The following is a 72,089-nucleotide window of genomic DNA, read 5'->3' as shown; positions in this document are numbered from 1 at the left end:
TCCTGGACCGGGGAGCGGCGCGGGCTTGGAGGGCCGAAGGGCCTGTTCCTGTGCTGTATTGTTCTTTGTTCTTTGTTCTTTGTTCTAAGCTCAATGGCTTGTGTGGCAACGTACTGTGTGTGCATTGATTTCTGGATATTCTTTGAATGATTGCAGTGAGCAAATTCTCAAACTGAAAGCTTTTCTGTACAGCAAGAAAAAAAACCCCAAACTGACAGACTGCTAAAAATATTCTTTACAGGTTCCTTTGCAGCGGAATTCGTGATATGAGATATATTGTTTATCACTTGCGTTAATATGTGCGATTTTATACATTTAGATAAGAACTCTATAAACTGATCTCTTTTCAAATGTGATCTGTGGTAAACATACCTTAACTGATCAGCTACCTTTGTAACCTGCAGCTAGCAAATCTTACTAATTAATCACCACAGGTTGCAATGCAATTCTTTTCCATAATTAAGTGTTACTTGCTTCCCCATGAAAGGTGAAACATCAGAAATAAAGTACAAAGCCGGACCAATTTTTAAAAAACGGTTTGAGTTATGTTTTACAATTTTTCTATCCATAATATTACGTATTTCCCCTTGTAATATTGAGTTTTGATAAATCCAATCAGTAGCATGAATGAAGCACCACTCTTCTATATAAGATTATAGAATCATAGAATCCCTACAGTGCAGAAGGAGGCCAATTGGCCCATTGAGCCTACACCGACCACAATCCCATCCTATCCCTGTAACCCCACATATTTACCCTGCTAGACCCCCTGACATTCAGGGGCAACTTAGCATGGCCAATCAACCTAACCTGCACATCTTTGGAGTGTGGGAGGAAACCGGAGCACCAGGAGGAACCCTACGCAGACACAGGGAGAATGTGCAGACTCTACACAGACAGTGACCCAAGGCCAGAATTGAACCCGGGTCCCTGGTGCTGTGAGGCAGCAGTGCTAACCACTGTGCCACCATGCTGCCCAATGTTAGTATAGCATAATGTCTGAAATCAGGCCGTTCAAAAATTGGAGTTGTCTGCAAACCGGATTTTGTTTAATGCAGCATGCATCAATTTTAATTGAAAGAGACAACTTGGCTAGACACTGCATTGACTGGGTGTGGAGCCTAACTAGTTATCAGCTTTTCTACTTCACGCATCAATCTAGCCCTGTGGTCTGAGAGTGACCCTTGACCCTATCCAACCTGGCTAGACCCAAACTACCTATGGTTTGAACCATTTGACCCAAAATCTAGCAAGATCCGAATTCCAGCAGCCTCAGTCCTGATGTTGCTGGTTTTGAGATTTTGTATCTGTTTATGAGTAAAGTTTATTTATTTAAAGTTTATTTATTTATTAGTGTCACAAGTGGGCTTACATTAACACTGCAATGAAGTTACTGTGAAAATCCCCTAGTCGCCACACTCCAGCGCCTGTTCGGGTACACTGAGGGAGAATTTAGCATGGCCAATGCACCCTAACCAGTACCACTTTCGGACTATGGGGGGAAACCAGAGCATCCGGGGAAAACTCACACAGACACATGAAGAATGTGCAAACTCCGCATAAAAACCAGATCGAAAAATGTTCACTGAAAGAGGTACTAGAAATAGTTATCTAACTGCTGCTAATTATCATCTGATGTTGAGCAGTGATGAGCTTTTGACAGGTATTATTCGGCAAAGTTGTACCAACTCAAATGCTATTTGTCTTTTTATTGTATACACATCTTGAAAATAAGATACTATCCATATGATGCAGGACACTATTTTAAATTATATCAGCTTACTTAAAAAATTACAGAACACAGAACAGTACAGCACAGAACAGGCCCTTCGGCCCACGATGTTGTGCCGAGCTTTATCTGAAACCAAGATCAAGCTATCCCACTCCCTATCATCCTGGTGTGCTCCATGTGCCTATCCAATAACCGCTTAAATGTTTCTAAAGTGTCTGACTCCACTATCACTGCAGGCAGTCCATTCCACACCCCAACCACTCTCTGCGTAAAGAACCTACCTCTGATATCCGTCCTGTATCTCCCACCACGAACCCTATAGTTATGCCCCCTTGTAATAGCTCCATCCACCCGAGGAAATAGTCTTTGAACGTTCACTCTATCTATCCCCTTCATCATTTTATACACCTCTATTAAGTCTCCCCTCAGCCTCCTCCGCTCCAGAGAGAACAGCCCTAGCTCCCTCAACCTTTCCTCATATGACCTACCCTCCAAACCAGGCAGCATCCTGGTAAATCTCCTCTGCACTCTTTCCAGCGCTTCCACATCCTTCTTATAGTGAGGTGACCAGAACTGCACACAATATTCCAAATGTGGTCTCACCAAGGTCCTGTACAGTTGCAGCATAACCCCACGGCTCTTAAACTCCAACCCCCTGTTAATAAAAGCTAACACACTATAGGCCTTCTTCACAGCTCTATCCACTTGACTGGCAACCTTTAGAGATCTGTGGATATGGACCCCAAGATCTCTCTGTTCCTCCACAGTCTTCAGAACCCTACCTTTGACCCTGTAATCCACATTTAAATTTGTCATACCAAAATGAATCACCTCACATTTATCAGGGTTAAACTCCATTTGCCATTTTTCAGCCCAGCTTTGCATCCTATCTATGTCTGTTTGCAGCCTACAACAGCCCTCCACCTCATCCACTACTCCACCAATCTTGGTGTCATCAGCAAATTTACTGATCCACCCTTCAGCCCCCTCCTCTAAGTCATTAATAAAAATCACAAAGAGCAGAGGACCAAGCACTGATCCCTGCGGCACACCGCTAGCAACCTGCCTCCAATCCGAAAATTTTCCATCGACCACCACCCTCTGTCTTCGGTCAGACAGCCAGTTACCTATCCAATCGGCCAACTTTCCCTCTATCCCACACCTCCTCACTTTCATCATAAGCCGACCATGGGGGACCTTATCAAACGCCTTACTAAAATCCATGTATATGACATCAACTGCCCTACATTATAAAATGCAATTTATATCAAATTATATCATTTCTAGAATGTACTGGGAATATTTCTAATATTTGTAAATGATATTTGAATTAATAATTGACCACAGGAAATAATTTACACTCAAATCTTGAGAACTATTCCATAATTTACATTTGAATGTAATTGTACTTAAGAGGATTTTCCCAATTGAATTGCTATAATTTTTACTGTTATCTAACATATGATATGAACAAAGTAAATGATAATATTAATCAAGATAGGAATTAAATCCTGTTTGTGGTGTTAATTGTAACTCATTTGGATAAATTCTCTATTCTGGACATTACCCAGGCTTGGGCTTATAAGTGGCAAATATCATCCATGCCACACAAGTGCCAGACAATGACCTTCTCCATAAAGAGTGAATCCAATGAAAATCTCATCTAACCATTATCCTTTGACATTCAATGGCATTACCATTGCTGAGTCCCCCGTTATCAAAATCCTAGGAGTTACCATTGACCAGAAACAGAACTAGATTTGCCCTAAAAGTACTGTGGCTACAAGAGCAGGTCAGAAGTTAGGAATCCTGTGGAGGATAGTTCAGCTCCAATAACACTGAAGAAGCTTGAACACATCCAGGACAAAGCGGCCCACTTATTTGGTACCCCTTCCACAAACATTCACTCCCTCTGCCACCAATACTCAGTAGCAGCAGTGTGCATCATCTACAAGTTGCACTGCAGCAACTCACCAAGGCTCCTTGGGCAGCAACTTCCAAACCCACGACCACTACCATCTGGAAGGACAAAGACAGCTGGTACCTGGAACACCACCACCTTGAAGATCCCCTCCAAGCCATTCATCATCCTGACTTGGAAATATATTGCCATTCCTTTACTGCGGCTGAGTCAAAATCCTGAACTCGCTCCCTAACAGCACTGTGGGTGTACCTACACCACATGGACTACAGCGTTTTAAGCAGGCGGCTCACCACCACCTTCTCAAGGGGAATTAGGGATGGGCACTAAATGCCAGCCTAGCCAGTGACGCCAATATCCCATAAATAAATAAAAAGAAGATGCAAAAGTCTTGCACTTTTGGATGTGCTAATCACTGCCTAAGACTTAAAACTGACGTCTCATATGTCCATTCCAATTTCAAATTATTTAAATGGACATTGGAGATCCCTGGCAAATTTTAAGAAGGTAAACATGATCTCTTAATGCTTTAACCAACATTGTTTCTTCCACCACAACAACCAGATTCATATTCTTACTGCTTGAAGTTACCACAGGCAAAATCTCTAACAACACATCAAAGTAAATATTTGTATGTGAAGCGAATATTTGCTGCATAGATACCAGCTTTATATTTTCCTCTTTTTCTTATCTACCTATGAAATCCTCTTCATATTTCTCTCTGGACTATAAGACCAAATATTCCTTCATGATTTACCCTCTTTAGACTTGGGAAGATGAATATTATTATTCTTGACCTTCTCCAATGTAAGTCTGTTCCCTTTAAAGCTGACTGTTCACAAGTGTTTCCTGTTCTCCCCATATGATTTGTGTTTGTTCATTTTTGTGTTGTTAACAATTGTAATTTACTGTTAATTACACTGTTCTGGCTGTATTTTCATTGCCTCTTCGCATTGTTCAGCATTCAAAACGGCCACTTTTGATGGGCAGAATCTCACCAAAGTTTTTCCAAATGCCAGCCTCAGACTGGAAATGGTACGGAGCTCTCCAGCTGCACAGACCAGTCTCCACTCCAGATCTTGAGTCTCTCTGACTAAAGAAAATAAGTGGGCCAAGTTTACACCCCCTCTCCTGTGGGGCACAGCCTGATGGAGCCAGCAACAGGCTCCACAGAGATCAGGGTACCATCTTTAAAAGGACGCCCCAATCAGAACTAAAAATAAGCTTCCCCCTCCCCCTCCACCCCCCCCCCCCAACCCCCATCATAGAGGCATTGGGTACTCTGCCCACCTTCCCCCAATACCCCCAATCCTGGACAATCATCAGGTGATCAGGTGCTCCCCCCACACCACCACAAAGGTATTGCCTGCATTCCCCCACCCAGTGCCTGCACTTCCCTGGTCCTCCCACCCACCACACATAAATGGAACGCCCCCCCCCCCCACCCCCCCCCCCCCCCCCCAACCCTCCCATGGGGCTCCCACGAGGCAAGCCCCTGGCTCTGCTGGCTCTGTCAGGTTGGCACTTCCAAGTTGGCACTACCTGGTTGAAATTTGATTATAATTGGATAGAAGAAGATTTAATCTCCTGTAATTAATTCACAATATTTCTATTGCAGTAAGAGTACAGTAATTCAGGATTCCTGTGTGCTGTCCACAATTAGTTTGGAGCAAGCTCAGAGAAAAGTTAGCTAATTGCCAAAGATAAACAGATGGAATGTTGCAGCGCATTGCAACACTTCACCTTCTGATACACTCAAACACTCAAATGGCATTTTATATCAAGTTTTAAAGTTTAAAGTTTTTAAATTTGAAGTTTTTTAAAGTTTAAAGTTTAATTATTAGTGTCACAAGTAGGCTTACATTAACACTGCAATGAAGTTACAGTGAAAATCCCCTAGTCGCCACACTCTGGCACCTGTTCAGGTACACTGAGGGAGAATTTAGCATGGCCAATGCTCCTAACCAGCATGTCTCTCTGCAATAGACACAAAACCTCCCCAGCCAAGAAACCCCGGGAAACAACCCTCCAACACACACATCACTTGAACATCCATCCCAGCCCCGAGAAACACGCAAACCCCCAACCGAGCAGCCCCCTCCTCCTAACACACACTACCTCAACAACCACCTCCCCTCAACTACCTAAAATATGACAGAAGCCGTCCATCCCTGTTTTCCTTTGTTCTTTCTCCCCCTTCCCTCACCTTCTCCTCCTCTTCTGCCACAGGGGGTACCCCCCATTCACCACCCCACACAAGAAAAAACTAACACAAATTATAATATATAATTTTTAAGAAGAAAATGGCCCAGAAGGCAAGAAGGTTCCAAGCCACAAGATAAGGGCAAGGCATCACAGGGAGCCACAAGGGTTGGACGTGAGCCGAAAGAAAAGTGACAGAGCACAATGAAAAGGGGACATGTCCTCTCTCTGTCCAACCCCAAAAATCTCTCTATATATATAGAGAGAGAGAAAGAGAGAGAGCTAGTGGCGTCATATTTCCAGTACACTAACAACTGTGGTACCGACGACCATGATTTGATCTTTCGTACTTTGCGGTCTTTCATAGAGATTAACTCATTCTATTCCCACCAAGCAAAATGATGATGGTGTGATCACTTTATAAAAATACCAGGACAGAAGCTGTCTCAACCAAAGCTGCCAGAGTTCACTACGACTATGAATCCAATCAAAAATCCTAGCTTCTGTCAAAGCCCAACAACAAATGCAGATATGTCTTGTTGACAGGTTGCACTGAAAGATTTGCCTCCTAATCTCGGCAACTAGGCCATGAATAAACTTGATGGCAACAATTTGCCACCTTGCCCATGAAACACTGGCATTAGTGTGGCTCAGTTGACCTCACCTCTGGATCACACGTTTCTGGGTTCAAATACAACTCCTGCTCCCTATCCACCCTGCGATAACTTCGGGTGGGGCTCCCCAAAAGTTATTGATCTGGACAGGACCCTTCGATGTGTCACCATCCGGCTGGGGTACCCCCTAAAGATCACAACCCAGGTGAGGCAAAATGACTGGCTCCGTGTCTTTATTCAACCCACCCTCTACTTGTAGCAACAAAGGTTTAATCTAACAAGGTTCCCTTTCCCTTGGATACCTTTTCTAGACCCAATCTTTCTGTGTAAAATGGGGCTAATTCAACCAGGCTTTCATGAGCTAAGATAGAGTCAGTTTATTAATTACTAAAAGGTAAGGAGGAATGGTAAAACACATGCATCCACATTCATGAAGATTACAGAATCAAACAGAATTACACAATAGGAGAAGAGGCTGTTTGGCCCATCAGGTCTGCAGTGACATATGAGAAACACCTAACCTACCTACCGACCTACCAGCACTTGGCCCATAGCTTTGAATGTTATGAGAGCCAAGTGCTCATCCAGGTACTTCTTAAAGGATGTGAGGCATCCCGCCTCCACCACCCTCCCAGGCAGTTCACTCCAGACCATCACAACCCTCTGAGTAAAAAGGTTGTTCCTCACAACCTTCCTTAAACCTCCTGCCCCTCACCTTGAACCTTTGTGCCCTCGTGACTGACCCTTCAACTAAGGGGAACAGCTGCTCCCTATCCACCCTGCCCATGCCCCTCAATCTTGTACACCTCGATCAAGTCACCCCTCAGTCTTTTCTATTCCAAAGAAAACAACCCAAGCCTATTGAACTTCTCTCCATAACTTAAAAAATGTTCCATTCCAGGCAACATCCTGGCGAATCTCCTCTGCACCCTCTCCAGCGCAATCACATCCTTCCTTATCTGCCTATTTGACCATCCTGCCTATATCTTCTTCTAGCCCAAGACACTCAGCCTCACTGTTAATCACCTGACCAATCTTTTATGTCATCCACAAACTTACTAATCCTAGCCCCCACATAGTCGTCTATGTTGGTTATATAAATAATGAATAATAGGGGACCCAGCACAGATCTCTGTGGTAAGCCACTGGACACTGGCTTCCAGTCACTAAAGCAGCCTTCTGTTATCAGCCTCTGTCTCCCTCAACTAAGCCAATTTTGAATCCACTCGATCAAATTGCCCCGTATCCCATGTGAATTTGCCTTCTTCATAAGTCTTTATAAGCCTTTATAAATGGAAGACTTTTTACAACAAATAACTTATCATATTTGTGCTGTTAATGTTCCCGTTGAGAGTGTGCACTTCTATCAGGCTGGATTGACTTTCTGAATGTATTGTTTGCACAGAAAAGACAAATTCCAGGTGACACTTTCAAATCTTAATCTTTTTTTAAGTAATCTGCAATCAGATTGGTGTTCAGTTTCAGATAATTTACCAATCTCCATTTAGTTTTCAGTGTACAAATCTAATATTTCCTCCTGCTCGTTGGGATATAATTTAATGCACCTATTGAGTAATTTAGTTCAGTGATTTTTGGATGATAAGAATGTACCTCCATTCCTTCGTCCTATCTCTGTGATCTCTTCCAGACCTACAATCCACTGAATTATCTGCACTCCTCCAATTCTGGTCTCTAAAGCTTCTCGGATCTTAATCCATCTGCTATTGGCTGTTATACATTCAGCTGCCAAAGCCCTGATCTCTGAAATCACATACCTAATCTTCTCCACCACTCTACCCTTGCTTGCCTGCTTTAAGGTTCTCCTGAGGGCGGCATGGTGGCACAGTGGTTAGCACTGCTGCCTCACAGCACCAGGGACCCGGGTTCAATTCCCGGCTTTGGTCACTGTCTGTGTGGAGTCTGCACGTTCTCTCTGTGTCTGCATGGGTTTCCTCTCGGTGCTCCAGTTTCCTCCCAAAGTCCGAAAGACGTGTTAGTTAGGTGCATTGACCATACTAAATTCTCCCTCAGTGTACCCGAACAGGTGCCGGAATGTGGCAACTAGGGGATTTTCAAAGTAACTTCATTACAATGTTAATGTAAGCCTACTTGTGACACTGATAAAATTAAAATTATTTCTTAAAAAACTAAAGTCTACATTATCTGTCCAACTTTTCATGGACGAAAAGAAATTGGTTTAGGTTGGAGGGTCATTTTTTTTTTTTTAACTGGTCGGTGCAACATCGTGGGCCGAAGGGCCTGTTCTGCGCTGTAATGTTCTATGTTCTATGTTCTAACTGACTTTTTATGTGGCCTGGTGCCAAATTCTGTTTGCTCACCTTCCTGTGAAGTGCCTCAGGATGTTTTATTGTGTTAAAGGTGCTATATAATTTCTAGCTGTTGTGTTACTTTTTATTAACAACTAAAACTCATCTCTGCCTGCACATTCCTGTCACTGAGTTATGCCATCTGGACATTGAGTTCCCACAATTTTCTCAAAAGCAATTTTAATTCACTTTCTGCCATCTTTTCACTTCAGTGACAAATATATCCAATGTGTGGAAATAAGTGCTTAGACGAAGTAAAAATAAAATCAAACATTTCACAATAAGAAGGTTAAATTGACTTTTGAGTCTCTTAACAGCTGCAGTGGTCAGGATAGTCCACAAACGCACCCCCCCTCCCCCCCCCCCCCGGCCTTCCCCACCTCACCCGAGTGCCAGGGTTTCTGGCTGCATTGGCAGCTTGCCATTGGCTGGTGGTGGGATCTTCTGGTCCCACCGAAGGCAATGGCGTTTGGCGGGGCAGGAGGTGGGCGGCGTGGGGGCAGTGGGGGTGGTGGTGGTGGTGGGGGGGGGGGTGGGGGGTTGGGGGGGGTGGTGGTGAGGGGGTGGGGAGTGGAGGGGTTTGAAAATCCTGGCCTGTATCTCCCAGAAGCCTGAACTTTGAGTTATACTTTTCCCCACACCCATGGACATGACACAATTTCCCATGGTGCTTTAGAAAGTTGTACCTTTTGACATTTTTCTTCAACTTCTTTAATTCTCAGATTCCTTTTCTTCAAATAATTTCAAATTTTGAAATGTAAGTACAACTTAGGTACATAGGACTAAGAAGCAGGAGTAGGCCATTTGGCCAAATGCTTTATGTTGAGCAGTAAAAATACATCCACTCACATCTTTTGGTACGGCGTCCCTAATTTTCAATAAGGCATTCCCCTCTCTTAGATTCAGGGTCTCCATCATCCCCCTGATGCTGCAATGGATGGTGAATTGTTAGTTATGATGCCTGCTGCTGACTGGAAAGATCCACTTCCGTACATGATGAGGACAATGGTGACATTGATGGCTATTGGCAGGGCTATCTTCAGCTTGCTATGTGCCTGTTGAAGGAGATAGCACGTTGTCTGTGATGAATTCGAGGCACCTCACACACTGCTCCTGAGGTGGAAGGAGGAGAACGTTCAGCGTGAAGGCCCTTGGTGGGTGGGGCCTTTTGTTGAGATTCCTCCTCCTCCTCCCTCTGCACATAACGTTTCATTTCCAGTGCCCGTGCTCCATACCCCTGTAGTGTTCTAGCCCACGAGGGGCAGCAACTGTAGCCCTCATAATTCCAGCAGGCTTTCGGTACACAAGACAGAAAATTCCTCTGACCTTCCTTCAGGATGCAGCATTCCCATCAAAATCCAGCAAGATGCCAAAACTCCAACAACACAGCACAACACACTCCTTGCACAAAACGTTACATGGGCAGGATGAGGCCAAAAGCATCTCACCTGCAAGCTAGATGGCTGGCCCTTTAAATAACATAAGTGAGGGTCCCTCGTAGCTGGGAGTGTGTAAGACATGCCATTAACTGAACCTGCAGGATCTAAATTCATGGAATGTACATCAAATCTGCCTGAGAATCAGTTTGACATCACAATCTGCCACTGTCAAAGCTTTTAGTGTACACACAGCTTGCCCGTGCTAGCACACATACCAGGAGGGCTTTATCTGAAATGAGCAGAAGTAGCTAATCCGCCATTTTCAGCCAATCCGGCCTCCATACCATTGGCTCCCATAATGCTTTGGAGAAACATTTTTCAACCTATAAGTACGACATTTAATTAGTCTAATTTGCTTCAAAATGAACACAATTTTGATTCAGCCCAGTAATGAATATTCAGGGTAAGTCAAAGCTACCAACATTTTGGCCCAGGTACCTAATTTCTAAATGAAGAAGCTGTCACCTTCCAGGTTTGGCTATGTAAAAATCGTGACTGCGACAGAGAACTAATCCTTCAGTCTCAAGTTTAACAATGTGCTGAAAGAGTTAGGCACCCATTGCATGAAAATTGCTAATGTCGTATCTTGCAATTTTCAAAGGGCAGAAATGCCCTGGTGTTTTGTTTTTGTTATTTATCATCTCCACACTGTGTAGATTAGGAGCCTTTGCTGAGTAGTTTCAAGAGTAGGTGCCCTCCTTAACTACAAATAGCAAATAAATTTGTATTTCCCCCTGCTAGGCAGGAAGAAAAGTCATTTGATTCTGAATGTGCAGCATTTTTATTGAACTTGGGAAGAATTATTTAGCAAACACTAGAAAGGCAGAGATCAATGAGCAGGGTAATGACTGCAAATGTGCTCGAGCTTTTGTTAAAATTGGAAACATAATAAGGTCATTTTATGTAGATGGTAATTCCATGTGACACCACTTACTTTCTAATCATGTTGATAATTCTTGCCTATGGCTGTAATTAGAAAGATGACATTAGCAACAGTCAGTTTTTAAAAATTGAATTCCAGCTGTAACTACAATATTTGGGATTATATGAAATGTATTTTGACAAATTTGGGGAAATTTTACTCACTGAGCATATCTGGTATATGTGACTCAGTTAAATTTTATTTATATGCATATTTATTTCTAGTTTTGATACCAAGGCCTGGATTTGAACTTGCGGCAGATTTTCGGTTGGAAACCATGCTGGTACTTAGATCACACTGTATAACTTGATAATTGATGCCTCAAAAAGTCCTTCCAAAAATAGGTGCTGCTTTATATGCCAGGTATAAAATGTGAACCACCAGTATTGGTGGAGGCAGTCGCCATTTGGAAATGTAAAAACGAAATTTTATGCTTGTGGTTCAAATTAAATCAAACTGACATAAAAGAACAAAGAAAGAGCAAAGAAAATTACAGCACAGGAACAGGCCTTTCGGCCCTCCAAACCTGCACCGACCATGCTGCCTGACTTAACTAAAACCCCCGACGCTTCCGGGGACCATATCCCTCTATTCCCATCTCATTCATGTACTTGTCAAGTCGCCTCTTAAAAGTCACTACCGTATCCGCTTCCACTACCTCCCCCGGCAACGTGTTCCAGGCACCCACCACTCTCTGTGTAAAAAATCTGCCTCGTACATCTCTTTTAAAACTTGCCCCTCGCACCTTAAACCTACGCCCCCTAGTAATTGACTCTTCCACCCTGGGAAAAAGCTTCTGACTATCCACTCTGTCCATGCCTCTCATAATCTTGTAGACTTCTATCAGGTCTCCCCTCAACCTCCGTCACTCCATAGATCATAGAATCATAGAAACCCTACAGTGCAGAAGGAGGCCATTCGGCCCATCGAGTCTGCACCGACCACAATCCCACCCAGGCCATACCCGCTATTCCCTTTTTTTTTACCCGCTAATCCCTCTAACCTACGCATCCCAGGACTCTAAGGGGCAATTTTTAACCTGGCCAATCAACCTAACCCGCACATCTTTGGACTGTGGGAGGAAACCGGAGCACCCGGAGGAAACCCACGCAGACACGAGGAGAATGCGCAAACTCCACACAGACAGTGACCCGAGCCGGGAATCGAACCCGGGACCCTGGAGCTGTGAAGCAGCAGTGCTAACCACTGTGCTACCGTGCCGCCCCAGTGAGAACAAACCAAGTTTCTCCAACCTCTCCTCATAGCTATTGCCCTCCATACCAGACAACATCCTGGTAAATCTTTTCTGTACCCTCTCCAAAGCCTCCACATCCATCTGGTAGTGTGGCGACCAGAATTGAACACTATATTCCAAGTGCGGCCTAACTAAGGTTCTATAAAGTGGCAATATGACTGGCCAATTTTTAAACTCAATACCCCGGTCGATGAAGGCAAGCATGCCGTATGCCTCCTTGACAACCTTCTCCACCTACATTGCCACTTTCAGTGACCTGTGTACCTGTACACCCAGATCCCTTTGCCTATCAATACTCTTAAGGGTTTTGCCATTTACTGTATATTTCCTATCTGTATTAGACCTTCCAAAATGCATTACCTCACATTTGTCCGGATTAAACTCCATCTGCCATCTCTCCACCCAAGTCTCCAGCTGATCTATATCCTGTTGTATCCTCTGATGGTCCTCATCGCTATCCGCAAATCCACCAACCTTTGTGTCGGCCGCAAACTTACTAATCAATCCAGTTACATTTTCCTCCAAATCATTTATATATATTACAAACAGCAAAAGTTCCAGCACTGATCCCTGAGGAACACCACTTGTCACAGCCCTCCATTCAGAAACGCACCCTTCCACTGCTACCCTCTGTCTTCTTTGACCGAGCCAGTTTTGTATCCACCTTGCAAGCTCAACTCTGATCCCATGCAACTTCACCTTCTGCACCAGTCTGCCATGAGGGACCTTGTCAAAGGCCTTACTGAAGTCCATGTAGACAACACCCACTGCCCTACCCTCATCAATCATCTTCGTCACTTCCTCGAAAAACTCGATCAAGTTCGTGAGACACGACCTCCCCTTCACAAAACCATGTTGCGTCTCACTAATACGTCCACTTATTTCCAAGTGGGAATAAATCCTGTCTCGAAGAATCCTCTCCAATAATTTCCCTACCACTGATGTAAGGCTCACCGGCCTGTAATTACTTGGATTATTCTTGCTACCCTTCTTAAACAAAGGAACAACATTGGCTATTCTCCAATCCTCTGGGACCTCCCCTGTAGCCAGTGAGGATACAAAGATTTCTCTCAAGGCCCCAGCAATTTCCTCTCTTGCCTCTCTCAGTATTCTGGGGTATATCCCATCAGGCCCTGGAGACTTGTCTACCTTGATGTTTCTCAAGAACCCCAATACCTCCTCCTTTTTGATCTCACCATGAATCAAACTATCTACCCATCCTTTCCCAGACTCATCATCCACCAAGTTCTTCTCTTTGGTGAATACTGACGCAAAGTACTCATTTAATACCTCGCCCATTTCCTCTGGCTCCACACATAGATTCCCTCTCTTGTCCTTGAGTGGGCCAACCCTCTCCCTGGCTACCCTCTTGCTCTTTATATATGTGTAAAAAGCCTTGGGATTTTCCTTAATCCTGCTGGCCAATGCTTTTTCATGACCCCTTTTAGCTCTTCTTACTCCTTGCTTAAGTTTCTTTCTACTTTCCTTGTATTTCACACTTGCTTCGTGTGTTCCCAGCCTCCTAGCTTTGACAAATGCTTCCTTTTTCTCTTTGACTAGGCTCACAATATCTCTCGTTATCCAAGGTTCCCAAAACTTGCCATACTTATCCTTCATCCTTACAGGAATGTGTCGGTCCTGAATCTCCATCAACTTACACTTGAAAGCCTCCCACATGCCAGATGTTGATTTGCCCTCAAACATCTGCCCCCAATCTAAATTCTTCAGTTCCTGCCTAATATTGTTGTAATTAGCCTTCCCCCAATTTAGCACCTTAACTTGAGGACTACACTTATCTTTATCCATCAGTACCTTAAAGCTTACTGAATTGTGGTCACTGTTCCCGAACTGCTCCCCTAATGAAACATCGACCACCTGGCCGGGCTCAATCCCCAATACCAGGTCCAGTATGGCCCCTTCCCTAGTTGGATTATCTACATACTGTTTCAGGAAGCCCTCCTGGATGCTCCTTACAAACTCTGCACCATCCACGCCCCTAGCACTAAGTGAGTCCCAGTCAATATAGGGGAAATTAAAATCTCCCACCACAACAACCCTGTTACTTTTACACCTTGCCAAAATCTGCCTACATATCTGTTCCTTAATCTTCCGCTGGCAGTTGGGTGGCCTATAGTAAACCCCCAACATTGTGACGACACCGTTCCTATTCCTGAGCTCTACCCATATTGCCTCACTGTCTGAGCCCTCCGAGGTGTCCTCCCACAGTACAGCTGTGATATTCTCCTTAACCAGTAGTGCAACTCCCCCCCCCACCTTTTACATCCCCCTCTATCCCGCCTGAAACCTCTGTATCCTGGAATGTTAAGCTGCCAATCCTGTCCTTCCCTTAATCAAGTCCCTGTAATGGCAACTACATCATAGTTTCTAGTACTAATCCAAGCTCTTTTTATTAAATGAATCAATTCTACAAGGATACCTGTAACCACATTCCAAACATTTTAAAAAATGGCCAAATTCATTGGCTGGGATTTTCCCCCTCCGCTGTCCCCACGCCCCCCGCCCCCCACGCCCCGCCCACTCACCCCAACACAGCATGATTCTTGGTGCCGGGGCGAGTCGCCATTGTCCATCAGCTGATCCTCTGGTTCCACCAAAGTTTACGGCGTGTTGTGTGGCTCACCCATCTCGGCGCCAGGGAACCCGCAACGGGTGGGGACAGGGGTTACCTTCAGTGGGACCGGAAGATCCCATTGGTGGGAAGGGCTGGGAAATCTCGCCCATTGTCTTTGGCATCCAATACAACGAGTTCACAAAATTTATTCTGAGTCACTTTGTCTGTGGCATCATGGGAAGTGTCCCACTCTGGATCACATTTGCCATTTCCCGTTTCCAAATTATCCTGTCTCACAATGCATCACCTTCCTCTCCATCCATTTAAATGCATTTTTCACATTTTTTGAACGGTCTGATGACACTTAGTGCAATAACGCCATCCCATGATTTTCGAACCTGTTGTTCCACAGTGCGGTCGCTGGGCATGTTGACATTCGTGGGCATTTCATCCATGTGACATTAGGCGTATTGGTACTTTTGCCACTGTCTGATGACGAATTGCTGGAAGCTGGGGCATTTTGGCATTGAAGTCTTGTGGTAGTTTCTAAGTGTCTTTTGTTGCAATACTAGCCATTTTCATTCTGTAAAGCACTACGCCAAACTAGCTCTTGTTCTTGTTACAATTATAATATTTATCAGATTATTGTATTTTGGGACAGTAATGTTACATTTAGGGTTTTTAACACCTGGAGGCAATGGCAACCGTTCCTGTGTTTGCACCATGTAGATTCTAAGTCTCCTAAAGTCCCAGAAAAGTATCAGGTTGTGAAGAGTTATGCTGTGAATGGTCCATTTACATCTACGATCAAAGAAAGGAGATCAAGGATAGCAAATTACTATTTCTACCTGAATGCAACATTAATGCGTTTTCATGTTGCCATGGGGAAAAGGGCAGTCGCAGCTATTTCTGAGATTAGATGACAGATTTCTCTACAAACCAAGAGGTTCCGTGTGGATAGCAGTGAGAAAAGTCTGCTTGATTTGCTGAGCTACCACAACCACATATCGGAGTGGAAGTTTCCAGTCAGTGTTAGGAAACAGCAGTAGTTTTAAATAATCCACATTTGTATTTGTGGGTATTAGTAATAATGTATAGCTTTAAATAAGTTTAATTTTGTGTTTCTGCATTTGAAAGGGCTACTTCAGTTTGGTTTAGATGCATGCATGGTAATGAGGGTTTACGATGGAAAGCATACAGGACACAAAGGTAAATTAGGTTGTTACTTAGCAACCAGACGCCACCCTAGGACAGAAATAACTCGTGAGTTAGTTGTAAGCTAGACTCAGGGGAAAGTGGACAGGATCAGGAAGCTGTGGAAAGCAGAGTTCCCAAAAGAACAATAGAAAGTCCCAAAAACCAGGGAGTGGGGAGAAAAAGAACTGCCCCAGAAAGATAGTTAAATTCAAGGAACAAAGAACATGTTGAATAAGGTCCTGTTCAGGATAATTCAAGAAAAGAAAATGTTCTGAGTTAAAGAGACAGCTGCAAGAACCGGATTTAAAGTTGGCTCGGTGAAAATTCAGACATCTGAAGTAATCCTAATGTTGCTGATATTCACTACAGCCTATTAGGCAGTGTGTTCTGTTGGCGTGGTACTTGAGAGATTGTGTCGAAGCTTGAATACATGTGGTGTTCCAGGGCAGAGGAATATTGAAAGGAGAGGTTGAAATCCTGGATGTGGATCCTTGATGAAGGTATCTTAGAGAAAGCCCTGTGTGGGAGAAAATTTAAAGGTTTTTTAGGAGTGGAGTTTGGAAAGCCTTGTGTGGAAGTGAGAGTTCCAGTGAGAACAGTTGGGTCCATGTGACAAACATCTGGGGGAATTGATGAGAAATCCACAGAAATTGATTTGGGTGGCACCTGTCACTTAGTTTCAGAATGTGTTGTCAAATGACTACATTTCACCTATTGGATTACATGAACTGTGTACCTACCAAGAAAATTAGAATATAATTCTATGGCTCATGAAGAAAGTAAGGAGGTGTGGGATAGAGGGAGATTTGGCTGATTGGATAAGTAACTGGCTATCTCATAGAAGACAGAGGGTGGTGGTGGATGGAAAATTTTCAGACTGGGGACCAGTTACCAGTGGTGTACCACAGGGATCAGTGCTGGGTCCTCTGCTATTTGTGATTTTTATCAATGACTTGGAGGAGGGGGCTGAAGGGTGGGTCAGTAAATTTGCTGATGACACCAAGATTGGTGGAGTAGTGGATGAGGTGGAGGGCTGTTGTAGGCTGCAAAGAGACATAGATAGGATGCAAAGCTGGGCTGAAAAATGGCAGATGGAGTTTAGCCCTGAGGTGATTCATTTTGGTAGGACAAATTTGAATGCGGATTACAGGGTCAACGGCAGGGTTCTGAGGAATGTGGAGGAACAGAGAGATCTTGGGGTTCATATCCACAGATCTCTGAAGGTTGCCACTCAAGTGGATAGAGCCGTGAAGATGGCCTATAGTGTGTTAGCGTTTATTAACAGGGGGTTTGAGTTTAAGAGCCGTGAGGTTATGCTGCAACTGTACAGGACCTTGGTGAGACCACATTTGGAATATTGTGTGCAGTTCTGGTCACCTCAGTATAAGAAGGATGTGGAAGCATTGGAAAGAGTGCAAAGGAGATTTACCAGGATGCTGCCTGGTTTGGAGGGTAGGTCTTATGAGGAAAGGTTGAGGGAGCTAGGGCTTTTCTCTTTAGAGCGGAGGAGGATGAGAGGCGACTTAATAGAGGTTTATAAGATGATGAGTGGGATAGATAGAGTGGACGTTCAGAGACTATTTCCTCGGGTGGATGTAGCTATTACTAGGGGGCATAACTATAAGGTTCATGGTGGGAGATACAGGAAGGATGTTTGAGGAAGGTTCTTTACTTAGAGAGTGGTTGGGATGTGGAATAGACTGCCTGCAGTGATCGTGGAGTCAGACACTTTAGGAATTTTCAAGCAGCTATTGGATAGGCACATGGAGCACACCAGGATGATAGGGAGTGGGATAGCTTTCTCTTGGTTTCGGACAAAGCTCAGCACAACATCGAGGGCCGAAGGGCCTGTACTGTGCTGTACTGTTCTATGTTCTAGAAGATATCTTGTGTAATCTTTATAAATCTGTATATACCTATAAAGTATATACAGGGTGGCATGGTGGCACAGTGGTTAGCATTGCTGCCTCACGGCTTGGGTCACTGTCTGTGTGGAGTCTGCACGCTCTCCCCATGTCTGTGTGGGTTTCCTCCGGGTGCTCCGGTTTCCTCCCACAGTCTGAAAGACGTGCTGATTAGGGTGCATTAACCCGAACAGGCGCCGGAGTGTGGCAATTGGGGAATTTCACAATAACTTCATTGCAGTGTTAATGCAAGCCTTACTTGTGACTAATAGATAATCTTTAACTTACAATAAAAGAATAAAACATTTATTAAACAAGAAAAGATTAACTATGATACACTATTCCTTCACTCCACTATGCTTTTTTAAAATTATTATTGTCACACGTAGGCCAACATTAACACTGCAAAGACGTCACTGTGAAAATCCCCCGTCTCTTTAACTCAGAACATTTTCCTTACTTTTTACTTGAATTCACCTGAACAGGATCTTATTCAACTTATTCTTTGTTCCTTTAAGTTAACTAGCTTCCTGGCAGTCATGTGACTCCATTCATCCCTGTGTCTAAACAAAAATGCAACTTATGGGGGGGGAGACTCAAATGGAGGACATTTTACAAGTTTCCTGCTGGGCACCACGGCCTCCGTGAATCTCCGGCAGCCAGATCTCTGGCGCTGTTGGCTCAGAGCCTGAAATTGGCACGGTGCTGCATAATTTATTCAAACAAGTATTTGAATCCCACTTAAATATCATTAGCAGGCCCGGGGCTAATGGAGCTGGGGCCTCTGGGGGCAGCCGGGGGGGGGGAGCGATTGTTTGGGGTGGGTGGTCCCGCTGCCACTCTGCACTGGGATCACGAGCAGATGGAGGGAGGCCAGCGATCAGGTCTGGACATCAGGGTGGAGGGGGATCGGCCTGCCAGGGCCGGGGGGGGGGGGGGGGGGGGGGGGGGGCGCAGAGGGAGGGAGGGTGGTTTGGGGCTGCAGGTGGGAGATCGGGGCGGCAGGGGAAGATTGAGGCAGGCCGGGGGGGCTGGGGGTTTGAGACTGGCCGGGACATGTTCATGAAGCCAGTGAACAGGCCATGGGCAGGTCGGTGAGCCAGAGATGAGAGGGTCGCGGGGCTGGCCAGCGATCAAGCTGGCCAGTAATTGAGAGGCCAGCAGTGGGGGCTGACAGATCAGCGTATGTGCAGCTGCCCGCTCAGCGCTATGCAGCTGGCCTTTCCAGTGGGAATAGGCCCCACCCACTGATTTTTGGAGTGATTTACACTGAGGCATTCTGCAGTGCACAGAGTGTGGGAGATTCATTCTGAAACTCCCGCTGAACAAACCAGCGGGATTTACTCCTGTTTTTACGCGAATTCGACACTTCAGGTGGAATTTTACCAGCCCGTCTGCCTGACGTTTGTCCGATCCCGCCCAAGGTCAACGCAGAATGCCGTTCTCCGAGCTGAGCCTGCCCCCAGAATCGGGGCGGGCGTGCTGGTAAAATTCCGACCTTAGAGTTTTTTTGGGATAATCCCACCCACGATCTTTGAACCGGGGTTCTGCTCTGGGACCTGACCTATATATAAATGATTTGGAAGAAGGTGTAACTGGTGTAATCAGCAAGTTTGCGGATGACACGAAGATGGCTGGAATTGCGGATAGCGAAGAGCATTGTCGGGCAATACAGCAGGATATAGATAGGCTGGAAAATTGGGCGGAGAGGTGGCAGATGGAATTTAATCCGGATAAATGCGAAGTGATGCATTTTGGAAGAAATAATGTAGGGAGGAGTTATGCAATAAATGGCAGAGTCATCAGGAGTATAGAAACACAGAGGGACCTAGGTGTGCAAGTCCACAAATCCTTGAAGGTGGCAACACAGGTGGAGAAGGTGGTGAAGAAGGCATATGGTATGCTTGCCTTTATAGGACGGGGTATAGAGTATAAAAGCTGGAGTCTGATGATGCAGCTGTATAGAACGCTGGTTAGGCCACATTTGGAGTACTGCGTCCAGTTCTGGTCGCCGCACTACCAGAAAGACGTGGAGGCATTGGAGAGAGTGCAGAGAAGGTTTACCAGGATGTTGCCTGGTATGGAGGGTCTTAGCTATTTGGAGAGATTGGGTAGACTGGGGTTGTTCTCCTTGGAAAGACGGAGAATGAGGGGAGATCTAATAGAGGTATACAAGATTATGAAGGGTATAGATAGGGTGAACAGTGGGAAGCTTTTTCCCAGGTCGGAGGTGACGATCACGAGGGGTCACGGGCTCAAGCTGAGAGGGGCGAAGTATAACTCAGACATCAGAGGGACGTTTTTTACACAGAGGGTGGTGGGGGCCTGGAATGCGCTGCCAAGTAGGGTGGTGGAGGCAGGCACGCTGACATCGTTTAAGACTTACCTGGATAGTCACATGAGCAGCCTGGGAATGGAGGGATACAAATGATTGGTCTAGTTGGACCAAGGAGCGGCACAGGCTTGGAGGGCTGAAGGGCCTGTTTCCTGTGCTGTACTGTTCTTTGTTCTTTGTTCTTTGCTTTCAGGAAATGGCATAATGAGATTGGGAGAGATGTCTGCTCGGACAGGAGAAGCCTAAATTTTCCTTGAAAGGCCCACCCCAGCAGCGCTATCTTCTCATCCCTATCCTAGAAGGGGAAGAAGGGATGAAAAGCAATTGCCTTTCTCACCCTTCTCTGGGGATGACTCTCTTCTGTCCCAGACTGACCTGACAGAAAAGCCACACTGGCTTCCCCTCTCAAGTCCAGGTTAAAATTGCAGTTTGAACCTGATCATATGTGTATAAAAGGACCCCGCTGGATTCACACTGGTCTCCTTGCTGCCTGCTCAGGGCAGCAAGTTAAAATATCCAAGAGAAAGATGCAAGTAGCTCCAGGGTGGTTAGTAGGCCATTTCGACTGCCTGGACAACCAGTTCCTGCCAGGCAATTGGGTTAAATTACCACCCTGGTCTATGTTGAATTAAATTACTTAAACCAGGATCGCAATGATTTTATATTTGATTATTGCATGCTGAAGTGTGAAAAAAGTTGGCCAGTGCTGTTATTCTTGATTGCTGTACAAAGATCCTAACCGGGTAAGTGTGTAGACGTTGGGTGATAGTTTTCTCCAGGGATGGATAATCCTTTAGCATTCACCATTGAGGTCCCCTTATGAATAATAGCCTTTGAGGCAAATATTGGCCTTGTAACCAAATCCCATTGATGGCATCAACCCCGGAGATCAGGGGAACTAAATTAGAGGAGAAAAACTGGACTTGAAATGCATTGGTTTTTAATTGGAGACTTTTGTGGCACAAGGTTTAAAGGGATTGTTTCCTAAGCAATGATGCAAAAGATTGCTGTATTTTATATTCCATTACTTTGCAAGTAAAACATGAATTCGCTTTATTTATGTTCTTCCTGGCACCTCCTTTGCAGGTCTGATTTTAAAAGTATACACAACTAATGATGAAGCTTAGTTTAAATGAATGGACAGACTCAATGAGAAGTTCACAAACGCAATGATGCGGATTGATTCACATCAGCTCGGAAAAGGAGCGTACTGCTGTTCTGACATTGACTATTTAGTTATTAGTTGTTTGGTCATACAGAACTTGAGTATAGCTGAAGAAAAAAAGACATGTTGAAGCATTTTGCCTTGAATGCATCAGGACACTTTGCATGAATATAAGGGGGCAAAAACAATTTATACAGTATGACTGGGTTTCCCAAACTTTCCCAGCCACAGAACCCTTTTGACCTCCCAAGGCTACTGAATGAACCCCTGAGATACATTCTTATTGTACTGAAGAATTAAACCACAAGAAATTATTATTGCGCAATTAGTACAAATATATAAAAGCTTGCTTTGAGACCTACGGCCAAACCGTGGAGCACCAGCAGGGGCCGCGTGGATTCCATAGAACCCAGTTCAGCCCTGGTTGTTTGAGAAGAGAAGCTTGATTGATTGGTAAGTGGACTCAGGTAGGTGGAGGATGCACCAGTTGATAATGACTGACAGGTAACTGCCAAGCATTGTTCAAATTTTAAATCAGGCAGCTTGACCATGATTGGTCAAGGCATTGCTCCGTTAACAAAATCATTAACTGCCATTCGATGATTCATTCACAAGGACAATGCCTTTACCAACCAATCAGCATTCTCTTTTCATACAGCATGAATTGTTACTTTCCCCTTGCATTGGTATTCTTGTGAAATGTCCTGATGAGTGCAAAATGAAAAGGTTCGACGTGCCTCTTTCTTCAGCAATATTTAATTATAGCTGTTGCATGCGATAGTGAGAGCAAGATATATGCCATTTATTTGAGAGAGGGAAGTACTGGAGGCAAAAAAAGATGTGTCAGAAGAGGACAAAATCCCAGACCCCCATAATGACACGGTGGGCGTACCTGCACCAATAGGATTTCAGCAGTTTAGGAGGGTGGCTCACCACAATCCTTTTAATTTTAATTACCCCCTAGTATTGTTCTGGGTGGCACAGTGGCTAGTACTGCTGCCTCACAGTGCTAGGAACCCAGATTCCATTCCAGCCACAGGTCACTGTCTGTGTGGAGTTTGCACATTCTCCCCGTGTCTGCGTGGGTTTCCTTCGAGTGCTCCAGGTTCCTCCCACAGTCCAAAGATGTGTGGGTTAGGTTGATTGGCCATGCTGAATTGTCCCTTAGTGTTGGGGGACTAGCTCGGGTAAATACGTGGGTTAGGACCTGGGTGGCATTGTTGTCAGTGCAGGCTCGATGGGCTGAATAGCCTCCTTCTGAATTGTCGGGATTCTATGATTGTTAGACAACAACACAGGGCTGGAAATTCCAGAAGTCAACGGACCACGTGGTGATTCCTGTGGCAGGCAGACTGGAAAATCTAGGCCTCTGTATACAAACCTGTAGAGTACATTCCGTGCATCCTGACCTCTAACCTCCCCCAGAACCCCGAAACCTTGAGACTTTCCCTCTCAATGCTCCTAGGTTTCAGTATCTCTCTCTCAGTGATTCCAAAGTCCTGTCCTGGACTTTGGAATCATCTCAAATCAATGTGAGACTCTAAGACCTGACTATCGTACTGCCAGGCCCTTCCATTGGCTCCACATCAATGGGCTGCTCAAAGTTGATCTCAGTGTTCTGTTAATAATGCTTGGCAGCACACCGCTGTTCTAAAAAAAAATCCTTATCTCACTACGAGCAACACCAGGAGACTGGCTATTATATTTTATGAAGTAATTGCACAGTGAAATGTACACTCGCATTGATAAAATCACTTTGGATTATCACTGCATGGGCTTTGCAGGAGGAGTGCGTTGACACAACCTTGGCATGGCTTTACCTACACCGGGGTCAATAGAGATCAGGGGATTGAGGTAGCGTGTTTTGTTTGTTATCTGGATATTAAATAGACCTTGTGACCGGAGTGGGGAGGGGAAGGCCATATCAGTTGGGTTCATTGACCTTTATGAACAGTGGGTGAGCCGTTGCTCTCAGCTGCTGTTTATTCCCAGTGAGACTGAAGCTTCTCCAGATCAGTGCAAAGGCCAAGCAGCACTCAATCTAATTGGCATATATCCCATGTGTGCTTCAGCTGTCCTGACAAACCAACTTCAAACTTAAAGCATACACATTTGGTAAAGTTGTTGTCAAAGCTCCAAGTTGTTTTTAGCATGGTTTAAAATCACACCTCCTGCACACACTCATTGAAAATGTCCTGCCTCAAAACTGCTTCCTAAACCTCAGTTCCTCCCGACCTTCTGGTATCTCCAACTTTCAAGTTGCAGCCTGATTTTAAATTGTTATCTAACTTTTCACAGAATCATAGAGAGGCCCTTCAGCCTATCAAACCTGCACTGACATGTGAGAAACACCTAACCTACCTACTTAATCCCATTTACCAGCACTTGACCCATAGCCTTGAATGTTATGATGTGCCAAGCACTTATCCAGATACTTTTTAAAAGGATGTGAGGCAACTTGCCTCCACCACCCTCCCAGGCAGCGCATTCCAGACCATCACCACCCTCTGGGTAGAAACGATTTTCATTACATCCCCCCCTCAACCACCTGCCCCTCAACTTCAATCTGTGTCCCCTCGGTTACTGACCCTTCAACTAAGGGAAGCAGCTGCTCCCTATCCACTCTATCCATGTCCCTCATAATCTTGAACACCTCGATCAGGTCGCCCCTCAGTCTTCTCTGTTCCAACAAAAACAATCCAAGTGTACCCAACCTCTCTTCATAACTTAAATGCTCCATCCCAGGCAGCATCCTGGTGAATCTCCTCCGCCCCTCTCCAGTGTAATCACATCCTTCCTTTAAAATGATGACCAGAACTGCACATAATACACTCACTGTGACCTCACCAAAGTTCCTCACAACTCCAATGTGACTTCTCTACTTTTGTAACCTATGCCTCGATTGATAAAAGCAGGTGTCCCATACACCCTTTTCACCGCCCCACTAACATGCCCTTCAGCCTTCAGAAATCTATAGATGAGCATGCCAAGGTCCCTTTGTTCCTCAGAACATCCTACTGTCCTGCCATTCATTGAATACTTCCTTGTCAAATTATTCTTTCCAAAGTGTATCACCTCACACTTTTCAGGGTTAAACTCCATCTGCCATTTATCTGCCCATTTAACCATTCTGTCTATCTTCCTGTAGCACAAGACACTCAGCCTCACTGTTAACCACCCGACCAATCTTTGTGTTATCCGCAAACCTACTAATCCTACCCCCCACGTTGTCAACCATTTTGTTTACATAAGTGAGAAATGATAGGGGACCCAGCATAGATCCCTGTGGTACGTCACTGGATACTGGCTTCCAGTCACTAAAGCAGCATCCTGCCATCACCCTCTGTCTTCTATTACTAAGCCAATTAGAAATTCACCTCCTCAAATTACCTTGTATCCCATGTGCATTTGCCTTCTTTATAAGTCTGCTACGTGGGACCTTGTCAAAGGCTTTGCTGAAATCCTACATCAACCTCACAACCACACCCGGTCACCTCCTCAAAAAAGTCAGTCAAATTTGTTAGGCATGACCTCCCATTGACGAAGCATTCCTGACTATCTCTGATCAAGCCTTGCCCTCCAAGTGGAGATAGATGCTCTTCTTCAGACGTTTCTCCAATAGTTTTCCACCACTGACGTCAGACTCACTGGTTTGTAGTTCCCTGGCTTATCTCTACAAGCCGTTCTTAAATCGTGGAACCACAATAGCTGTTCTCCAATCCACTGGCACCTGGCCCTTGGCAGGATAGGAATTAAAAATTAGAGTCAGAGCGCCTGCAATCTCCTCCCTTACCTCCCACAGCAGCCTGGGGCACAATTCACCCAGACCCAGAGATTTGTCCACTTTTAAGCCTGCCAACACGTCCAATACCTTGTCACTTCCTATGTCAATTTGCTCAAGAACCTCGCAGCCTCTCTCCCTAAATTCTATACCTTCTACCTTCATCCTCATTCTCTTGGGAGAAGACGGATGAGAAGTATTTGTTCAACACTCAACCAATTTCCTCTGGCTCCACTCAGATTGCCCCCTTGGTCCCTACTCTTTCCCTGGTTATCACAGAATCACTACAGTGCATAAGGAGGCCATTTGGCCCATCTATTCTGCATCTACTCTCCAACAGAGCATCTTACCCAGGCCCTATCTCCATAACCCCACATATTTATCCCAATAATTCCACTAACCGAGGGGAATAGGGGCAAAGTATTAGGGTAAGGGACATGAGATTCAGTGGTGATTTGTGAAAAACCTTTTACACAAAGGGTGGTGGGAATCTGAAATGCGCTGCCTGGGAAGTTGAGGTCGGTAACCTTACAACCTTTAAAACATATTTGGATGAGCACTTGAAATATCATAATATTCAAGGACATGGGACAGGTGCAGGAAAATGGGTTTAGCGTGTCTTCAGTGGTAGACATTGTAGGTGTAGATTCAATGGGCGAAAGAGCCTTTTTCTGCACTGTATGACCCCATGACTCTATACATCTTGGGACTTGAAGGGGCAATTTAGCATGGCCAATCAACCTAACCTGCACACCTTTGGACCATGGGAGGAAACTGGAGCACCCGGAGGAAACCCACGCAGACACGGAGAGAATGTCCAAATTCCTGTTATAATTCAGGTCAGAAACTCCAAAGTATTCCATGAAGTCCACCTGGATCATAAGTTTAGCACTTTGAATTTGGCTAGGGTGAAAGTGAGATATCTCACTTCAGGTATGATTCAACTGACCCACTAAGGAACTTTATCGAACAAAGTTTATTTAGGTATACAGTTAACATGTATAGAAGGAAAAATAGCAATAACTTTTACCAATTACAAACAAGAAAAAACAATTATGACATTGTATAAACCTTAACAGCTAAACACCACACCAACACAACAACCCAAAAACAAAACCTTTGCCATGGGTTTAATACATACAATATGAATGCTCAGGTGATACTGGAACTTAGACCTTTGGTTGGAGAATTGAGACTTTGACTTCTCAGCCTTGTAACTTCCAGCAGCCCTCTGGTTATACACCCAGAACAGCTTGAAGTCAGAACAGTTTCCCCAGGGAGAGGGACTCTAGGCAAAACCCCAGGGAGACAGACTCTAGGCAAAACCCCAGGGAGAGGGACTCGAGGCAAAACCCCAGGGAGAGAGACTCTGGGCAAGCTGACTGCCAACAGCAGATTTTCTGCTCCAGGAAAACCTTACTTCCAGCTAACAGCAGAATGTCCAAAACCAGGGAGAGAGAGAAACATTTCTTTTCAGCCTGATGTCCACCCCCTTCCAAACTAAAACTAAAATTAATCCTTAGATTGTTTCATGGGGAGGAACCACCTGACTTTGACTGGTCAATCAATCTTCCCCCTCGCAACGCAAGGTCATAAAAGATCCCAGAATAAAAATAAACAAAACCCCATTTAAGCCATTGAAGGAGCTATTAAAGGACTTCTAGCAGACGGCCTGGCAATAATGAGAAAAAAATCTGAAAATATCTGCAGAGAACGTGATTTAAAAAAAACACATTTCTTAAAGTTACACTAACATTACACTCCACACAGTCAGCCAAGACTGGAACTGAACCCGGGTCCCTAGCACTGTGAGGCAGCAGTGCTAACCATAGGGCCATCCATCCTTTTCCCATTGATATACTTACAGAATATCTTGGGATTTTCCATAATTTTACCAGCCAGAGCTTTCTCATATCCCCTTTTTTGTTCTCTTTATTGCCTTCTTAACATCCTGCAATTTCTGTACTCCACTGATGTTTCTGCTGATTTGTTCCCCTTGTACCTGCTAAAAGCCTTTCATTTCCTTCTCATTGTATCCTTCAAAGCTCTAGTCATCCATGATTCCCTGAGCTTGTTACTCATTCCTATCACTGCAGAGGGAATATGTTGGGCCTGTACCCTTCCCATTTCCTTTCTGAATGCCACTCCTTCACCTGCTCATCTGTAGATTTCCATACAAGTAGCTGTTCCCATCTCGTCCAGGTCCTGCCTTATTTCACCAAAATCTGATCTCCCCCAATCCAAACATTTTTTACAACCGGTCTATTTCTTTGTCCATAAGAAGCTTAAATTGTACCATGTTGTGATCGCTGTCACTAAAATGCTCCCCCACCACCACCTCAGCCACCTATCCAGCTTCATTCCCCAGAATTAGGCTCAGCACTGTTGAACCCTTTACATATTGAACTAAAATGTTCTCCTGTACACATTTCAAGAAATCCACTCCATCCAAACCCTGAACACTATGGGCGGAATTTTACAATAGTGATTCTAAGTGTCCAGCTAGCATGAAAATGGGAAAATTTCGGATCCATTTTTGGGCGTGTTTTCATGCCCAATCTTACATACTTAGTAATTGAAAAAATGGTGTAGACTGTTTCTAGCTGTTGCAGACAGTGGGCGGGGCTTAATTGCTAGTCAGTCTGTAGCGGGATCTATTGCATATACACAGACTTCAGATGCTGCACATGCACAATTGCAATAGCAGGGGTCTGACAGACAGAGAGAGAGAGATGTCAAGCCCTTGCTGTTGCAGGCAGCCTCAACAAACTCACCCCCCTGCAATCGTGGTGAACCGTAGCCGATCACAAGCCCCACAACGCATGGACATCTAGCCCCCGACACCACCCCGCCGCCCAGACCAATCGCACCCCTTTCAATCAATCTGGTCACATCTGCAGGGCAGCAGCGGCCTCCTCCCCCCCATCTGATGGCATCTGCAGAGTGCGCAGCTGCCCCCGTGATCCAATCGCATCTGCAAAGTTTGGAGCGGCCCCCCCACCCCACTGATCGGGCTGACCCCTTCAGGCCCTGCCTCTACAGGCCCCACTGCTTGGCATTCCCTGGTGGGCAATGCCAAGGCGCCCTCTGGACATTACCCAGGTGCCAGGTTGACAGTGCCAAGGTGCCAGGGTGGCATTGCCAGGCTGGCACTGCCCTGGGAGGGCGGGGGGGCCTCAATGGCCTCCAATTTGACTGGTGGGGCCAACATGACTGTTCTGCGTTCATGGGAAGCAGGTGTTTTCCTCGCCTGAGAGAACCTCTCTAGTGAGGCCATAAAGGACAATCTTTTTATTGGCTTCTTAACATCCTGCAATTTCTCATTAAACCGATGCAAATAATCATTTAAATTAATTTGAATAAATTATTCAGCCTCTCATCCATTTCCAGCGAGAGGCTGATCGCGCCGGAAATCCAGTTCACATGAAACCACGAGAGCCGGGAAATCAGGCTGATTCTCAGCTCTCACACAATTTTACCGACTTCACTCTGCTATCGATGGGTGGAGCGAACCGGTAAAATCCCAGCCTATGTTTATCACAATGAATGTTGGGAAAGTTGAAATCACCTGATATAATTACCCAATTGTTAAGTTTATTTTATTAGTCACAAGGAAGGCTTACATTAACACTGCAGTGAAGTTGATTATTTTACAGCTGTGCCCCTATTCTGCTAACAGTCTGTGACCTGTCCTCCTTCTGAATTAATTTAAACTCTTCCCAATAGCACCAGTAAACCCATTCACCAGAATGTTAGTCCCACTCTGGTTCAGATGTAGACCTGATTTCCCGGCTCTCGTGGTTTTATGTGAACTGGATTTCCGGCGCGATCAGCCTCTCGCTGGAAATGGATGAGAGGCTGAATAATTTATTCAAATTAATTTAAATGATTATTTGCATCGGTTTAATGAGAAATTGCAGGATGTTAAGAAGCCAATAAAAAGATTGTCCTTTATGGCCTCACTAGAGAGGTTCTCTCAGGTGAGGAAAACACCTGCTTCCCATGAACGCAGAACAGTCATGTTGGCCCCACCAGTCAAATTGGAGGCCATTGAGGCCCCCCACCCCCACTTGAACAGGTCCTACCTTCCCCAGAAACAGTCCCAGTAGTCCAGGAATCCAAAAGCCTCCCTTCTGCACCAACTCTTAAGCAGAACCCCAAGGACCCTGAACCACCTGTCTATTTCTCTTGGACTGCCTGGTGATCACCCATTCCCTTCCTTTCTCAAGTCCCTTCAGCTGCGGTGTGACCACCTCTCTAAACATGCTACCCATGATGCTCTCAGGCTCCTGCATGCTCCATAGTGTCCCCAGCCGCCCTGCCAGCTCTGAAACCCAACTTTCCAGGAGCTGCAACTAGGCACACTTGCTGCACACGTGCTGCTCCTAGGCACTGGAACTGTGTCCGGCTTCCCACACAGAACAGGAGGAGCAAACCACGGCTTTGAGCTGCTATGACTATACCCTTTGAATTTAAAACTTTAGACTTTTTAAAAAATAAAATAAATCAAGTAAGTCCCTCCCTTGCTTAAAGAATGGTTTACAATTTATAGTTTGAAAACGCCCACCAGGACCCACTCACAAATTGGCCGTTCCCGTTGGTCTCACATCGGTTTCTGAACTGTGCTGTCACCTCAGCGTGCCACCGTCTGTCCCATACTACTGCTGAATTACCCTGCAGCCTCCATCAAATTTCAGTAAATTTTTGGTGCATTTGATTTTGGAGGTCAATGCTTGTAATGTCGCACTCTGCGAATAAAGGTAAGACCGAGTAAAGATTGGCTCCAATATCATCCTTCACAAACAGGCTTTGTGAATTATGCCAGAAGGTATTCAGGAAGTGCACAGACAGAAATTATTTGATGGATGTGGCTGAATGGTTCCATTGATCTAAGAAATGCTTTTCATAATTGCTGATTGGCTAAACAATTAAGAGGACAGTAAATCTACAATAAAGGATTTATATTCCATACAGTTACATCATAAACAACTTGGAACAATTGCATTGACAACAAGTTAATGGCCAAGCTCCCTCACAGAGTCTAAAGAATATATTTCTTTTGTAATTTAAAGGAGGACAATTTTACAAGTGTAACTGATTAAGGGTTAACGGTCTATGAGGATAATGAAGAGGATACATAAATTATATTGATATATATATATATATATGTATAGAAAGGGAAAGAGTGAGAGAGTGAGTCTTCTACTGTCACAATAATCTCTGTTCTGGCATCTTACTTCTAGCATCTATTTCTAAATATAGCCATAGATGTTAAACATGGTAGGGCCTGTTGTGATCGTGACAATCTATGATGTGCTCAGAGTATCAGTAAAAAAGGGTGGGAATTAATAGCCTATGTAAGGATATAGGTGATGAAACCTTTTCTGTAACATTGCCTGTGCCCTTTGGAGGGCATTAGCTATGAGGAGAAGTTGGAGAAATTTGGCTTGTTCTCACTGGAACGACGGAGGTTGAGAGGTGACCCGATAGAAGTCTACAAGATTATGAGGGGTATGGACAGAGTGGATTGTCAGAAGCTTTTGCCCAGGGTGAAAGAGTCAATTACTAGGGGGCACAGGTTTGGGGTGCGAGGGGCAAGGTTTAAAGGAGATGTCCATAAGACCATAAGACCATAAGACATAGGAGCGGAAGTAAGGCCATTCGGCCCATCGAGTCCACTCCACCATTCAATCATGGTTGATTTCAACTCCATTTACCCGCTCTCTCCCCATCGCCCTTAATTCCTCGAGAAATCAAGAATTTATCAATTTCTGTCTTGAAGACGCTCAACGTCTCGGCCTCCACAGCCCTCTGTGGCAATGAATTCCACAGACCCACCACTCTCTGGCTGAAGAAATTTCTCCTCATCTCTGTTCTAAAGTGACTCCCTTTTATTCTAAGGCTGTGCCCCCGCGTCCTAGTCTCCCCTGTTAATGGAAACAACTTCCCTACGTCCATCCTATCTAAGCCGTTCATTATCTTGTAAGTTTCTATCAGATCTCCCCTCAACCTCCTAAACTCCAACGAATACAATCCCACGATCCTCAGACGTTCATCGTATGTCAGGCCTACCATTCCTGGGATCATCCGTGTGAATCTCCGCTGGACCCGCTCCAGTGCCAGTATGTCCTTCCTGAGGTGTGGGGCCCAAAATTGCTCACAGTACTCCAAATGGGGCCTAACCAGTGCTTTATAAAGCCTCAGAAGTACATCCCTGCTTTTGTATTCCAAGCCTCTTGAGATAAATGACAACATTACATTTGCCTTCTTAATTACGGACTCAACCTGCAAGTTTACCTTTAGAGAATCCTGGACTAGGACTCCCAAGTCCCTTTGCACTTTAGCATTATGAATTTTGTCACCGGGCACTTTATTTTTTACACAGAGAGTAGTGGGTGCCTGGACCTCACTGCTGGGGGAGGTAGTGGGAGCAGATACGATAGTGACTTTTAAGGAGTGTCTTGACAAATATATGAATAGGATGGGGATAGAGCGATATGGTCCCCAGAAGAGTAGGGGATTTTAGTTCAGTCAGGCAGCATGGTCGGTGCAGACTTAGAGGGCCAAAGGTCCTGTTCCTGTGCCGTAATTTTCTTTGTTCTATGTTGCTTCCCCTAGGGCAATCAATGTCATGAGTTATAATTAGCATAGGCGGCGTGTAGGGGTGTCCCATTGCACATGCTTGAACACAATGAGTTGATGCCATCCTTTTACCACACAACCAGAGCTGCTGATGGGACAGCAGGCTTCCAAAGGACAATGTGGGTCCTGGCATCACCTGCCTGTGCCCACTCCCATAATAAAAGAGCAGGAAGGTGGGCCCAGCAGCAATGTTATTTAAAGGGTCTGCATGTAAACACAAGAAATAGGAGCTGGCGAGGCCATTCAGCCCCTCAGGATGCTCCACCATTTGATAAGATCATGGCTGATCTGATCCACCTGCCCGTCCGTCCCCCATAACCTTTGATTCACTTGTCAATCAGAAACCTAGCTCAGACTTAAATATATTCAACGACTCAGCCTCCATTGCTGAATGGAGAAGGGGTTTTGACGGACAGGCAATTTCTGACAAAAGAGATTCTCTTCACCTCAGTCTTAAATGGGAGAGTCCGAATTAGAAAATGTATATCCTAGTTCTCGACTTCCCCACAAGGGAAAACATCCACTCAGCATCCACCCTTGTCAAGTCCCCTCAGGATCTTAAATGTTCTGAAAACAGCAAAGAACGACTAAAGTATGAGAGAAAGCTATGAGAAACATAAAACAAAGGAAGAGTTTCTACAAGTCTTTAAAAAGGGAAAGAGTAGGAAGTACTTGTCAGTCCTCGAGGGAGAGAGAGAGTCTGGGAATTAATAATGGGAGTGGGGGAGGGGGAGTGGGAAGTTGTGGGGTCAGATGGTGTGTACAGGGGGGTAACCAGGAGGTCAAGGAGTTGGCAGGGTGGCGGTGATGGTTAGTTGGGGTTTCAGTTACACCCAGATATTAGATTAGGATTTTCCTGTCTAACATTTTCTGGGTGACTATTCAGGTAAGTAAATCAGAACTTTTCTAGAGGGTGCAGGGGAATTTCCCATCAGAAATTCAAAACTTCTGGGCAATTCCTACAGAGTCATTGCATCGGAACATCCACAGGGTCCGGAACCACCTCATGTGAGGTACACCCAGTCTCCAACGATCCAGTGACAGGAGGATCTGGACCAATGACTGGAAGTCCAACTAGGTCATGTAACTGCCGGGGATTCCTGGCAAACAAAAAAAGGCTTTCCTGTGGGAGGTAATAAACTGCAAAATGAACTAATCTGCTTCAATATCTCAAATGCACAACAATTCAAGCCAAAACTAAGGAGATACAATATTCCATCTGGACAGCATGAGAAGGGGATTGGGAGGTTGTGTGAGCACAAAGCTATTTTAAGAGAAACCTCAGTCAACTTAATATAAACTGAGAAACCGCAAGTGATTTAAGTTCAGAGCTGATGAATGTAATGTACATCTGATTCATGATCCAGTGGGTCAACGAACCCTGGCAGGCCCTCCACATAATCATCTGGTATTTGTAAGTGGTCCAAAAAGTGTGCAGGAAGTAAAATTCAGACTCCTCGCAGTCCTGGGGAGAGGGTGGGGGGAGTGGGGGGGAGGGAAATGACCACAGACCTATGAATTTTAACTTGATGTGGAACTGAAATAGGCAAAATACTGCGGATGCTGGAATCTGAAACAAACAGGAGCAAGCTTGAAAAACCCAGCATGTCTTGACAGTTTCTGTGGGGCGACACGGTGGCACAGTGGTTAGCACTGCTGCCTCACAGCACCAGGAACCTGGGTTCAATTCCCGGCTTGGGTCAGTGTCTGTGTGGAGTTTGCACATTCTCCCCGTGTCTGTGTGGGTTTCCTCCGGTTGCTCCGGTTTCGTCTCACAGTTCAAAGGTGTTCAGGTTAGGTGGATTTGCCATGCTAAATTGCCCCTTAGTGTCAGGGGGATTAGCTCGGGTAAATGTGTGGGGTCATGGGGATAGGGCCTGGGTGGAATTGTGGTCAGTGTAGACTCGATGGGCCGAATGACCTCCTGCTGCACTGTAGGATTCTATGAAAAGAGAAAACAGAGTATGAGATATTACAGAAAAATCAACAGAGTTCAATAACTTTAGACTGTAACCTTTCACCCCCATCTTAACCCCCTTTTTTATATTCTGTACATTTTTGTCTCAATGCAAAACACACCTTCCCTCCCCATGTGCCCTCCCCCACCCCCACATCTGATCATCCATCTCTTGTTCTTAAATTTGCTACATTTTTGTTCCAATCCCTTCCAGTTACAGTGCAGTACCTAACAGATTTTTCCTCTTCCTCATTCGTGATGAAGGGCCAAATGGACCTGAAACGTTAACTCATATTTTTTCTCCCTCCACAGATGCTGCCAGACCTGCTGAGCTTTTCCAGTTTTCTCCTTGTCGTTTTGTAGAAACTTAGCACCAGGAAGCAGATACATAATTGTAAAGAGGTTAAGATGCAAAGAAAAGGACAGCAGCAAAAACAAATGAACTGGGGAAGGTTTCTTCAGTAACTTTTCTGTAAGAGAGTATCAACTTGCAGAGCGAACTTGATGGGCCGAATGGTCTAATTCTGCACCTATATATCTTATGAACTTATGAACTTGCAGAATACATTTCCAGAGAGTTGTGGAGGTGAAAACCATGGATCATTTAAGACTCCTTTGGATACTAAAGTGGAAGGGGAAAAGTATTCCAATTTTTCTGGGTGAATGAATATGACCACCTCCCATTCCTGTGCTCTTGAGAGAGATCAATGAATGCAAGTGGATTTTACCAAACTCATTGCTAGGCTGATACCTAAAACAAAAGCAAAATACTGTGGATGCTGGAGATCTGAAATAAAAAACAAAGTGCTGGAAAAACTCAGCCTGTTCTGGCAGTTCACAGCATCTGTAGAAGCTGCCAGACCTGTTGAACTTTTCCAGCACTTTGTTTATATTTCAGATCTCCAGATGGCCTGTTAATCAAAACTGTCCAGCAGAGGGTTTTTTATAAAATTCTAACTGACAACTGCAGCCAGATTTTTATTTCATATTCAAAGGCCTAGGGGTTTATCAAGTTCAGATCGTGACACTTGAATGGACCTTATCTGCCCTTCACAAGAATTTACGTCTACTCCATCAATTTATGACTCCCATACTGAGGGGTGAGGCACTTGAAAAAGTGAAAATTGGGTCTCCTTAAACTCACCTTGAATTTGAAGTGGCCTTGTTGAGAATGGGTTTCCCACCTGTATGATTCCTGCCCCTGCCCTTTCCCCTCCTGACAAAAATTGGACCAGTTGGAAATAGAGGCGGGAATTCTGCATCCGTGGACCAGCCACCATCTTTATTGGTCTCTGGAGTTGGCCCGACTATGAAAATCTAGCCCATAGTTCTTTGAAATTCTGGGGGTAAGTGGAAGAGGTCCTTCAAAAATCAGCCAATACCTTGTGGAATAGAATAAAAAAACAAGTATGCAGTGATAAATTGGTACCAGGCGATTGGTTATCCCACAGTTAATCTACTGCACTCTTTTGGATGCCAATTTTAGAAAGGATATGCAAAGCATATGAAGAGCACAAAACAACTTCACCGGGACAAGAAACTATTATGAGAAGGGACTTGGGATATTCTGATTATTTCCACTGGAACTGACCAAACCAAAAGGAGGATTTATGGAAGCTTTCAGAATTATGAAAGGTCTTTATTGTGTGGATGATAGATAGAATGGTGGGAGAGTGCTGATAATGTTGGGCTGGTAATCCAGAGATCTGGATCAATACTCTGGAGACATAAGTTCAAACCCCATAACAGGAATTTAAATTAATCTTGAATGAAGATCTTGTCTCTGGTTAACATGGGATGACCAAATTTTCACAAAAAACCACCTGGTTCACTCATGTCCTAGTCCCAACCATCTTCAGCTGCTGCATCAATGATTTCTCCTCCAACATGAGGTCAGAAGTGGAGATGTCAGCTAACGGCTGCATTGTGTTCTGTACCATTCACAACTCCTCAGACACTGAAGCAGTCCTTGTCTGTATGCAGTGCCAACTGGACAGCATTCAGGTTTAGACTTATAACTTATAACATTCATGCCACATAAATGCCAGTCAATGACCATCTCCAGCAAAAGGGAATTCCCTTGACATTCAATGGCATTGCCATCACTGAATCACCCATTATCAAAGTCGTAGAGGTTACCATTGAGTAGAAATTTAGCTAGGCCAGTTGGATAAATACTGTGGCTTCAAGAGCTGGTCAGAAGTTGGAAGTTCTGCAGTGAATAATTCATTTCTTGATTCCCCTAAGCCTGTCCACAAGCTACAGGTGAGAAGTGTGGTGAAATTATTCTCATTTGCCTAAATTAGCCAGTTTCAGCAACGCTCAAGAAGTCCGACAGAACCGGAGACAAAGTAGCCTGCTTAATCAGCACATCATCCACCGACACAAACATTCACTCCATCCCCTACCGACGCAGAGTGGCAGAAGTGTGTACCACGATGCACTGCAGCAACTTCAACAGCAACTTCCAAACTCACAAACCCTGCCACCTAGATCAACAAGGGCAGCAGATACATGGGAGCAAGTTCTCCTCCAAGTCACACACCATTCCGACTTGGAAATATATTGCCATTCCTTCACTGTCACTGAGACAAAATCCTGGAACTCTCCACCTAACAGGACCTTGGGTGCACCTACACACATGGATGGCAACAGTTCAAGGTGGTGTCTCACAATTACCTTATCAAAGGCAGTCAGGGACAGTCAAAAATGCTGGCGCTCACATCCCGTGACCATGCAAATGGAAAAGCCACAATGATATCTTCTGGTTGAGGGATCAGCAACAAGATTGCTTCAGTCTAAAACTGTCACAAAGGGAATGAGTGAGGAGAGAAATGAGAGAAGTGAAATGTTTTTATGTGGAGAGGTGTTGGCACACGGAATGGGGCACAGATCAGCTAGATAGTCAATATCTTTTCCCAAAGGTAGGGGAGTCTAAAACTAGAGGGCATAGGTTTAAGATGAGAGGAGAGAGATACAAAAGTGTCCAGAGGGGCAATTTCTTCACGGTGGTGAGTGTCTGGAACAAGCTGCCAGAGGTAGTAGTAGAGGCGGGTACAATTTTGTCTTTTAAAAAGCATAGAACATAGAACATAGAACAGTACAGCACAGAACAGGCCCTTCGGCCCACGATGTTGTGCCGACCTTCATCCGAAACCAAGATCAAGCTATCCCACTCCCTACCATCCTGGTGTGCTCCATGTGCCTATCCAGCATTTAGATAGTTACATGGGTACAATGGGTATAGAGGGATATGGGCCAAATGCGGGCAATTGGGATTAGCTTAGGTGTTTTAAAAAAGAAAGGGCGGCATGGACAAGTTGGGCCGAAGGGCCTGTTTCCATGCTGTAAACCTCTATGACTTTATGACTCTATAATTCATTGCTGCCGAAAGTAGAGAAGAGAGCAAGGGAATACTTTGTGAATTAATATCAGCAAAAACAATCCAAATACTTCTGACAGAATCACTGAATGGTCCAAGAAATAATTATTCAGAATACAATTAATAATCACATGGGAAAAGGTGGGTTTGGTTTGGAAAAGTTAGCATGCATTCCTAAAGGGGAAATCTTTTTGAATTAAATTGCTGGAATGTGTTGAGGTGGTAACAGCAAGGATCGATGAGGGGGTTTCAGTTAATGTGAAGTACATGGGTTTTCAAAAGGCATACAATACAGTGCCACACAAGCAAAATTGTGAGAAGAATTAAAGCTCATGAAATAAAAGGGCTGTAGCAACATGGGGATAAAAACTGGAGAATAACAGGAGGCTATGAGTAATGGACAATGGGTATTTTTCAGTTTGAAAGAAGATTTGCAGTGATGTTCCCCAGTGCTGGTATTGGGATCCTTGTTTTTCCTGATATTTATTAATGATCTAGATCTTGGTGCACAGGGAACAATTCTAAAACTTGTGAATGGTACAAAGCTTGGAAGTATTGTAAACTGTGAAGAGGCCAGTCTGCAACTTCAAAAGGGCATATACAAGATGATGGAGTGTGCCTATAGTGACAATCAAAGTTCAATGCGGAAATGTGTGAGGTGACTGCATGTGATATGGAATAACACGGGGATACAATGTAAAATAAGGGGCAAAATTATTAAGGGAGCGGAGGAGCAGAGAAACCCGGGTGTATAAATGAATAGAACATTGAAGATCATAGGACTGATGAAGAAAGCAGTTGATAAAGCATGTATTATTCTGGGCTTTTGTAATAGGAACATAGAGTATTTTGAACGTATACACAGCACTAATTAGGCCCATGCTGGAATATTGCATATAGTTCTGGGTGTCCCACGATAGGGAATATTTGAATGCATTGTAGAGAGCGCAGGAGAATTTTACAGCAATGAATCTAGGGATCAAAAACTTCAGAAATGAGAATAAATTAGGGAGATTGGGACTTTTCTCCTTGGAGAGAAGAAAGATGTTCAAAACCATACGGAGCCTGGGCAGAATAGATATCGAGAAACTGTTCCTGCTCATGAAAGGAACAAGAACAGGAGGACACAGAATTTGAAAGGGATTTGCAAAAGAAGTGAAGCTAATACGAGAAAAAACATTTGCCGAAATTCAACCGCCCTATCCGCCATGGAAGTGGAGCGGGCAAGGGGTGGACAACAGAAATGTCTGTTGATCTTGAGTGGGAATTTCTGGTCTCGCTCGAGCGAGGCCGTAGAATCCTGCCCAGTGATTCACAACAAGTGTTTGGGATCTGGAATGCATTGCATGGAAGTGTGTTGGAGGCATGTTCATTCGAGGCATTCAATAGGACATTAGATGAATACTTGAAAACAATATTCACGGGAAAAGGCAGGTTAATGGCACTAAGTTATGATACTCCTTTAGTGTGTTGGTGCAGGCACGATGGGCCAGATGGCATCCTTTTTGCACTATAACAATTCTGTGAAGACAAGGACATCATTTGGTCCGCTAAATCTGCTCCGTCTTCCAGCAACACCACAAATGTTCACACTCTCCAGCTCTTAAGTTGAATCCTTGTCATTGTATTCTCTGTTAATCTTTCATCTCAATCCCTTACGAAGGTTACAATTGAATCCAAATCTATTGACCGAGCGGTTTAGAGTGCTCTGGATTATATAAACTATCTCACAAACACTTTTATTTTCGTTCCTCACATATTTGGTTCTTTGGCGAATCTGGATCATTGCAGCATTTCCCTGGAGGAAAGCAATGAAAACGGGAAAATAAGAATCCTGGCCCAAACTGTTGTCTCCTATTGGGAGGGCAAAGTTGATGAACGTCTGATGCAAAAGAAGATAGTGGGCTAAAAGGGGGAGAGCAGAGCAGTGGGAATGAAACTGACAAGGATACGAATGGCTTTGCACATGCACTGTAACAGCTTCTCTGATATGTCTTTTGAACAGTTGCGATATGTGTTGAATGTTCTTGACAGGATATAAATCCCCTCAAATTGATGTGTAAATAATGTTTGAGTTGGGTTGTTCCAGTGCTACTGGTTTAGTCCAGTGAGAAACATAAAGTGAACAGAGAACTGGAGGGATAGAACTTCCGAACAATCTCCAATACCACATGTTGGATTTATGCTGCAATAAAGGGTTCCTGGCATCAGAAAATCCAGTCAGTTTAAAACTCTGTTAAATATCTCAGGGAGATGAAAAAACCAAGGTTGTTTAGGACGAGTTTCAGGCAGCTCGCCTCCATGTATTGTTTCAACCTGGTAATCATTGAAACCAGTTCCTTTGCTGAACTCTATCCTCATTTATTGGTCTACTTACCAAAGAAATAAAGAGAAAACTACCTTTTCATAGCCTGATACATTTAACCTCTACACAATAGACATACTTATCAGTTAAATTGTATGGTGCAAGTATTCAGAATATAGAACAGAACTGCAGATTGATGTGGAAATATTTTGAAATGATGCCTTGGACACGTTAGTCCCTTACCTCAGTGAATGGTATAAAAGGATCATTTTGCTCACATGAATGCATTTAATTGTAAAGATTAATCATAAGAACAGAGCCAACATTACAAGTCTGGATGATCCTTCATCTATTCTCTCTCCACAGATGCTGTCAGACCTGCTGAGATTTTCCAGCATTTCCTGTTTTTGTTTCCGATTCCAGCATCCGCAGTATTTTTCTTTTAACTTCCATGCTGCAGTCTAGAGTACGTTTAATCTTAATTCTGAGTTCCCTCATTCTGGACCCCTCAGTCAGATGTTTTTATCTACACCTTCCCATCATTTGACAGTTCTAAACACCTCTACTCAATAACCCTGCAATTTCCTCTGCACTAATGAAAACTGTGTACGCTGCAGGACAAACTTACCAATAATGAACAGGAACAATCTCTGTCACAGTGAGGGCAATGAGAAATAGCCAAACCATCTTCCATCGTTAGAGATGTAATGGTTTGAAAGTATTTTGTTTAGCTGGTTGTAGCATCAAAGGTCATATGACCAGTATAGCTGGCCTGTGTTACATCAAGTGACGGTGACTAATACATATTGTTTATTTATCTGGAATGCAGTGAATGCCCACGATGTGATCTCTCCTCAGAACACTCTACATCATTTCTGATAAAGAAAGCCATTTTGCACTGCACTGCACTCTACAATATTGGAAATCTCGACTATTACAGAGTCATTTGCCCTTGATGTAGGGATTTTAGACGGCAATCAGTAGCAGGCCACTGACTGTATTGACTTTGTTCTTCAGCGCAACTATTTGGCAAAGACTATTTCTAAAACTGATAGAAAGAAACATGTAATGGATTTTAATGTCTCTGCAGTTCATAGAACATAGAATATAGAAAAGCTACAGCACAAACGCCCTTCGGCCCACAAGTTGCGCCGAACATGTCCCTACCTACTAGGCTTACCTATAACCCTCTATCTTACTAACTTCCATGAACTTATCCAAAAGTCTCTTAAAAGACCCTATCGAATCCGCCTCCACCACCACCACCGGCAGCCGATTCCACGCACCCACCACCCTCTGAGTGAAAAACTTACCTCTAACATCTCCTCTGTACCTACTCCCCAGCACCCTAAACCTGTGACCTCTTGTGGCAACCATTTCAGCCCTGGGTAAAAGCCTCTGAGAATCCACTCTATCAATACCTCTCAACATCTTATACACCTCTATCACGTCACCTCTCATCCTTCGCCTCTCCAAGGAGAAAAGACCTAGCTCTCTCAACCTATCCTCATAAGGCATGCCACCTAATCCAGGCAACATCCTTGTAAATCTCCTCTGCACCCTTTCTATGGCTTCCACATCCTTTCTGTAATGAGGTGACCAGAACTGGGCACAGTACTCCAGGTGGGGTCTGACCAGGGTCCTATACAGCTGCAGCATTATCTCCCAATTTCCAAACTCAAATCCTCTATTGATGAAGGCCAGTATTCCATACGCCTTCTTAACCACAGCCGCTACCTGCGACGCTGCTTTGAGCGTCCTATGAACCTGGACCCCAAGATCCTTCTGATCTTCCACTCTGCCAAGTGTCTTAGAAACATAGAAACATAGAAAAACTACAGCACAAACAGGCCCTTCGGCCCACAAGTTGTGCCGAACACATCCCTACCTTCTAGACCTACCTATAACCCTCCATCCTATTACGCTCCATGTACTCATCCAGGAGTCTCTTAAAAGACCCTATTCAGTTCGCCTCCACTACCACTGACGGCAGCCGATTCCACCCGCCCACCACCCTCTGTGTGAAAAACTTACCCCTGACATCTCCCCTGTACCTATCCCCCAGCACCCTAAACCTGTGTCCTCTCGTAGCAGACATTTCCACCCTGGGAAAAAGCCTCTGAGAGTCCACCCGATCTATGCCTCTCAACATCTTATACACCTCTATTAGGTCTCCTCTCATCCTTCGTCTCTCCAAGAAGAAAAGACCGAGCTCCCTCAGCCTATCCTCATAAGGCATGCCACTCAATCCAGGCAACATCCTTGTAAATCTCCTTTGCAACCTTTCAATCTTTTCCACATCCTTCCTATAGTGAGGCGACCAGAACTGAGCACAGTACTCCAAGTGGGGTCTGACGAGGGTCTTATACAGCTTACCCTTAATATTATATTCTTTCATCCTATTCGACCTGCCAAAATGGACCACCACACACTTATCTGGATTGAAGTCCATCTGCCACTTCTCCACCCAGTCTTGCATCTTATCTATGTCTCGGTGCAACTGCTGACATCCCTCTACACTATCCACAACCCCACCAATCTTTGTGTCATCAGCAAACTTGCCAATCCATCCTTCCACTTCCTCATCCAGGTCATTTATAAAAATCACAAAGAGCAACGGTCCCAGAACAGATCCCTGGGGCACTCCACTGGTGACCGACCTCCATGCTGTAAAAGACCCATCTACAACCACTCTTTGCCTTCTGTGGGCAAGCCAGTTCTGAATCCACAAAGCAATGTCCCCTTGTATCCCATGCCCCTTCACTTTCTCAATGAGCCTTGCATGGGGCACCTTATCAAACGCCTTGCTGAAATCCATATAAACTACATCTACCGCTCTTCCCTCGTCTATGTGTCTAGTTGCATCTTCAAAAAATTCAATTAGGCTCATAAGGCATGATCTGCCTTGGACAAAGCCGTGCTGGCTATTTCTGATCATACTATTCCTCTTCAGATGTTCATAAATCCTGCCTCTCAGGATCTTCTCCATCAACTTACCAACCACTGAGGTTAGACTCACTGGTCTATAATTTCCTGGACTATCTATTCTCCCTTTCTTGAATAATGGAACCACATCCGCAATCCTCCAATCCTCCGGAACCTCTCCCGTGTCCATTGATGACGCAAAGATCATCGCCAGAGGCTCAGCAATCTCTTCCCTTGCCTCCCACAGTAACCTGGGGTACATCCCATCCAGTCCTGGCGATTTATCTAACTTGATGCTTTTCAAAAGCTCCAACACATCCTCTTTCCTAATGTCCACATGCTCAATCTTCTCAGTCCACTGCAAGTCTGCACTGCAACTACCAAGATCCTTTTCCACTGTGAATACTGAAGCAAAGTATTCATTGAGTACCTCTGCCATTTCTACCGGTTCTATACAGACTTTGCCACCATCCTACTCCTTCACATCTTATCCTCTTGCTCTTATCATTATTTTCTGGTCTTTCACCTCTTTGCATTGAGTAATGTCCTTTAGACTGTGGGTGCATACATGACGGCAGAGGGGAAGGGGAATGAAAGACAGAGCCTGATGATATCCTATTCAACTTGAAGTGCTTCCATAATTGTTTGTGTTTCCAAATAAGCTCTATTTTCTCTGTGGGGTAGGAGCCAGAGCACTGGTAATAACTGAGGGACAAGTACATGCATAAACGTACACTATAGTTTCTCAATCGTACACGGATTAATGGATCCATCAAAATAGCGGGCAAGGGAATTTCACTGAAAGGGTTAATGATCTTAACGTTATTATCAGACTGTATAATTTCTAACTCATATTCATAGAATGCATAGAATCCCTACAGTGGAGAAAGAGGCCATTTGGCCCATCGAGTCTGCACCGATCACAATCCCACCTAGGCCCTATCCCCATAACCCCATGAATTTACCCTAGCTAATCCCCATGACACAAAGGGGCAATTTAGCATGGCCAAACCACCTAACCCGCACATCTTTGGACTGTGGGAGGAAACCGGAGCACCCGGAAGAAACCCACACAAACATGGGGAAAACATGCAAATTCCACACAGACAGTGGCCCAACCCGGGAATCGAACCCGGGTCCCTGGCGCTATGAGGCAGCAGTGCTAACCACTGTGCCACCGTGCTGCCCCCATATTCCTTCTATGTAATAATTATCTTTATCAGTCATTCACCGCACTGCCTCGACTGTATCCAAGTTATCAATCACATTGTAATACAGGTATAGATTTACAATTATCCAGAAGAGTTGATGGGCAATGCATAACAAAGAATTGCAAATATCTGGCAGTTATAATGAATGGAGTCTTGGGTTTTACTGCTCTCTGTAAACAGTTCAGGCTTCACGCTGGTGGTTTTCGACCTTCTTGGAAACACTTGGTTAAATGACTGCATTGTATCTCACTGACATGCTGATGTGTACAGGCCACTTTTTAGACGGCTGAAGAACCATGTGCAATTTGCGTTGGGTATTTAGGATTGCCTCCATTGAATATAATAGGCTCCTCTGTCAGATTAGTAGCTAATTTTCTAATTTCACAGCTAACAACTCCCATGTTATTCACCCCTCTTAAGAAGTATTTCTCCTCAGTGTAAACAAAGGCGGATTGTTTGAACATTAAAGGCATCTGCTTGTCACAACGGATGCAAAGTAAGCTGTGCCCAAAGATTTCATTGTACTTTACCTCAAAAGACTTTCCCACAAAAGTGAGAAGAAATTTTTGGGTAGAATTTCTGGGATCTGCCAAGGTCGGTAACAGCAATGGACAGTCCCAAAAATATTCACGCCAGCTGGCATGCCTGTGCCCCGACTCCCTTTTAAGAAAGGTGGGCTCGGGACTTGCAAGGGTGACATTGCCATGACCCGGCAGCCAGTTATGCTCATTGGGAGCGTGGTTTAGGGCAGTCAAAGGAAGTTGATCGGGGTTTTCCAGTCCCGCTGTGCTGGGGTAAGTTTAACTGAATGGATGCTCTTCAACTGCAGGCTGTGGGAACCACACTACAGGCAGACGTAGAGGCCAGCCCTGCCTGCCTCAGTGGGGGTGATCTGCCAAAGGTTTCCCCTTGGAGGAGTTTCTCCTCCACACTAGAATCCACCCACACAATGGTAGCCTGGTGGCTTTTCTGTATTATATTTAAACGTTTATCACCATTGTTGTGAGGCCACCTCCATGTTGAAGCAGCTTCTCAGTTAATTACCCTTCACTGCAGGCTGCTGCCCCTCGCAAGCTAGCAGGTGTCTGATTGGTCCTCCAGCTTTGAGAGCCCTACTGCCATTGGATCAGGAACCTGTCTCCATGAAATGCTCCAGTCAGAAACACAGCAAGCGATTGTCTCCTGCCAGGGGTAGGCTTGGGAACAGGAAATGGACCCCGTTCATGTTTCCACCCCCACACTGAAAACTGTGATATATGTATCTATATTCTATGTTGGGGTTTGGGGTGCAGACTGTCTCTTTAAGAGTGTGGATCAGGTGACCCCTGGGCAATTAGCTTTTCCCAGTGTGGGACCCAGTCGGGCAGTCTGCGATCTGATTGTGGAACAGTGCACACCTTTAATAAAGAGCTCCCGGTGTTCAAATTACCAAGCCTACCTCATGATTCTTTGATGTGGAGATGCTGGCATTGGACTGGAGTGGGCATAGTAAGAAGTCTCACACTAAAGTCCAAGTTAAAGTCCAACAGGTTTATTTGGAATCACAAGGTTTCGGAGCACTGCTCCTTGACACGCTGCCCCTCTCACCTAATGAAACTACTGAGAACCTTTTAAATTTGCTGTGGAATATTTAATCCCACCCATCCTCTCATTAAAAATGTGACTGCCAAAGACCACACCCATCAGCCTCCCATCCATTGACTCAACCAATCTCCCATCCATTGACTCTGTCTAAACTTCCCGTTGCCTCGGCAAAGCAGCCAGCCTCCCATCCATTGACTCTGTCTACGCTTCCCGTTGCCTCGGGGAAAAGCAGCCAGCATAATTAAGGACCCCACGCACCCCGGACATTCTCTCTTCCACCTTCTTCCTTCGGGAAAAAGATACAAATGTCTGAGGTCACGTACCAACCGACTCAAGAACAACTTCTTCCCTGCTGCCGTCAGACTTTTGAATGGACTTACCTTGCATTAAGTTGATCTTTCTCTACATCCTAGCTATGACTGTAACACTACATTCTGCAACCTCTCGTTTCCTTCTCTATGAACGGTATGTTTTGTCTGTACAGCGCGCAAGAATCAATACTTTTCACTGTATGTTAATACATGTGACAACAATAAATCAAATCAAATCACACCACATGTACCCACGGAAGCCTACGCAAAACTTTATTACCAATGAGCTCAATGGAACTCACATCCAGAGGTGGAACTGAAGTCTGCTACCTTCCCATCGCACTTCCCAGGTATGACTATAATCTCAAACCATGTTTCTTCAATCTTATCACCCTCCAGTTCGGCATCTGAAAAGAGACGGCTTGCCCTGCCATTGGCCCCAGTCCACCTGAGACAAAGTTTGGAAATGCAAAATCCAGCCAAAAGGTCTCTGTAAATTTTTACTGTGCGATTTGAGCAGTAGCAGTGACGGTGGCCCTGGAGGGGGGAATTTTACCATTTTAAGTCTAAGTGCTGGATCTGGGCGACAAATAGATCCGCGCCTGGAATCCTCTTTCCAGCGCGCCCATATGCGTTTTGCCGGCTCCGGCCCGATCCGCGCTGTGGGCGGGGCTTAGCGCTGGCGGACCGATCGGAGCTCTGAACTGCGCATGCGCAGTTCGAAAAAAATCTGACAGAGCGCGCCCGGGGCGCGAAAAAAAAAGCAGAAAGCGGAGAGAGCGGCTGTCTGATGATCATCCTGCAGTTGGGGGGGAGGGGGGGGGAGGGTAGGTGAGAGGGGAGGTGAGGGGATGTGACCAATCATCCCCTGGGGGAGGGAGGGCAGGGGATGTGACCGATCATCCCGGGGGGGGGGGGGGGGGGGGGGGAGGAGAGGGGGTGTGACATCTCATCCTCCGGTCGGGGGGGTTCCGCTCCCTGTCTGTGGCCAATCCCTCTGGGCACCATCACTGGTACACTACCAGCCACAACCATCTCTCCCGCTCTCTCGTACCTGCAGGGAAGAGTAATCTGTGGCTGGTAGTGAGGGATATGGGCCAAATGCGGGCAATTGGGATTAGCTTAGGAGTTTAAAATAAAGGGCGGCATGGACAAGTTGGGCCGAAGGGCCTGTTTCCATGCTGTAAACCTCTATGACTCTATGACTCTGTCACAGGTGACTCATAGAATAAGCAAAATCTCATCAAAGCATGACAACAACACGAAAAGCTGGTGGCATGGGCAGATGCACGGCAGATTATATTTCAAACACATGTGTGAAATGATACATTTTCATTAAAAGAATGAGGAGAGGCAAAGTAAGATTAAAGATGCAATTCTAATGGGGTGCAGGAGCAGAGAGACCTTGAGGACGTATGTACAAATCATTGAAGGTGGCAGGACAGGTTGAGAAAGCAGTTGATAAGATGTACAGTATCCCAGACTTTGTAAATAGAGGTTAAAGGTGGGATTTTCCACCTTAATGCGGCATGTTTTGCAACAGTGGAGACGGCCAGCCATTGGCCAGTGACAGGATATTCCAGTCCTGCCATTGTCAATGCATTTTCCCAATGTTTGCACCCTCTGTCGCTGGGAAATCTGCGGTGGGGGGGAGTCGCCATTGGTGGGACTAAAAGATCCCGACAGCGGGAACAGCCAGAACATTTCATGGAGAACAAAAACAAGGAAATTATGATGAATCTGTGTAAAACATTGGTTCAGTCTCATCTGGTCTATTGGTTCCAATTCTAGACATTGAACTTTCAGAAAGATGTGAAGCTATATTAAAGAGTGTAAAAAGAGTTTATGAAAATGGTCCCAGGAATGAGGCACTTCATTTATCAGTGCAGATTGATGAAGCAAGGAGTGTTCTCTTTAGAGATGGTTGAGAGGAGATTTGGTAGAGGTGTTCAATATCATGAAGAGTCTGGAGTGGATAGATAGGGAGAAACTGTTCCTGCTTGTGAAAGGATTGAGGACACTGGGCCTGTATTCTCTAGACTTTAGGAAAACAAGTGATGACCGTATTGAAATAGGACTCGACAGGGTAGATGCAGCAAGAATGTTTCCCCTGGATTGGGGAATCTAGAACAAGAGGACACAGCCTCAGAATAAGGGGTAGGTCATTTAGGACTGAGATGAAGAGGAATTTCTTCACTCAGAGTGGTGAATCTTTGGAATTCTCTACCCAAGAGCACTGCGGAGGCTTAGTCATGGAGTATGTTCAAAACAGAAATCAAAAAATTCCTATTTATTACATATGTCAAAGGATATGGGGATACTGCAGGAAAATGGCTTTGAGGCAGATCAGCCATGATCTGGTTGTATGGTGGAGCAGGCTCAAGGGGCAGAATGGCCTACTCTTGCTCGTATTTCAATGTCCCTATGTTGCCATGATTGCAACCTCACCTGAAGAAGGGGCTTAGAGCTTCGAAAGCTTGTGTGGCTTTTGCTACCAAATAAACCTGTTGGACTTTAACCTGGTGTTGTTAAACTTCTTGCCATGATTGCAAACCAGAGGACCTTGATTCAAGGTGATTGTCAAAAGAAGCAGCAATGATGTATGGAAAATCTTTTTAGGCAGCGAGCGGTTCAGAGCTGGAATGCGTTGCCTGAGTGTATGGTAGGTGCAGCTTCAATTATGGCTTTCAAAAGGGAACTCTTCCTGAGTTCTCTGTCCACAGATAAGCCAAAGCACCATGAACACCTCCACAGCCAGAACAAGTATCAAACCCTATACTGTCAGCACCAATCTGATCCACACCAGCCGACCAGCCAACTGAGCCAACTAGCACCCGCCACCACCACCCCCCACCCCACCCCCAGTAAGTCTAAGTTGCTGTGGCAACATACATTTTTACATACATGTCGTAGCCCAGATCTAAGAATAGTGGTTATCGAGGATTCAATTTCTTTCCAACAAATGGTTGACCAAAAATCACTTCCACTCTTACTGCATGCCTTTGGCATATATTGGTAGGGTGCCTGTTTGGCCACATTATGAACGCATCTTCCTTGACCATGAAGTCCTGGAGAGGGACTTGAACCCAGAGCTCTGGCTTAGAGATAGGGACATTATCCACTGCACCACAAGACCCTCTTAACTGAACAATTAACTAAGGAGAAAATGTTAGTGGGGCTATGGGAAATGGCAGGGCAGTGGGACTCACTGCGGAGCTCTTGCAGGAAGTCTGCATGGTCATGAGGGGCTGAATTGCCTCCTCCCACGCGATAACCATTCTATGATTCTGAGATTAGCCAGCTTGCTCAAAGAGCTTGGATTTTAGGAGCATCTTAAAGGACAAATGAGAAATAAAATGGCAGGCAAGTTTAGGGAAGGAGTTACGGAGCTCGGGGTTTGGCACAGTGAATGGTGGAGCCATTCAAATCATTGATGGCCAAAAGGCCAGAATTTGAGAGGCAAAGTTTTCTCAAAGAGCTGTGTGGCTGGAGAAGATTACCGAGATAGGGAGGAACGGACTCACTGAGGGATTTGAAAACTCAGGTGATAATTTTAAAACTGAGGTGTTGCTTGACCAGAAGCCAATGTTGATAGTGAGTGCAGAGGTGATAGGTGAATACGACTTGGCATGGGTTAGGATGCAAGCACAGAGTTTTGGATGACTGAAGTTTAAGGAGGGATGTGGGAGATCAGCCAGAAGTATGTTGCAATCATCAAGTGTAGGAGAACAGAGGTATGGATGAAATCGGGTGCAGTTACGGAGGTTGAAATAAATGGTCTTAGTGATGGCATGAATATGCAATTAAAAGCTTATCTCACGGTTAGACATGACACCAAGGTTGGTTCAGCAACAGGCAGTTTCGGGGAAGGAACGGAATTGGAGATTTCAAAGACAATAGGAGGGATTTTCCAGTCCCGCCGGCCTGGAATTCCTGCCCAAGGTTTACGGACCTTTTGCTTGGCCGCCAATTATTTTTCCTGCCCAGACAATTCCCGTGGCAGGCGGGACTGAAAAGTTTAAGCCAATGGCTTTGGTCTTTCCAATATTTAATTGGAGGAAATTTCTGTTCCCCAGGTTTGGACGTCAGCCATGCAGCCTGACAACTTAGATAGGGTGGAAAGGTCAAAAGAGGTGGTGAGATGATGATTCAGGAGATAGTGCCAGCAGGGAGAAAAAAAAATTGATTGTGGCTTACCAATCAACAGGATCCCCCAAATTCATCAGTGTTACATTTCCTTTGGAAAGCCAGTAATTACTGCTGCGCAGGTACAGATTTGCCCCAACAGCAAGTGAAAAAATTATCAAATAATCAGTCTTTAATGGTGCTGAAAGGTGAAATATTGCAATGAACACAGATTCCACTCTCGATACCACAGAACCCTCAACATTTACCTGAAAACACAGGTGATGCCTTGGCTTAGGTCTGAATCGTAATTCCTGGCTATAATTGCAGAATTGGGACAATTCCCAGTTCTGCAAACCCAACCTAGAGGAAATACCCCGGAAGTCGGATTTTCATCCTTGGGGGAGGGGGGGTGGCGAGTGAGGATGGGAGTCATGGCCCTTGCTCCCAGAAAGAGTTCAGAGGCTGCCAGCTATGGGAGCGAGCTAGGTTAAAGGCTGGCCTCGGTACTCCGATATTTAGAGTCATAGAGGTTTACAGCATGGAAACAGGCCCTTTGGCCCAACTTGTCCATACCGCCCCTTTTTTACCCACTAAGCTAATCCCAATTGCCCATGTTTGGCCCATATCCCTCTATAGCCATCTTACCCATGTAACAGTCTAAGTGCTTTTTAAAAGACAAAATTGTACCCGCCTGTATTCCTACCTCTGGAAGCTTGTTCCAGACACTCACCACCCTCTGTGTGAAAAAATTGCCCATCTGGACCCTTTTGTATCTCTGCCCTCTCACCTTAAACCTATGCCCTCTAGTTTTAGACTCCCCTACCTTTGGGAAAAGGTATTGACTATCTAGCTAATCTATGCCCCTCATTATTTTATAGACCTCTATAAGGTCACCCCTCAGCCTCCTACGCTCCAGAGAAAAAAATCCCAGTCTATCCAGCCTCTCCTTATAACTCAATCCATCAAGTCCCGGTAGCATCCCAGTAAATCTTTTCTGCACTCTTCGTAGTTTAATAATATCCTTTCTATAATAGGGTGACCAGAACAGTATGCAGTATTCCAAGTGTGGCCTTACTTTTGTTGGAGCTATGAGATAAAGGAATAGAACTAAAAACAGCTCCCCAGCCCTCACACCACCCACAACTCCTCACACTCCTCATGCCCTACCTATGCCGCTTCATGCTTCTGACACCCCCTCCATCACCCCTGGCCCTTCATGCCCTCATGTCCTACTACCTGTCCTGCTGTACCCACCGTGGACATACCATAGGACCCATGCTTAGATTAAATAAAGTACTTAAGTACCTATTGATGAATTCATTATTTAAATAAATCACTCACTTATAAAAATCCATTTGCAGCATTTAACTTTCTTTAACCCCTTATAAAAACAAATATTTATGTTCATAGTCCCATTTCAAAGACTTTATAAGCATTTGGAGCTGTTAATTAAAGTGTGAAATGAAAGGCCCATCTGTCACCCCACTGTGATAATAGTGAATTCATCAACAGATACTGGGTGAGTTGGCATAGAGGATGTAAGAGCAAAGAATGATGGATGGGTTGGCATGAGTTGGCACTAAGTTGTCATAGGGACTATAAGGGGCTATGGGGATGATTGCAGTGCATGGATTGGTATGGAGGGTGGGCAATGGGGGTGGTGAAGACATGAAGTTGTTTGGGTTGGCATGGATGGGCCTTGGGGAGTGTCTGAGGGGTGAGGGCTGTATTTTGTTTTATTTCATTTTTTTTCGTAGTTTTGCTGACCTTCCATTCAGCCCACCTCCAAACCTCTTCCAAAGGCGATGACCACAAATTCCATTCTTACTCAACCCCAGGAATGAAAATCCAAACTACTGGGGCGCTTTCCTTTGGGAAGGGTTTATGGAGACGGGAGTTGCCCAGACTCTATGAAAATTCAGGCCCATGTTTTGAACTTCATTGTGAAGTTTTAATTCACAGAGCTGTGACTCAGATCGGGTTGCTGCCAATGAAGGCCAGCCAGCACAGATTGCCAAAGTCACTCCTTCCCTGTTTAGGAATCCCGGCCAGGAATGAAGAACATTACAACTGCAGTTGGACAAAATAATAGTGGAACAACAGAAGTGAATGTTGCTGGAGATCCTCATTTAGCTGCAAGTTTCCACTTTCCCTCCAGGGCCGTCCTTCACTGTGTCAGAATGTCGAGGACTTCATTATATTTTTAAACTTGCACAGTGTGTCAAAAAATATACAAAATTCAATTCCAAAAACACAATGTGAGTTCATACTCCCTCTAGCTTTGAGACAGGAATTCTTGTAAAAGTACAAGGGATCTGTGAAAATTTGCAATTTCGTAAGTCAACAAACAGTGAATTAGTCTCCCACTTAAGAGTTACATACTTCACAGAATACAATTGCTCTCCTGAGCCTCTTAGGTAATTTTTGCAGCCTTAACGATAGCACAGCTAAGTGTGCTAAGGTGCGACACAACGCTGGCAGGAAAATTTGATGTCACAAACATACTAAAACACGGGAGGGAGATCAGAAAAAAAACTTCGCGTGATGACAGAATTGTTTCTTTCACTGGCGCAGGAATAAGCAACGCAATTATTGCAAAGTGAATTTATCACAAATTATAGAATGTGTTGCTAAGACTGTAAAGTGCATTGGACTGACAGCACCTTGCATAATGTTAGCTCGAGTTGGCTACGGAACCATTCAAGTCCTGAAGGTGAACCATGAGACCAATCACTCAATTCAAAGGATTCAGTTGTGATGAAAAAAAACATAAGAACACAAGAAATAGGAGCAGGAGTAGGCCATCTAGCCCCTCAACCCTGCCCCGCCATTCAATAAGATCATGGCTGATCTGATAGTGGTTTAGTTCCACTTACCCGCCCGATCCCCATAACCCTTAATTCCCTTATTGATCAGAAACCTATCTACCTGTGACTTAAACATATTTAACGAGGTAGCCTCCACTGCTTCAATGGGCAGAGAATTCGAGAGATTCACTACCCTCTGAGAGAAGAAGTTCCTCCTCAACTCTGTTCTAAACTGACTCCCCCTTATTTTGAGGCTGTGCCCTCTAGTTCTGGTTTCCTTTCTAAGTGGAAGATACTGGACCCATTTAGTATTCAGTGGAGACAACTGAGAAGGGACCTTACAGGAGTATACATGATAGATTCATCAGCAAAATTGACTTGTTAAATTTAAAAGGGATTATTTAAGTGGCTGCATGAAGATTGGCAAAGGGACAGAAAGCGCAGAGTAATGGTGAACAGTTGTTTCTTTCAGAACGGAAGGGCTTATCCAGAGGTGGTCCTGCCTACTGGTATCAGGATCAATCCCAATGGCAGGAAGGGCCAGATGATCCCACCCTTAGAGTACAAAAGCGAGGGAATTATATTAACATTTTACAAATCACTGTTAAGCTGCAGATGAGACATTGAGGTTAATTCTGGGCACTGCACTTGAGGAAAGATGTCAAGGTCTTTGTGAGGGTGGAAGAGATTTATAAGAATGATACTGGGGTGAAAGACTTCAATTATGAGCAGATACTAGAGGAACTGGTGTTGTTTGTAGAGGAAGTTCAGGAGGAATTTGAATCTTGAAGGATTTGGTTAAGTAAATTAGGTAATATTTATTTATTTATTTATTAGTATCACAAGTAGGTTCGCATAACACAGCAATGAAGTTACTCTGAAAATCCCCTTATCGCCACACTCCGATGCCTGTTCGGGTACACTGAGGGAGAATTTAGCGCGGCCAATGCACGTCTTTTGGACTGTGGAAAGAAACGGAAGTACCCGGAGGAAACCCACGCAGACACGGGGAGAACGTTCAGACTCTGCACAGACAGTGACCCGAGCCGGGAATCGAACCCAGGTCCCTGGCGTTGTGAGGCAGCAGTGCTAACCATCGAGTCACCGTGCTGGCACCGAGCTGTGCCGTAAAGCAGTATCAGGTGGCAAACAGGTCAGTAACCAGAGGACACAGATTTACATTAATTAGCAAAAGAACCAGCGGCAATATGAAGGGGGCAAAATTAGACCACAAGTTGTTATTGTTTGAATGGGGAGGAGTAGAAGGAGATTCAATAGTAACATTCATAAGGGAATCGAATTGAACACTTGAAGAAAATGTGCTGAGCTCTGGGAAAGTGTGGGAGTGAGACTAATTGGACAGTTCCTTCAAAGAACCACCACTGACACAAAGGCCTGAACGGCCTCCTTCTGTTCAATAATTAAGGTATTAAGAGGCATGTAAATGTAATGATGGGTGGGATTTTGTGGAGGTGGGGGGGGGGGAGGAGCTTGTCTGCCACCTGAAGAACCAGCGAGAGACCCATGTTGTCTCTGCTGAAGCATGAGCCTATCAGGCAGTGGTGGGGCGAGCATTGCCCAGAAGCTAAAAACAATCCTGACGAGCATTCTTATTCCCCAGTTTTTGCTGATGTTCAATTTTAAAATATTCAAGACCAGTTCAGGACAGTATTCTTATTTCTCTGTTTCTTTTCTTTTTAGGTGGCTAGGTCTTACCCCAAGATCAGGACCCCGGGGTCAGAGGTCCTACCTATTGAGAAGATTCCACCCTACATTACAGTATTGTGAACAGTGCACTTTACAATTTTGAAAATGTTGTTTAAACCATTATTTTGGACATTTTAATTTCAATTACAGATAGAAAATGGCGATGGCCACTTTTCAAATGAAGATTATTTTTAGAATTTTAAATGACTTATAGGGTAAAGACAGCACCACCTGGTGGTCAGATTGTTCTATCGCAAGGTGATTATTCAGCCAGCTTCTAAATATAGGCAAATTATAGTTAAAGTGAATAGGAATGACGCAAAGTGTGACAAAAATGTGACAACAAGAAGTGAGGTTTTGTATAAGTTATGGGTGTATAATTGTGGAATCTCCTGTTCTATTTTGAGTCAGATCTATGACGACAGGAGCGTTATACCATGTAACACAATATCATAAGCAAATCAAATTTAAATATCCCTTTAATGAACAATTGTTTATTGGTGACCTAGTCTGATTTTCTTAATAACATTTTCAGATATAAGTTGACCATAAATGTCCAATGTTCTAAATGATCAAACATCAAAACATATTCCCTTCCACCATCCTGCTTTCCAGAGTATTTAATCTGGTTTCATTTTTAAATTTTATTTATTAGTCACAAGTAAGGCTTACATTAACACTGCAATGAAGTTACTGTGAAATTCCACCAGTCGCCACAGTCCAGCACCTGTCCGGGTCAATGCACCCTAACCAGCACGTCTTTCAGAATGTGGGAGGAAACTGTGGCACCCGGAGTAAACCCACGCAGACACGGGGAGAACATACAAACCCCATACAGACAGTTACCTGAGGACGGAATTGAACCCAGGTCCCTGGCACTGTGAGGCAGCACAGCTAACCATTGTGCACCATGCCACCTGAATTGATTCCCAGTTTGGGCCACAGTCTGTGTGGAGTTTACTCTTTCTCCCCGTGTCTGTGTGGGTTTCCTCCGGGGGTGCTCCGGTTTCCTCCCACACTCCAAAGATGTGTGGGTTAGGTTGATTGGCCATGCTAAATTTCCCCTTAGTGTCAGGGTAAATAAGTAGGGTTACGGGGATAGGGCCTGGGTGGGATTGTGGTCGGTGCAGGCTCGATGGGTCGAATGGCCTCCTTCTGCACAGTAGGGATTCTATGAATAATCGGGAACAAAGTGAATTGGGATTCATAAATGTATGTGATAATAAGTTAAAGTTAGCACTGGTTTGTTAATCTGGGTCCCTGGCGCTGTGAGGCAGCAGTGCTAACCACTGTGCCACCCAGCAGGTCTTTTTAAAAGTTACCCCCAACCACTAGCGTAAAGCTGGCCTGGAATTGCTGTTTTCATCCTTCTCCCTGTTTATAATCAGAGGTGTAACATTTGCAATCCTCATGCTTCACCACCTTCTCCATGTGATGAGAGATTCACATCGAGACTTTTTGAAGTGTTGTGGTTCCTGAAGGAAATACTTGGTTTGTCACACTATTGGAAAGGGTATATCTGAACTCTGTTGATGAGTTGGCCTAGTCTGGTACTGGCCAGTGAATATGCCTGGATTCCCAAAGGCTCCAGACTGGAGAGAGGGTAGGGATTTGTAAATATATACTGATCTCTTTTCAGGCCAGTGTTCTGCTTCAAATTTAGTTATTGAAAGAACATTTACTGGAAATGTTAGGAAACATCAATTAAGTTTGGCAAAAACTGTTTTGTATGCACCTATCAACTTATGGTGCTTAAAGAACCATGAGGTAGGCTTGGTAACTTGAACACTGGGAGCTCTTTATTGTCGGTGTGCACTGTTTTATAGTCAGATATAAGACTGCACAAACAGGTCCCACACTGGGAGGAGCTAATCCCCAGTGGTCACCTGACCCACAAGGGGCAGTACACACCCCAAACTCCAAATTGCTGTGGGTCTGGAGTAACATGTAGGCCAGATCGCAATCCCACCCAGGCCCTATCCCCATAACCTGCTTATTTACCCTGACACTAAGGGCAATTTAGCATGGCCAATCAACCTAACCCACTGATGCGCTACTCAAACACGAGGCCTGATGCTCGGTAAATGAAAGGCTTTTATTTACTGTAATGAAGCAGCCAGTAATTATATACACTATCCCAGACTGAAGGGGTCCCGGCCCGAGCAGGGACTTTTATACCTCTCCCAGGAGGCGGAGCCCGACTGGGATGTGCCACAACACTACAGTACAAAGGTGTAACAACCCCACCCTAACCCCAACAGCAACAATAGCACAACCCAACAGTAACATATGTACATCCTTGTAGTACTGGCCAGACCCTGGCTCAGTACTATCCAGTGGGAACCAACGATGGTTCACCACACCCACACATCTTTGAAGTGTAGGAGGAAACCAGGATCCCTGGTGGTGTGAGGTAGCAGTGCTAACCACTGTGCCACCCAGATTTTCTTCTCTAAATGATATTGGTGAACCAGATGGATTTTTACAACAATCAATGATAATTGTCATGCTCACTATTATTGAGACTAAGTTTATGATTTCATATTATATTAATTGAATTTAAATTCCACCAGCTGCTGTGATAGGATTTGCACCCATGTCCCCGGAGCTTTAGCCTGGGCCTCTGGATTACAAGTCCAGCACCGTCATCACCATTCCACCATCTTGATATCAATTCTGACGGAACCAAGGATATATGTAAATCTTTGTTGGTGATAGGACAAGTTAAAAAGGCTGTCAAAAAAGCATAGGCAATCCTTGTCTTTATCAATAAGGCTTAGAATATAAATACAATCGGATTTGATTTGATTTATTATTGTTACATGTATTAAGATACAGTGAGAAGTATTATTTCTTGTGCACTATACAGACAAAGCATACCGTTCATAGAGAAGGAAATGAAAAAGTACAGAATGTAGTGTTACAGTCATAGCTAAGGTATAGGGAAAGATCAACTTAATGCAAGATAGGTCCATTCAAAAATTTGATGGCAGCAGGGAAGAAGCTGTTCTTGAGTCGGTTGGTACGTGACCTCAGACTTTTGTATCTTTTTCACGACAGAAGGAGGTGGAAAAGAGAATGTCCGGGGTGTGTGGGGTCCTTAATTATGCTGATTGCTTTGCTGAGGCAGCGGGAAATGTAGACAGACTCAATGGATGGGAGGCTGGTTTGAGTGATGGATTGGGCAATGTCCTATACTTTGTTATGAGACACTGGGGAATGTGGTAGCATGGTCCCTTGAAGGGGGTGTTCCCTGAGGCCCTAAGCCTCAAGTGCTATATCTAACTGCCTCTTGAAAACATTCAATGTTTTGGCTTCAACTACTTTCTGTGGTAGCCAATCATTTGCTCAATCACTCAACTTGTCCAAATTACACTAAAACATCTCTGCATCCTTTTCACAGCTCACTCTCCCACCCGTGCTCTGGCTATGACTAAAACCCACATCTTCATCTCTATTCGATTGGACAGTCACCAGAAGCTTAATCCATGTTTCTGCTTTTTCTAGATTCAGTTCTCCAATATCGTCATTAACTGCATCCTGCATAAAGACCAATTTCTCCACAATCTAGCCACCTATTTCCTGTCTTGCAGTAAGACCTACATGCCAATACCCTTGTTGTTTCTGAGCTATACTGGCTCCTTATCCCATCATGAAATAAATTAAAAATCTTCACGCTCATCATCAACCAGTCCACTATTGCAACCTTTGCTGACATTATTTCCCCTTTTTTGCCCTCCTTCAATTCTGTTTTTTTATTCACAACCCATTTTCCACCATAGCCGTTCAACACCTAATTTCTCAAAGTGGAATAACCCTACCCTGTATTCCACTGGGAATTTTAACGTTACATGTTTTACGTGTAAAGTCCTCAACAATGTCGTGGGGATGTGTTACTCAGAATGTCCTCCATCTAAATCCATGCTGACTGTTGTTTATTAAACCACTGGAGTCCACACACTCCCACAACTTTGGAAAGACTTGTCATCCTTTTTAAGTATTGGTTCGATGTTTGCTTTCTGTCAGCTTTACAGAATCTATGTAAAGATCCCCTCAAAATTACATTACACATTTAGAAGTTAAGAATGTAAGAAGTTGCAAAGGTAGACTGGTCGATGCACTAGAGGGATTTGAGGATAAGTATGAAGATTTTGATTTAATTCATTATGGGATAGAGAACCCGTATAGATTAGGAGTGGATATGATATAGTTGGGATTAAGGAGACATGGCTGCAGGGTGACTAGGGATGGGAATTGAACATCCAGGGGTATTCAGTATTTAGGAAGGGGACAGACAAAAATGAAAAGGTGGTGGAGTTGCTTTGCTGGTTAAAGAAGAAATTAACGCAATAGTGAAGAAAGATATTAGTTCAGATGATGTGGAATCTGTATGGGTTGAGCTGAGAAACACTGAGGGGCAAAAATCATTAATGGGTGTGGTGTATAGACCCCCAAACGGTAGTGTTGATGTTGGAAATTACATTAAACAGGAATACGATAAAGGAACATCTGTAATTATAGGTGTCTTTAATCTACATATAGATTGGGCATTTCAAATTAATCACAATACCATAGAGGAGGAATTCCTGGAGCGTATACTGGATGGTTTTCTGGACCAATGCGTTGAGAAGCCAGCTAGACAACTGGCCATCTTATATTGGATATTGTCTAATGAGAAAGGAATAATTGGCAATATAATTGTGTGAGACCCCCTTGGGGATGAGCAATCATAATATGATAGAATTCTTCATCAAGATGGAGAGTGACATCTTTAATTTTGAGATGAGGGCCCTGAACCTTAATAAAGGAAACTACGATGGCATGAGGCGTGAGTTGGCTTTGATGGATTGGGGAACATTATTTAAGGTATGGTGGAGGGTAAACAATGGCAAATATTTAAAGAGCGCATGGGTGAACTGCAACAATTGTTTATTCCTGTTTGGCGCAGAAGTAAAACTGGAAAAGTGGCCAAATCATGTTTACAAGGGAAATTAGAGATATGATTAGATCCAAGGAAGAGACATACAAAAAGCAACAAACCTGAGGATCGGGAGCAGTTTAGAATTCAGCAAAAGAGGGCCGAGGGGTTGATCAAGAGGAGTAAATTAGAGTATGAGAGTAAGTTTGCGGGGAACATAAAAGCTGACAGTAAAAGTTTCTATCAGTATGTCAAGAGAAAAAGATTGGTGAAGACAAATTTCATCTTACAGTCAGAAACAGGAGAATATATAATGGGGAACAAAGAAATGGCCGACAAGCTAAATACATACTTTAGTTCTGTCTTCACAAAGCAGAACAGATACAATATCAGAAATGTTGGGGAACACAGGATTTAGTAAGAGGGAGGAACAAGGAAATCAGTATTCGTAGAGAAATGGGGTTGGGGAAATTGTTGGGATTGAAGACCAATAAATCCCCAGGGCCTGATAATCTACATCCCAGAGTAATTAAGGAAGTGACCCTAGAAATAGTGGATGCATTGGTGGTCATCTTCCAAGATTCCATTGACTCTGGAACAGTTCCTACAGATTGGAAGGTAGCTAATGCAACCCCACTATTTAAAAAAGGAGGTAGAAAGAAAACAGGGAATTATCGACCAGTCAGTCTGACGTTGGTAGTGGGGAAAATTCTAGAGTCCATTATCATAGAAGCATAGAATCCCTCCAGTGCAGAAAGAGGCCATTCGGCCTATCGAGCCTGCACCGACATCAATCCTACCCAGGCCTAATCTCTGTAACCTCACGTATGTACGCTGCTAATCCCCATGACACTAAGGGGCAATTTAGCATGGCCAATCCACCTAACCTGCACATCTTCCCATTGTGGGAGGAAACTGGAGCACCTGGAGGAAACCCATGCAGACATGGGGAGAACATGCAAACTCCACACAGACCCGAGATTGGAATTGAACCCGTGTCCCTGGCGCTGTGAGGTAGCAGTGCTAACCACTGTGCCACCGTATCTTATTTTATAGCAGAGCACGTGGAAAACAGTGGCAGGATTGGACAGAGCCAGCATGGATTTATGAAAGGGTAATCATGCTTGACAAATCTATTGAAATTCTTCAAGGATGTCATTAGTGGACTTGATGGGGATCCAGTGAATGTGGTCTATTTGGACTTTCAGAAAGCTTTTGACAAAGTTCCACATAAGAGATTAGCATGAAAAATTAAAGCACATGGGATTGGGAGTAGTGTATTGAGATGGATAGAAAATTGGTTGGCAGACAGGAAACAAAGAGTAGGAATAAACAGATAATTTTCCAAATTGCAGGCAGTAACTAGTGGGTACCGCATGGATTGGTGCTAGGACCCCAGCTATTCCAATATATGTTAATACTTTAGATGAGGGAACTAAATGTAATATCTCCAGATTTGGAGATGACACAAAGCTGGATGTGAGGGTGAGCTGTGAGGAGAATGCAGAGATGCTTCAATGTGATTGGGGCAAGCTGAGTGGGTGGGTAAATGCGTGACACATATAATATAATGTGGATAAATGTGAGGTTATCCACTTTGGTGGCAAAAACAGGAAGGCAGATTATTATCTGAGTGGCTATAAATTAAGAGAGGGAAATGTGCAACGAGACCTGGGTGTCCTTGTACACCTGTCACTGAAGGCAGTAAAGAAGGCAAGTAGTATACTGGCCTTCAGAATGAAAGGATTCGAATACTGGAGCAGGGATGTCTTGCTGCCATTATACTGAATCTTGGTGAGACCACATCTGGAACACTGTGTGTAGTTTTGGTCTCCTTATCTGAGGAAGGATATTCTTGCAGAGAAGGTTTACCAGACTGATTTCTGGGATGGCAGAACTGACATATAAGAAGAGATTGGGTCGGTTAGGATTATATTTGCTGGAGTTTAGAAGAATGAGGGGGGGGGGATCTCAGAGAAACCTATAAAATTCAAACAGGACTAGACAAAGTAGATGCAGGAAGGATGTTCCCGATGGTGTGAGTGTCTAGGGGTCATAGTCCAAGGATATGGTGTAAACCTTTTAGGACTGAGATGAAGAGAAATTTCTTCACCCAGAGTGATCAGCCTGTAGAATTCACTACCACAGAAAGCAGTTGAGGCCAAAACATTGTATGTTTTCAAGAAGGAGTTAGATGTAGCTGTTGGGGTAAAGGGGAATCAAAGGATATGTGGGGAAGGTTGGAACAGGCCATTGAGTTAGATGATCAGCCATGGCTCGAAGGGCAGAATGGCCTACTCCTGCTCCTATTTTCTATATAAAAACAAGGGTGATGGACGTACAGGTCTTAGTGCAAAAAATTCCTCCTCATTTCTGTTTTAAATCTGCCCCCCTTCGCCTAAAACGATGGCCTATCATTCTAGAATGTCCAATATGATTTTCGCCTTCCTTGCCATCTTACTGGCTCACCCCGTCCATAACTAGTAGGACAAGAAAGTGAGAATGGCCCCAAAGCCTTTAATTACTAACTTTCCCTACTCTTAGCAATTCCCTGATTAATATGACATTTATAAGCTCTGCCCCTTCCTTTCATTATCTGGTAACAATTAGCCTCATCATTAACCTGGACTCCTCCTTCTTACATTTTGATTTTTTAATTTCCATGCAACTGAACCTCCCTCAGCTATTTTGTTTAAAGCTCTATTTACACCCCAGTTATTTGATTTCTCAGGATACTGGTCCCAGCATGATTTATGTGGAGCCCATCCCAACGGAACAACTCCCTCTTTCCCAGTCCTGGTGCCAATGTCCCAAGAACTCAAGCCCATTTCCCCCACACCCATCTTTGAGCCACGCATTTACCTCTTTAATCTCATTGACCCTATGCCAATTAGCTCATGACTCAGGTTGTAATCCAGAGATTATTACCTTTGTGGTTCTGCTTTCTAATTCAGCATCTAGTTGCATGTATTCTCTCTGCAGAATCTCTTTCTTCATTCTACCTATACCATTGGTGCCTACATGGACCACAACAATTGGATTTTTCTCCTCCCACTCCCACAGCCCAGATGAGATCTCCTTAACGCTGGCACCAGGTAGGCAACACAGCCTTCGGGACTCTCAACCCTAGCTACAGAGAGCAGTGTCTATTTCCCCAAGTGCTCTAACTATGACTACAGCAAAGGAGCAGATTATTTGGCCCAACTGGTCCAAGCTGGGGTTTACATGCCTGAGATGAGCATCCTCACACCCTATTTCATTTCACCCTTTCATTAGGGAAGGAAATCTGCCTTCCTTGCCCGGTCTGGCCTACATGTGACTCTCGACCCACAGCAATGTGGTTGACCCTCAACTGCCCTCGGGTAACTAGGGATGGGTAATAAATGCTGGCCAGCCAGTGACGCTCATGTCCAACATATAAATAAATAAAGAAACCCCCCTCAGTATATTCTTCTATTGCGTTTTCCCTTTTTTTAAAAAAAGGTCATTCAGGAGATGTGGGCATGGTTGGTTGGACCATCATTTATTTCCATCCCTAATTATCCTTGAGAAGGTGGCGGAGAGCTGCCTTCTTGAATTACTTTAGTCCCTTATACACTACTTCCCTCAACCACACGCTGCAACAGGAAGTTCCACATTCCAAACACTCCCTGGTTAAAAAATGATTTCTCTGGAATTCACAGTTGGAATTATTAGTGACCATCTTATATTTAAGTCCCCTTGTTTTAGCTTTCCCCGACAGGAGGAAACATCTATAAATCTACCCCATCTTAACTAGCAGATGTGCTGACAGTGATTTAGTGAGGCTTTCCCTTCCCTATTCTTATGTAGTTATGTCGACAGTGAGAAAATCTTTGGGAGATAATCAAGAATTGAAAAATTATGGGTTTTCATTGTGCAATATGTCACCCCGCTGTTCAGGCTAGATCCGGAAACTGAAATGTTTCACTGGTGTCAGCTGTGTGTTTCTGGCATTGGACATGAGCAGAGGGTATGTGTCTTTACTCTGCATCTGGCTGTACTCTAGTTAGCTTCGTATTGTTTAATGCTGAGTTCATGTGCCTGAAATGGTGAATTGTCTCAATGTCACATTTATATGCCTCAGTTTGATAAGCACAAAAATTGTTTAAAAACGCTATGTGGGCAAGTCGACCAGTGAGGCTGCGCATGCCAGTGGGAGAGAGACTGCAGCTGGAGTGTGTTTCAGCTAGAGTGAGGGCATCGGGAACTTGGAGCTGAGTGGGTAACTATTGGTAAATGTAGGTGGGGGTTTCCTCTCGAGACTATGTATTTGCTCAGACTTAAGCTGAATACAAAGAGTCAAAATGCAGTGATCTGATTTTGAAGACGTGACTTTATTTAATCAAACAATGGATTGGGAGAATGTGATGAGGAAGACCTGCACTCAGGGTATAGAATGCGGGCAGCCGGATATCAGTCTGGAAAACAACGCCCTCGTGAAGGCAATTATACATTTACCAAATCATATTGCCCACCTTTCCCGCGGGCTTTATCCAGTAAACATTAATACAAATGAGTCAATAACCATCCTGTCATTAACTCCAGCCAATAACAATATACATCCTGACCTCATGGGATTTCATTTGTTATTAATTATGGATGTTACCCCCCTTCTGTTGCCCATGTTGTGCCTGCCGCACAGTCTGTTTTAACCCTTGGACGGTGGACAAATAACTGCGAGTAGACGTCTTGTTAGTACAACCAATATTTATTTAAGACACACAATCAATAATCACCCACCCAACCAACGATAAGTTATCTTTACAGAAAATACGAGAGTTCAAGTCCAATACGAGACCTTGACTTAACTTTGTGTGACTGGCGAGTCCCCAGGCAGATATTGGCCTTTATCTGTGCGCTGGTCTCGGTTGTTCTCTGCGTAGTCTGGTCCTTTGGTCTGGTCTGGCACTCTGGCTCTGGTCTTCCTTCCTTCTCGGGTGTGGTGGCTCTCCTCGTGCTGGTCGTCGCTGGCGATGGTCACCGGTGTTGGAGCTCGTTCGTGGGGTCAGAGAGAGAGAGAGAGCGATTCTTGGTTGCGCAGCATCCTTTTTACCCCATTGGGTTTCGCGCTCCTTTTGGCCATTGTCAATCAATCGATCAGGACTTGATCACCCTGATCGATAAAGTCCAATCGGGTGCTGCCACACCGATCTCTGGGTGTGTCCCCAACGGCCATGTCTGCAGGTGCTGGGGGCACGTAGGGTTCACACCTCCCTCCCAAATAAGGGGTTACGGCGCCCTTATGTCTGGTAAACAACCCAGTTTGACCAGGAAGTCTCTTTTGTCCTGGAGATGACCCATATCCTGTGTATTCACCCGTCTGGGTTGCAGCCTGTTTATCTCTGTCTTTTAGGCTGCAGCCTGTCATTTAAGTTCTTGCCCAATTGTCCCAGAGTGCTTTACAAATCACCATTTTAGATGGCCCGTTTGGCCACACCCAGCAACATGGGACACTGGACAGTGAAATGGGAGAATGATTCCCATTGAATTGACACCCGTCCGACTCTGAGAAATTCTTCATGTCTGCTCACGACTGCGTTATCTCTCGGAGTTGTATGATCCTATTCATAAGGCAAGCATTGGTAGCCATCTTGTTCCCGACCAATAGCATTACTGCTTTCAGTAGATTTATTGTTTCTCACCTCTCCCACTAGGGTCTGCTGTATTTTGTCACTGACTGAAGTTTCACAAAATGTAACCAAAAACAAAACCCATCCATCTTGTAAATTTGAAATACATGTTTTAAATGAGAAATATTTGTTAATCATACACAGCTGTCTTCTATGGCAACTGCCCTGGGGGCTGGCTTACGTTCCCATCATCCAAGATCATTCATTCTAAAGTTAGTGTTGTGTTAGTGTTCTTAAATCTATGGTTGTGTGTTTATTAGCCTAATCAGCCCCCTGATGCGCGATATAACTCACGAGGCTAGAGGTACTCGGGGAAATAAAGGCTTTTATTGACTACAACAATAAAGCTACTATATATAATACACGATCCCAGACTAAAGGGTCCCAGACAGAGCAGTGACCTTTATACCTCTCCCAGGAGGCGGAGCCCGACTGGGATGTACCATAAGAACTATATTACAGGTAGAACAGCCCAACCCTAACCCCAACAGTAACATGTAGAACAGCCCAACCCTAACCCCAACAGTAACATATATACAGACTCATAGTACTGGCCAGACCCTGGCTCAGCACTACCTGGTGGGAACCAACAATGGTTCACCACACCCCCCTACATCAGTCCCCCATTTTGGCCATTGGCCAAGGACCAATTAAGGCCACTAAATTGATGTATCTAAGTAACTAAACTTAGTCCTAAGTATTTTGACGTTCTGAATCTCTTCTTCCTTACCCTACCTGCCGTCACTGATGCTGTTCCTCCTGTGGACTTAGAAAGTTGTCCATTTCCATATTTGATCAGGTATACAATTACTACTAACACTAGGATCACAATGAAAATAATATAATCCCTTCCAGGGTCGATGTTCCTGGAGAGCCTATCCAGCCTGAGAGCCAACCACCCAAGGTAAATGGTTCAGGGTCTTTGAGTTTCTCCACCTCTTTCTTGATGTGTACAACCAAAAAACCGGAATGGAGCAACTTTTAAAGCCCGATACCCTAAACCTGGATCCGCAAGCGCCGGGGCAGCCAACAGCTTTAATGACTGGCTGAAGTGCTTCGAAGCCTTCCTCGGAGCCTCCACGGCCGTCCGGTCCAATGCAGATAAGCTGCACGTGCTCAACGCCCGGGTAAGCGACGCAGTTTTTGCCACCATCTGTGATGCAGAAACGTACGCAGATGCGCTCGCGCTCCTAAAGAGCCAATACAGCCAACAGACAAACAAAGTCTACGCCAAGCATCTGCTAGCTACCCGTAAACAGCGGCCGCGGGAATCAAACGCACAGTTTCTCCGCGAACTACGTGCACTCGGCAGGGCCTGTAACTGCAAGGCCGTATCCGCTGCGCAGTATACAGAGGACTTAATCCGCGATGCCTACGTTACAGGCATCGCATCCAACTATATTCGGCAGCGCCTGCTAGAACAAGGTGGGCTAGATCTTCCAAAAACTGTGACACTCGCGGAATCCCGAGAAGTGACATCCCGTAACCTCGAGGCGTACGCGCACAATCACTCGACATCGTGGGCCTCACGGCCACTACCACCCCAGTACCTAGGAGGGCCTCAGACTTATGCCACACAGCGCCCCACCAACGACTCGGCGGCTGCGGCCGTGGCAGCCCCAAAGTGTTATTTTTGCGGCCTAGCGAAGCACCCCCGACAACGCTGCCCGACAAGGGAGGTGTTCTGCTCAGGGTGCGGAAAGAAAGGCCACTACGCAAAAGTCTGCAGGGCGAAGTCGGCCTCGAAACCAAATAGCGCAGCGTGCGACCCGAGGGAACAGAAAACCCGAACGCCATCAGCCACGTGTGACTCAAGGGAGCCGCCATGTTGGACACCAGCGACCACGTGTGAGCCCGGGGAGCCGCCATTTGGGACGCCATCGGCCGTGTGGGAGTCAAGGGGGCCGCCATCTTGGACGCCGTCGGCCGCATGCGAGACAAGGGAGCCGCCATTTTGGACGCCGGCCGATGATTCTCCGGGATCCACGGTGGCAGCGATCCAGCTTGACCAGTCTCGTCCACATCAGCTCACCAGGTCCATGATGGACATACAGGTAAACGGCCGCGTGGGAAATTATTTGTTTGACAGCGGGAGTATGGAGAGCTTTATCCACCCCGATACTGTGCGCCGCTACGCTCTTTCGGTGCGGCCAGTCAAACAAACCATTTCCTTGGCCTCAAAGTCCCACTCTGTGGATGTCCTCGGGTACTGTGTGGTGACCTTTATGGTTCGGGGGACCGAGTATGCAAATTTTAAGCTCCTGGTGCTCCCACACCTCTGCGCTCCCGTACTCCTAGGGCTCGATTTCATGACCCATCTTAAGAGCGTCACGCTACAGTACAACGGGCCTCTTTCCCCGATCTCCATCTGCAACCCACAGATTACCCACCGCGCACCACCTGCGGCCTTTCCACCCTCCAAGTCACCCCTCCACCGCTATTCGAACACCTCACCCCCGAGTGTAAGCCCATTGCCACTAAGAGCAGACGGTACAGTGCGAGGGACAGGACCTTCATTAGGTCCGAGGTCCAGCGGCTCCTGAAGGAAGGGATCATTGAGGCGAGCACCAGCCCCTGGAGAGCGCTGGGGAGAAACACCGGATGGTCATCGATTATAGTCAGACCATCACTGGTACATGCAGCTGGATGCGTATCCCCTTCCGCGCATATCCGACATGGTCAATCGGATTGCGCAATACCGATGTTCTCCACGCTAGACCTCAAATCGACCTACCACCAGCTCCCCATCCGCCCGGAGGACCGCAAATATACGGCTTTCGAGGTGGATGGCCACTTCTACCACTTTCTTAGGGTTCCCTTCGGCGTCACCAATGGGGTCTCGGTCTTCCAGCGTGAAATGGACCGAATGGTGGACCAGAACGGGCTGCGTACCTGGATAACGTCACCATCTGCGGCCATGATCAGCAGGACCACGACGCCAACCTTAATAAATTCCTCCGTACGGCCGCTCTCCTGAATCTGACCTATAATAAGGAGAAGAGTGTTTTCCGCATTCACCGCCTCGCCTGGGCAAGATTAAGAATGATAAAATACTGAGGTGGAGGATTGAGCTCTCTACCTACAATTACGATATCTTATACCGACCTGGGAAGCTCAATGAGCCTCCAGACGCTCTGTCTCGCGGAACATGTGCTAGCGCGCAGGTGAACCAACTACACACTCTCCACAATGACCTCTGTCACCCAGGGGTCATGATGTGGAGATGCCGGCGTTGGACTGGGGTAAACACAGTAAGAAGTTTAACAACACCAGGTTAAAGTCCAACAGGTTTATTTGGTAGCAAAAGCCACACAAGCTTTCGAGGCTCTAAGCCCCTTCTTCAGGTGAGTGGGAATTCTGTTCACAAACAGAATTTATAAAGACACAGACTCAATTTACATGAATAATGGTTGGAATGCGAATACTTACAACTAATCCAGGCGTTCTCCAAGGCGGCCTTCGCGACACACGACAGCGCAGAGTCGCTGAGCAGAAACTGATAGCCAAGTTCTGCACACACAAGGACGGCCTCAACCGGGATATTGGGTTCATGTCACAATATTTGTAACTCCCACAGTTGCGTGGACCTGCAGAGTTTCACTGGCTGGCTTGTCTGGAGACAATACACATCTTTTTAGCCTGTCTTAATGCTCTCTCCACTCCCATTGTTTTGTTTCTTAAAGACTGGATTAGTTGTAAGTATTCGCATTCCAACCATTATTCATGTAAATTGAGTTTGTGTCTTTATATGCTCTGTTTGTGAACAGAATTCCCACTCACCTGAAGAAGGGGCTTAGAGCTCCGAAAGCTTGTGTGGCTTTTGCTACCAAATAAACCTGTTGGACTTTAACCTGGTGTTGTTAAACTTCTTACCCAGGGGTCACCAGGCTCTACCATTTTATTAAGGCCCTTAATCTGCCCTATTCTGTTGAGGACGTGCGGTCTTTAACCAGACACTGTCCAGTCTGCGCAGAATGTAAGCCGCACTTCTATCGGCTGGACCGGGCACACCTCATAAAAGCCACCCGCCCCTTTGAACGCCTCAGCGTTGATTTCAAAGGGCCCCTTCCTTCTTCTGACCGCAACATCTATTTCCTCAACGTGATAGATGAGTACTCCCGATTCCCCTTTGCCATTCCCTGCTCGGACATGACCTCAACCATGGTCGTCAAGGCCCTGCACGGCCTCTTCACCCTGTTCGGTTACCCTAACTACATCCACAGCGACCGGGGATCCTCATTCATGAGCGATGAGCTGCATCAGTACCTGCTCTCCAAGGGCATAGCCTTGAGTAGGACTACCAGCTACAACCCCAGGGGTAACGGGCAGGTAGAGAGGGAGAACGCGACAGTCTGGAAGGCCCTTTTATTAGCGCTATGGGGGTCTAAAGGCCTTCTAGTCTCCCGCTGGCAAGAAGTCCTCCCCGATGCACTACATTCAATTCGGTCCCTCCTGTGTACGGCCAACAACGCCACCCCCCATGAGCGGATGTTTGCTTTCCCGAGGAAGTCCTCCTCGGGAATCGCACTACCGTCGTGGCTGGCGTACCCAGGCCCCGTTCTGCTCCAGAGGCATGTGCGGCCCCATAAGTCGGACCCCCTAGTTGAAAAAGTCCAGCTCCTCCACGCCAACCCCCAATATGCCTATGTGGCATACCACGATGGGCGGGAGGACACGGTCTCTATCCGGGACCTGGCGCCTGCGGGGTGCCCCGGAGCCCACCATGACCCCCCACCCCACATCCCTAAACCCCTCTGTTCAGGTAGCACCAGGTCCGCTTACATCTTTGCCCCTTGTACGCAGCTCGCCTGAGCCCCTGGAGTCACCACGCAGGACCCGACCAGAAGGGACGACGGCGGATTCGAGTGGTTCCACCCTGCCATCGGAAGCAACACCTCAACCAGTACTGTGGCGGTTACAACGACTGGTCAAGCCGCCCGACAGGCTGAACCTGTGAAGGGACGACGCCTTACCTCAGCTTGTGACTTTTCTATGTATATATACCCCTGTACATATGGTTCCACCCACCCCGCCGGACTCCTTTTTTTTAAGGGAGGGGTGAATGTGGTGAACCACTGTTACTACATGTATGTGCCTGGACAGACCCATGCTGCACCTGGCCCGAGACTCCTCCCTTTCCACCTGAGACTCCTCCCTTTCCACCCAGAGTGGGGTATAAAGGTGATGGTCCCTCCTCCTCGCCTCAGTCTAGACCAGGTCAGCTACAAGGGTGTTCTCCTGTTCTCTGTGAATAAAAGCCTATTAGTTTCCCTCACTCACTGGAGTCCTCGTGTTGTAATTGATAGTGCATCAGGCCTCCCCACTTAACCCCTAGCCCTTTCCTGTCTATCACGAGTTTCACCATTACCTTATTCTCTGGTGTAGGTAACTTAGGAGTGCTTTCCTCTGCTATTGCCCGTCCAGTCTCTGTGCTGCTGTAGAGTAATCTGTCTTTTAAGAGAATGTAAATGATTAATTAAATCTCTTGTGCGCTTTGGCTGATTTCAAGTTATCCACCACCCGATATCGCATCCTCTGGGAGGTGCATTGCTCTTCCCGTTATCAGTTCAAAAGGGGTTAACCCTGTTCCTCGAGAAGGAGTAATTCTTTGCCGTAATAATATTGCAGGCAAAGCCCACACCCAATTGTTTCCTTCCTGTAAAATAGCCTCGACTAGACTGCTCTGGCTGCGGTAGGTCTGTGAAATCTTTGCTTTATTCCTAATATTTTACAGGCTTCTCTTAAAACTTTCCCTGTGAAGTGGGTTTTCTAATCTGAATCTAACTGAAGAGACATATCCCACCTGGGTATTACCTCATTTACTAATATCAAAGCCACTGTTTTGACTGTAACATCTCTGCATAGGAATGTCTCTACCCACTGAGTAAACATCAATAATTACCAGGTGACAGGTCTTCCCCTGCACTCTGGGCAAAGGCCCTGTAAAATCCATCTGTAACTTTTCCCATGGTCCTTCAGGCTGTGGTTGATTACCCATCTTGACCTTGCAGGGACAACTTGGTTCCACTAGGGTGCACTGCAGGCACCTTTGACAAGATTGTGCATGCGGTCCCTGCCCGTGTGTGCTAATCCATGATGTGCCTCCAATAAAGTCCGTTGTATTATGTCTGGGGCTATCCTACCTTCCCTTCTACATACGCCGTCTCGACCTCTCTGTCCTCCATGTTATTCCCATTCCTGCTTCTCTTCCTCTGACGCCTGTTCCTGTATCTGTTTCACATCAATGTCTGGGACTTCCCTGGCTTGTGCTGCTGCCACACTTGCTGTTTGGGTTCCTTCCAAATTCTGTTGTAACAGGATTTTAGCTGCCTTATCTGCTTTACGGTTTTCTTCTTGGGCCTGGGTGGAAATTGTCTGATGGGCCTGTCCTTTTATTACTGCAGCTTCTAAGGGACTGTGAACTGCCTGAAGTAAATTCCTGATTAGATATTCATGCTGGATATGTCCCCCGCAAGATGTTACAAATCCCCTTCTTCCCCAAGCTGTCATGTAGTCATGGACTATATGTGGTGGACTTCAGTTATGCCTGGACACATCCCCTGCCGGCTCGGCTCCTCCCCTTGTCACCGAGTATAAAGGTGGCTGTCTCCTCCCCCTTGTTCAGTTCGGGTCGGTTACCTGTTGGGATGTGCTCCTGGTTCTGTTATGAATAAAAGCCTACAGTTGTTTTGGCACACAAGTAGTCTTTTGCCTAATTGATAGCGCATCAATTTTATTCATAACATTTGACCGACATGGAGCAGCTTTTAAAACCCGACAAGTTAACATTAGACCCTCAAGAGGTCGGAGTCTCTGATAAATTTGCCCATTGGCTGGACTGCTTCGAAGCAGTCATCGACGCCGCTGCGGTCGTCGACTCCGACGGCGATAAGCTCCACATGCTCCGCGCCCGGGTAAGCGATGCAGTCTACGGTATATTCCGGGACGCTACTACATACGTGGACGCGATAGAACTCTTAAAAGGGCAGTTTTGAAAGAGCCCTAACGTGGTCTACGCCAGACATCTCCTGGCTACTCGCAAGCAGCAGCCAGGAGAATCGTGCGCCCAATTTCTGCGCGCCCTGCGGCTCCCAGCTCGAGCTTGCGACTGTGAGGCTGTTTCAGCAGCTCAGAACACGGAGGACCTGATTCGGGACGCCTACGTCGCGGGTGTTGAGTCTACTTACATTCGGCA

The sequence above is a fragment of the Mustelus asterias genome, chromosome 4 (assembly GCF_964213995.1).
Source record: "Mustelus asterias chromosome 4, sMusAst1.hap1.1, whole genome shotgun sequence".
In the NCBI taxonomy this organism is placed as follows: Eukaryota; Metazoa; Chordata; class Chondrichthyes; order Carcharhiniformes; family Triakidae; genus Mustelus; species Mustelus asterias.
This window is presented reverse-complemented; position numbering follows the sequence as displayed.